This window comes from Tamandua tetradactyla, chromosome 22 (assembly GCF_023851605.1).
Source record: "Tamandua tetradactyla isolate mTamTet1 chromosome 22, mTamTet1.pri, whole genome shotgun sequence".
Taxonomy (NCBI): Eukaryota; Metazoa; Chordata; class Mammalia; order Pilosa; family Myrmecophagidae; genus Tamandua; species Tamandua tetradactyla.
Window position 1 is genome coordinate 3669077 of NC_135348.1, and position 72089 is coordinate 3741165.

Below are 72089 nucleotides of genomic sequence, written 5' to 3' on the forward strand. Positions count from 1 at the left end.
TCCCCTAGAAGTTACAATGTGCATCTTTGACTTTTTTACAGCCTAAAGTAAACTGATTACTTCATCACTTTCATGAGAATAGAACCTTGAATGCTTTGATCTCATTTATATTCCTCTTGCCTTTTTCATTACTATTGTCATGGTGTTTAAAGTCTACAAATCTTTCAACAATAATGTTATTTTATTATTTGGGAGAGCCAAAATTCAGTCAATATTCATTTATAGTTACCCACACATTTACCCATTCATATACGCTTCATCCTTCCTGAAATCTTGTTGTTTCCTTCTGAAATCCTTCTAAATGGAAAATATTTAAAATTTGATTAAGTTCAATTTCAGTTCGGTTATATTTGAAATTATTAAAAGAGATTATACATTTGAACTCTCCACATCTCTTGTTGTGGATATGGTTTGTGAATTTTTAAAATTATCTAAAGCATGTTTCATAAACCTCCAAATCCATAATTATAAATACTTACATTTCAGATAGGCAGTTAGAGGGTCTTATAAGATAGCAATCTGATGGCAAAACTATCTCTATTTCATTACCTAGAATAGCAGAAAATGGCAGAAAAACACAATAGAGAAATATGGCAATTTTGAATAAGCAGAACACCGCATCATTTAATCTCAGACCAAACTTTATCTTAATTGAAATACAGTGAGTCTCAGTTATTCATTTATTTTAGTAAGTCGTAAACTATACAGGCAGACACAGCCTCTGATTTAAAAATTTATGCACAAATGCTTTGCTTTCTGGTTTTCCTTACTTATAGCCGATTCCATTCTAATACACAGCCTTACCATTTCCAAGTTTTAAATTATTTTCCTCAGAGAAACAAAACATATTATTCAGTTACATGTCATTTTCATATGCTATATAGAGCAGTTCTTTGCTGTTTTATTACAAAATCATAGCTGTCCTGAAGAAATCATCTCATGCAATCTTACTTTTCTAATCATATGCCTGATTCTATCACATTTTAAAGCATAACAATAGACTTATATTGTAAGAGTTAAGTCTCCTACATGGGCTCTCTATTTTCATAAAACCTTTTATCTTAAACCTTGCCTCTCATATTCCAGTATTAGACATTATCACCTCACATGTACTGGAATCACTATCAATATTTGGCAGTTTAAGCAGAAGTGTTGGTTGGAGCCAGGAACATTAACAGAATTGCACTATAGTTCTAAAACATTGTATTTTAATTTAAAACATAAAATGTGTATTAATTCAATATGTTTGACGTAGAGGTAATTTAACCTTAGGTATGATCCCGCTAATCAATATTATGCTTCATCTTTCATTTCTAAACCATATCTATGTAGTGTCATCCACGACATACATTAGGGTTCTTTAAAACTGAGACAATCAAAAAGTCATCTGAATTCAGAATCAGTCTTTTTATTATTTTACTCTAGTATTTTATGATTTCCCTCCAGTATTTTATGATTTCTTGTCTCACTCTTAAATTTACAGCTATATTTTTAGTTATTCACCTCTATCAAGTATGTATGGGGCTAATATAGTTTCCGAAAGTTAAAGAATTTTCAAATAAAGGACAATACTCTTTCCTTTCTCACTCACTACTCGGTCTTATATAACATTTCACTAAATTACATGGTAAAATTATAAATGGAATCAAATAAAAGTGAATGCGATAAGCATATGTTTCTTCAGCTAAAGCAGTTGTTCACTAGCATAATAAAAAATAACTCATAATCTCTCAGTATTCAATATCAGTCAAGATGAGAAACAGATGAATAGTGGAAAATATGGCCAGTTTGTTGAGTTGAAATTGTTTTGAGAATTTCTGCTGACTTACTCTTCAAATTGCATTAGACCACTAACTTATATAAAGGGTTATTTATGCATTTAACGAATTTCTGCAGACATATACAATATAAAGAAATGAAGTATGCTTCAATGGAAAAAGCACCAACTTTAGAAGCATTTACTAAACCATACATCCATTTATTCATGTACTTACTCTTTTCCTGGACACTGAGCATTCTGCTAGGCACTAGAGATATACAAAAGAAGAGAACAAGTCAAGCTGAATTTCACTTACTAGAATAATGATCTGGAAAAATAAATCACTTTTCCATTCCAATTTTTAATGATTTCTTCTCTAAAATGGAAAGAATATACTGATCCACTGAAGAGTAAATGTGTTAATACAGGGATGAATAGCTCACAAATACTAATATAAATAATTATGAAAGTCACTTTTTATTAAAATACTGACTTTTAAAAAATAATGACTATTGCATGTAAAGAAAAAGAAATGGCTAATGAGGAATAGGAAATTTTATAACGTGTTGAATTGGAAGACAATAAGTAAATAAGAGGTGGAAAATCCCTTGATGCTTAAGAATAAATTCTTAGCATTTCTCAAGGGACTAAAGGAATTGGTTATATACTTCCTTCTTAAGTATTTTGTTAGTTTGGTTTTTTGTATGTATATATACCCTCTGATGTGGATTAATCATTATTAGAAATAAGGTCATGGGCATTGAGGAGAGGAATTAGACAAATTCCCTTGAAATATAAAATTAGGATCATTTTACATTAAGCTAAGAAAATATTACTTAAGTTTAACCAGTGTTTATCAAAAACTATCAGGTCACTATAAGCAATTATGGCCTTGAATCTATAGGGATGTGAGAGTTAAATACCTATCATTGCACTCTTATATATGCTTCTCTGGGAAGCACCACCTCCTCTTTTAAAACATATGATCATATACGGAAAATTAATTGTAGAAATCCGTAGAGTCAAGTTTTTGTATTTAAATAGGGAGCACTTTCATATTTTTTCAGTTCCTATACTATTAAATAGATCCGTTTTTATTTCTTAATGTATTCCCAATGCAACCCTCTCATGAAAATGTTAATAAATTGGAAGATAAATTCATACTACTTTCTGGAAATAAACACCCTGAGACTTAGCCAGGTACTGCTTTAGTGTGATTTATTTTATTTTCTTCAAGTACATGTGTTCAGATAAAAAATTTAGAATTTTTTAGTGGCTTTCATTCTTTTTAAGATAATATTTTATTTTATTTTATTATTTATTTATTTGCTTGGGTAGGCACTGGGACTCAAACCCAAGTCTCCAGCATGGCAGGCGAGAACTCTGCTACTGAGTCACCATCGCACCACCCTGAGGCAATATTTTAACCCCTATAATGTCCATATCAGATTATGTGGGCTACTAGGTGCGTCTTACCATGAATAAATCAGACAAGAATTGTATATAATTGAGTAAATCTTGCACAAAGCATGCTTGGCAGGCATTCATTAAGGTATAGGCAGTGATTAAATCTAAAGAAGGAACAATTCCTTTCTTCGTATTTAGTTATATAAAATATATTTAAAAAATTTGTTTATGATATAACTACTTGTATTTGCTAATATGCATTAATATTCATTTACATAATTCATCATATAAATGCATACTTATTATGTGCATATTTGACAGGTGTCTGTGCCAGGTACGTTTATAGACAGATGCAGGGAACAAGCCAGGGAATGAAATAAACAAAAATTCCTGACCTTACAGACCTTAAAAGACTGCAAAGATATTTTTTCTTTATTGCTTTTTGAGTCTGGCTTTTGGATGGTAATAGGAAATGAGGAAACATGATAGAAAATCTGAGTACGTTTAGGAGATATAAACCAATATTATGGAACCAGGAATTACGTGGGAAGGAACAGAAGTAAGGTCCAACCCCAGTGAACAATGCCAGCTCAGCTTCCAAAGGCTAAAGTTAACGGGGCAGGATTGAAGTGAAATGAATTCTGCCTAAACAAGTTGGAGTGAACTGGTGTGAAATAAGAAATGCTAGATACCCTATACCTGGGTCTTACTCTGCCTCCACAGATGAAAGTTTAGAGCTAAGCAAGGCTTACCAGCAAGATTCCTAGATGATTGAAGTGGCTGTATGACAAAGCGACCAAGTTAACCTGACATGCTAAAAGTGGAATAAAAATATTTATGTGTTTTCTTTCTCCCAGCCAAAAAAATCAATTATATCGATTGTTTTCATCTTTCTTTAAGGGAAGAAACTTCTTAATCTTGTTTTGCCACTATAGAAAATAGTAAACGTATGGCAACTTTATTTTCTCTGTTAAATTATAAATGATGTCACACTAGCATTTATTCCTGTCTTATGTTGGAAAAGGCTAAAATTCCTATGAAACATGATTTATCCCTAAAGGATTTGAGTTAAATAACATGAAGTTCTGCTTTGAAAGTTCTAGGATAAGGCAAGATTCATTTTGTCCTTCAGACTGCTGCTTTTGTACAAACATGACATTTTGGTAGGAATTTGTATTTGACAGCTCTATAATGTAATTTTCCAGAATGTGTTGAAGTGGAACCAAATGTCATTGGTTTCATTCAGCAGATTTTCTGCCTGATGGAACATACCATCACTATTCTATTTATTTTTACAACCAGCGACAAAACTGATTAGTTTTATTCGTGAAGTTCTTTTACACATAATTCTCTAGACGATAAAGATCTTATATTAGCCCCTACATATGCTTCTGATTGAGCATTAATTGATTTAACCCGTAAGAAACTGCTTATGTCTGTTCCCTTTTGGCATTGTTTTTATTAACTGTCAACAAGTGGTTTATTGCCTGAAGGAATACTTGTGAGTAGTGGGAGAATTCTGTAGAATACGTTAAAGAACCTTCATATAAAAGCTGTTCAACGGTATGCAGATTGACAAATAGATTTTAAAACATAAAACCAATTCATGGTATATTTTTAAAGTAATCTTACCATATTAAACCAGTTCATGGTTTGAGAGTAGAAATGAAGCTGTATCAAATGCAAGTGTTGAGTATAAAGCCACAGGGTTTGGGGATTATAATTCTGTTGGGGAAAGGAGAAAATAAGTGTAAGGATATTGGAGGTAGACCAAACTGTCACGACAGGTTTTTCTGACCAGGGAGCTAACCTGAAAGAAAAGATACATAGTCTTTGAGGAACAAAGAAGTCCCAGCCATGCATGCTTTTTTTAAAAAAAAATCATTACTTATTTTGAAATTAGATTTTTTTTAAAAAAAGATACTAAACTTTTTCTTATCAGTTTAGTTACTGACAAGTAACTAAATTACTCTAGTCACCCCAAGAAGTTGTGGCTACTTGGTAGAGGGATTATCACTAAACATTATTTTAACCTTTAAATGTTTTCTAAGAGTAGATTTTGCTAACTATCTCTATTCCAATAAAAAAGAGGAATGTTTATCTTTTTGATGTGCAGCTTACAATTTTAATCAGTCTATTTAGCACAATATATTTTGGCAAAAAGTAAAGTAAGTGTAATTTTCTTGCACTTATCTGGTGTAAGAAAATCTTTAAACAAAGGGAGATGGTGATTATAATTGTATAAAGTCAATATTCTTTCTCCTTTTGCACCCACCAGTATTTCTATCTTGAAGGTCTTGTATATAAGCGAGAAATCGTGATACTGAAATGGTAGATGTTTTATGCAAGAAAATGGAAATGTTTTATAAGAAAGGCCAGCACATGTTTTAATACTGGTTATTTTATGTAGTGAGAATACAAACATAAGGAGGTTATAGAACAAATATTGCTGTGAATCAGGAACCCTGGCTATAACCTCTGACCACAGATTATAGTTTGGATTTTTTCCAATTAATTATTTTACTGGTCTCCAGGGAGCTTAATACAGACATGATAAGAAACTTATGGTACTCCTCAAGATCTTATTCACATTTGAAAATGAAGCGAGCGTAAACTTCTGGGTCTTTTCCGAAGAGAATAGAAAACAAATATTTACTCTACTTGAGTCAGACATGACTTAGTGGCCATCTTCTCACTAATGCATTATATATAAATGTCTATTACAATGTGAAGTTTGAATGGAAAATAGTTTTCCAAGTCATCTTAATTTGCTTAAACTTCCATTTTTACTCAGGAAACTACAAAGAAGAAACAAAAAGCAACCGAGGTAGGCTGACATACCAACAATCCTTTGCACTGCTATTTAATGGGAAAAGAGAAATGGTAATAAGCAAGTCATACTGACACCAGATACTCTGTTTATCTTCACCAGATAAGCCATTCCTACATAAATACCTTGGCAAAAAGCCCTTGCAAATTTATAGCCATGACCCAAGGACATCCTGTCTGGGTCAACTCACATAGCTCAAGTCCTCCTTGCCTCCCCCTCCCCGACCCCTCCTGCCATACCCTGTCTTTGTTCTAAAGTAGCTAAATAAACTGTTTCCCCACCACTTTTCTTTGAGCAGTAACTTTCTTTTAGTTCTGCACCCACACATGTGTCACTTAGCTCAATAAATTTATTCTGCCCTTTGGTTTTCAGAGTCTGTTTTAAACTCAACACCAGCTTTCCCATACCTGTGAACTTGTCTGTCCTTACATGCCTCAGTTGACCGCGTGTTACAGGCTCACCCTTATTTACAGCATCTGTCCTACTTCTCCCTAAAGCTGAGTCATTTGGACTTACACTTGCACACCACAGTTTTTAAATTTGACTTCTGAGTGCACATTAGAATCTGTTCCAGTACTTTTTTTTTTTCTTGGGCAGGCACCGGGAATCGAACTCGGGTCTCTGACATCACAGGTGAGAACTCTGTCACTGGGCCACCACTGCCTGCTCCAGGTACTTTTTTTAGTTACCTTAACATAATCCTGGTATTAACCTGTTCCTCACTTGATTAGTTCCACTTCTTTAGTTGAAATATGACCTAGAGTATTCTAACCAAGCTCATGCCATCTATTAGTCAGCACTCTGCTTTATGGATCTCAAAGGGGATTAAATGCAATAATGCATATAGGGGCTTCGTATATCACCTGACAGCTAGATACTCATTAGAGTTTGATGCTCTTCCTATACCTTGAAATTTTAAATTAACACGGTCCAATAGAAATACAGCATAAGCCATGTATATAATTTTAACTTTCGTAACAATAGTAAAACATAAATATAAGTGAAATTAATTTAATGATATATATTTTTATCAAATATGTAAAAATGTAATCATTTAAAAAATCAAGTCAATATTTAAAAACATTAATGAGACCGTTCATTTATTTTTGTTTGTATCAAATTCTGAAAATTTGCTCTGTATATAAAACTTACAGAACATCTCAATTTAGACTATTCTCACTTCAAGTTCTCACTAGCCATGTGTAGCTTGTGCTGGCTATAATGGACAGTGTAGCTCTAAAGATTCATGATTCTGAAATTCACCAATATACCCAAATATTCATTTTTTCTGCAGGTCACTTTACTTAAATGCACTAAATTTTCCAATGATTGCTATCACACTCAATCAAAAGCCCAAACGTTATATCGTTGCATTATTTGTTTTACAGAAACTAACCTCTGTCAGTTTCTCAGATCTCATCTTCAGTCACATTCCATGGTGGTTTGGAGCTAGGTATCCCAGAAAAATATATTCTTAAACTTAACCCATTCCTGTGGGTGTGAGCCTCTTATAAGTAGGACCTTTTGATGAGGTGACTTCAGTTGGCCAATCAGGATGAGTCTTAATCCTATTACTGGAATTCTTTATAAGCAGAATCAAAGTCGGACAGGTAGAGAGAAAGCCATGAGAAGCAAGAAGCTGAAGTCAATGGAAACCAGAAGAGAAGGGAGAGGCCGCATGTGCACTGCCATCTGACAGAGGAACCAAGGTCCTTGGATCACCAGCAACCAGCCCCAGAAAGCCAGTTTTTGGGAAGATAGCATTACCTTGATGTTGTCTTGATTTTCCATTCTCCTAGCCTCAACACCGTGAGCCAATAAATACCCATTATTTAAGTCAACCCATTGCATGGTATCTGCTTTAGCAATGAGGAAATGAAAGCACTTTCTCTTTAAACACATTTCTTTAGGCATGCTGTCTTTCTTGCTTCTTCTGAGATAGAATAAACTATCTCACCTCAGTGTCTCAACTTGTTATTTCATCTACCTGGAATACTCTTCATATCTTTACATGACTTGCTATTTGTCATTCTAAGGTCTCCATTCAAATGATGTATTATTAGAGAAGTTGTATTCAAGTTATTTAATCTACAATTCCAAACTTTTCCCAACATACTTCCCTCTTCCATTGCTTCCCATCATATTATGTTGCACCCTTTCTCTAAGTACTGAAGTTATCATTGATTCCACCGCCCCCACCCCCACATTAAAATGCACATTCCGTAACTAGAATTATCTCTCTAGTTCACTGCAGACTCTCTTAGGGCAGGGTCAAGATCTTCTTACAGTGGGTGGTCAATAACATTTGATCTTCAGACAATGAATGATAAATATATCCTTAAATAAAGACTGTAATATTTAATTAAATTTAAAAGTTCCCTGTAATTAATGTGAGTATACACAATCATACATAGAAATAAATCTATATACAAATTTGGGGCTTCTCAAAAACATTCCTATAAATTACTAAGTTCAAAGTATAGATATAAAAGGTAATATGTAGTGTTATGCTACTGAATAGAGACTAAATAAGTATTAACTTTCTTTCACTACAAAATCATATAATATTTTTTCTTTAGAAGATATTTGAGTAATTCTTTATTGTCAGTATAAAATGGAGAAAGTTTTTCTTTTTCTATAGGTTATTTTATTAGAATTTCTGAATCTAAAATGCCGAAGTATGATCTATTACAAATGCCTGCCTTTTACTTGATTACCAGTTAATAGCTTTTGTGCTTCAAAAGACATCACTAAGGAAATAAAAAGATAGCCACAGATTAGGAGAAATACTTGCAAAACATGCAGTGACATATGTGTATGTAGAATGTTAAAGGTAAGACATAAAGAAAAATAAACAAAATATTTGAGTAGACATTTTACCAAAGTAAATATACCAATGGCTAACTCATTAAAAGATGCTCAACATCATTGGTGATTAGGGAAATGAACATTTTAATAACAGTTTAACATTAATTCATGCACACCAAAATAGCTATAATACTGAAGAAAGACAGTAACTGGTACTGACAGGGATGAGGTGAAGATGGGAACTTCAGTTATTACTGACATGAATGTAAAATTTGGGAAAACAATTTAGCAATTTCCTAAAAGTTAACATAAATTTATCATACTACCCAGCATTATCACACCTAGGTATCTATTCAAGGGAAATGAATACATGTCTACATGAACACATGCATGTGAGTTTTCACAGCAGCATTATTAGTACTAGCCAGATATTGGAAACAACCAAATGTCCACTGGCTGGTGAATGGATAAACAAAATATGTTAAGTTGGAATATTAGTCAGTCATAAAAAGAAAGGCCCTAATGATACATGATAAATCATGGAGGAATTAAAAAATAAACATTAAAATATTAGGCAAATAGGAAGAAGCCTGGCTCAAAAGATCACATCCTACATGGGTCCGTGTATACGAAAGTCTGGAGTGCATACCTCTGTGCTGCATTGTGGGAACACAAGCCCAGGCTAAACAGAGACTTTTAGCCAATGACAGCTGTATGATTACACAGCACAAAGGGTCCAAAAGAGCAGTGTAAAGGGTTGTGGACATTGTGGTCAACATCCTGAGAAGTCCAAGGACTCAGGACAAGGTCAGTGGATGACCATTCTGATACCTCTTGTGAAGGGAGGAGAAATACCAGCACTACCCAAAGGGGTATTTATACACAAGGTGGAAGGGGCCTGCCATTGAGCAAAAAGCATGTATCAAGCCAACTGTGTGCAGAGTTCCCTCCCTTAGAGCGAACTGGAGCTGCTTATTCCTGGTTTTGAGTTTAAGGTATAGTCAGGTCATTCCATCAGACCTAATGTCTTTACTGGGTCAAAAGATGGCCATTGAGCATGCACATGACTTCCCAGCAGAAGGAGCTGCCTATTTGGCAGAAAGTAGATTAATGGTTTCCTTGATTTGCAGGAGGGAACATTGATTGCAAATTGGCAGAAGAGATACCTTTAAGGTGTTTGAAATGTTTTAAATGAGATTGTTATGATTAAACTGGGGAAATGACGGACTAGCAGGCTTCAGGAATCGGTCCCTCCACCAAACAACTATTGAAAGGGCTGGAGCTGTCTGGATTCACTGTTTTGGAACTCTGAAATCCAGTGGGACTGTTCATTCAGTGACCAGTGGAAGGAGGGGGCTGGAAAATTGCGATAAATACCTATGAGCTTCACTCGCCAGGCAGTGGCTACTCTCCCCTTCCCCCAGCCTCATGGAAGGCAGCAGGAAGACTGGAGCTCAGATGCCAGGTGCAGCCTGCTGCTGTCAGAGTAGGTATTAAAGATCTAGTCCTCAAAACTCCAGGGGACTGTGGTCTGCTACTGATCACAGATCTCTACCTTTGATCAGCTACTTCAGACAGCAAGAGGCCAGCTGGGAGGGAAGCAACTGTTCCAGTATCCCTTGGCTAAGTCTGCAGAGGAATCTTAAAGACTGTAACCTTACTCGATATGATGGAAAACAGTTAAATGGCTGCATTAAGTGGGCAAAAGCTAAATCAGGGAAACACAACTTCAAAAGCCATATAGGAAACTCCTGGTGTCCTTGCTGGCTCCTCTGTAGCCCAGAGAGAAGCTAGCCTGCATTCCCATTTTGGGTCACTGGTCTTAGTCCAGGAGCAGCAGAATGGACTCTTTGCCTATACTGGGGGGCAGGTATGTCAGTGCCAATCTATCAGGTAGAAATCTGAGACACTGACCTGAGAATGTCTTCCATTGTCTCCATTTTGCTCTTCAGAGTTTGTCCTAAAGCTAGAGAAACAACTTGCAGACAGCTGGGGCACCGTGAGAAATACTTAAATTGAAGTGGCCTGAGGCAAAGCACTTCCTATCTTAGTTCACTCACGAGAACACCCAGTATGTATAGATAGATACAATGGAATATTGAGCAGCTGCAAGAAGGAATGAAGTTGTGAAACCTGTAATTAGGTGAGTGAACTTTAAGGACAGTATGTTGGGTGAAATAAGCCAGAAATGAAAAGACAAACATTAAAAGGCTTCACTAATATGGACTAATATAATGAGCAAACTCTGAGAATTGAATCCAAGAGCACAGGTTGTCAAGGGAAGGTTTATTGTGAAGGTTCCTAGATTACAAACTCTCACAGCAGTTCTTACACCTTACATCTATTCTTGAGTTGTAAGAGTTATTTCTAAATTCTGAGATGCTAAGCTCTTTGCATATAACTTGGTCATTTCCTGGAACTTTGGGAATCTGTGGGACACCTGCAACTCATTCCTAGAGTTCTGCAGCTCTGAAAGTCAGTATTACCCCATACAACAACTGTTTAAAAAGCTGAAAAAAGGATCGGACTTCAATTAGAGATATGAAAGAAGCAGATCTGGTTAGGACTAAGGTAAATCAGAATACGGGCTAAAGGAAGATATTGTCTATATTTTAAAGCTTCAACAACTAAGGAAAAAATGTTTATTTGGTGTAACACACTAATTTAATTTTGCTTTGTCAGTTTATTTCAAGACTATAATTACATGGTATCTTGACTAGGGAGTAAGTTCTTATTGGTTTGTCAGATTATGGTGATGCCCTGATACATCCCAGAGTAATCTGGGCAGAGAATAAAAATGTATTTTCAAAGCCCCCATGAGGGACTGGGGGAAAAATATTAAACTTCCCCACCTGGAATCCCTGATATTCTTGCCAACATTGGGTACAGCCAGTTTAATAGGCTGAGCATTCGATCTTGGGGCTTGCATTTATAAAACCAATTCTTGCAATGGAGAAACTAAGCCTACTTGTTATTATGCCTGAGAGTCACCCCCAAAGAACCTCTTTTGGTGCTCAGATGTGGCCTCTCTCTAAGCCAACTCAGCAGGTGAATTCACTGCCTTCTCCCCTATGTGGAACCTGACTCCTGGGGATGAGCTTGGACCTGACATCCAGGGATTGAGAAAGCCTTCTTGACCAAAAGGCAGAAGAGAAATGAAACAAAATAGAGTTTCAGTGGCTGAGAGAGTTCAAATGGAGTCAAGAGGTCATTCTGGAGGTTACCCTTATACATTATATAGATATCCTTTTTACTTTTTAGATAAAGTATTAGATAGCTAGAAGGAAATACCTGAAGCTGTTGAACTATATTCCGGTAGCTTTCATTCTTGAAGACAATTGTACACAGCTATATAGCTTATAAGATGTGACTGTGTGATTGTGAAAACCTTGTGTCTGATGCTCTTTTTATCCAGTGTATGGATAGATGAGTAAAAAAACAAGGACACAAAAATAAGTAATAGGGGGAAAGGGGTGTGGGATATTTTGGGTGTTCTTTTCCATTTTTAATTTTTTTATTATATATATATATATAAATATAATAAAAAAATATTATATATATATTATATATATATATATATATAGGAGTAATTAAAATGTTCAAAAATTGATTGTGGTGATGAACTTACAATTGTATGATACTATGACCACTGATTGTACACTTTGGATGATTATATAGTATATGAATATATAACAATAAAATTGCATTAAAAAGAAGAGAAAGAACACCCAGGAGGGGAAGGAGGTCTATTTCAAAGAAGGATCATTCACTCTAAATCCCATATCTGTGAATGGGAATTCCGAAGGCCTCTAGGAAGTAAAAGCTAGGAAGAAAGTAGGCTCCACTGTTCCGGCTCCATGTAGGCTTTGATAAGACAGAGAAGACCTGCGCTTTCTATTTGCCATGAGTTGATCTTCTTAATCGGTGGGTGAAGCTCAGAAGGAGACCACCAGCCAAGTCAGAGGCAATATACAAATATACTGAAAGGTACATTTTGGTTTGGTTTGCTTGTTTTGATTAGTTTCTGGTATTCAAGAAAATCTCTGTGATGTTACAAACTAGATATGATGTGAAGGAACGGACAACTTAGGAACTAAATTCCAGAGGTATCATTTAAAAATATTAAGATATCCAGTGGCAAAAAAAAAAGAAATACAAGACAAACAAATGAACAGAAAATAATAGGCTATCCAGAGAAACAAGTTAAGCAAAGATAGTTCAACCTAAGGAAATCAATTAATGTAATAAACCACACAAACAAAACAAAGGATTAAAAAAAAACATATAATCATTTCAGTTGATATGGAAAAGGCATTTGCAAACTCCAACCCCCATTTTTAATAAAATCACTTAGAAAAGTTGGAATAGAAGGAAATTTTCGCAGCATGATACAGGGTATATATAGAACATCCATAAGTAATATCATTATGTTATTTTCCTCTAAGATCAGCAACAAGATAAGGATGCCCACTGTTACCATTGTTACTCAACATTATATTGGAACTCTATCTAGAGCAATAAGGAAAGAGAAAGAAATAAAAGGCACCCAAATTGGAAATGGAAGCAAATAAACTTTCCATATTTGCTTCTGACATGACCCTATACACAGAAAATTCTGAAAAATCCACAACAAACTTCTTAGAACTTAAAAATAATCCAGCAAAGTGTTGAGGTATAAGATCAGCACACAAAAATTGCGAGTGTTTCTATATATACTAGAAATGAAAAATCTTCATTTACCAGAAATGAAAAATCTTAAGAAAAAAATCAAGAAAAAAATCCATATATAATATCAACTAAAGAAGTCAAATATCTGAGAGTAATTCTAACCAAGGATATAAAGGACTCATAAACAGAAAACCACAAAACATTGCTTCTTGGACACAGAAGATCAAAATAAATGGATGGTCATACTGTGTTCGTGGATAGAAAGACTAAATATTGTTACGATTTCAACTCTATTCAAGTGGACGTACAGATTCAATGCAATCCCAATCAAAATTTCAACAACCTTCTTTATAAGAATGGAAGAACCAATCATTAAATTTATATGGAAGAAAGTCCCAGGAAGATGGCAGAATAGGATAGGTTGCCCCTGCTTCAAGGAACAGCTAGAGAAGGGACGGAAAGGCGATGGGTTGGCAACTCCAGGTGTCAGTGAGCTGGGAGGATAGTCTACACCACATAGGGAGGCCCTGGTTGCAAAAGCTGAAGAATTGAGATGCAGAGAACCAAAGACCACCCAACTACTGCAAACAGCCTAAGGCACCTCTTTCCAAATGGAGACCTGGAGCCCTCAGGAGTGCACGGACAGAGAGACAGGGATAAGGAAGTACAACAAGCTGCATTCCTGGAACACACTACCCATGTACCCGAACCCTGTCACCTGCCCCACTACCGTGCTCCAAGCAGTCCAGCCCCGAACCACCCCTCCCAGGCATGTCAACGCCCCACACTCACCTGTCCTAGGCAAGTGCACATCTCACCCCACCCCTCTGGAGACCCATGCCCCCATGCAAGCCCCTCGACTCCCACCTCCCCCTCCCTAACCCCCTGCAGGTGGTCACCTGTGCATCTAGGCCGCAGGCACTCACCTTCATACCCAGGCCACACCCAGCCCCAGCCCATACAGTCAGGCAACCCCATCCCACTCCCCATGAACTCTGCTCCTGCATACATCAGTGTAAGGACCTCCCAGATACACCACACCCAGGCGGGCACACAAGCCATGCCCCCAGCTCTAGGCAAGTGTTAACCTGTGCATTGAAACCACACCCTCCCACAGCCCAAGCAGCCACAGCCCCAGACAGCTGCCTCTGAGCTCTGCACATGCGCACACCAGAATTCAGCCCCCTAGAACCATGTAAACTAGGTCCCCGCCCCACAGTCCTACACTCCCTCACCTCCACATCCTCCCCATCAGGCACCCACACATCCATGCGCAGACCTCTTGACACCTGTATCCCAACCCCGTGCCCACACATGTGCACACACTTGCCCCAGCCCCCTGGCACAAGCGTCCTGCTCCCACATCTGGTAGGCGTTCACACGCTCATCTGTGCTACCTAGCTCTCCCTACACACAAATGCATCCCTGCTCCAAAGCTTACCCCCACACCTGCACACCTGCACCAGGGCCCTACCCACCTAACACCACGTGCTCCTGACCCACATCCTGCAACCCTCAGGACCTGTACCCAGCCCCTACACACTCACATATCTACATCATGGGCCCCCTGAACCTCTCCACCTGCGCAAAGACACACCTGCACCCTGTCTTCCCGGTTCCCTGACCTCTGTGCCACCTACCCCACACCCTGATACCAATGACCCCCACCCTCCGTGTGCCCGCCCACATCCTGCCTGCATACCAGCCCCCGTGCATCTTCTTAGCCTCTCCATCTGCCTCCTGCAGGACCCTACCTCTATTTCCCCCACACCATGCCCTATTATTGCACTCCAGGTTCTCCCTGAGCTTCACCCCACCCCCACAGCCCCCACACTGCACCTCCACAACCCCGCATACCACACACCATGCTCACAAGCACCAGCATAACATCCCTGGTCTGTGCCTATGCCTGCACTACAACCTATCACTGCACTATTGTGCCCTGCATCTGATCCACATCTATCCACAAAGCTTTAGCCTACTAAAGGAAAACAACTTCCAAAATAACCCTATCAAGATATGTTAAAACACCAGAAGAAACACAGACTTTGGAAAAGCTAATCAAAATGTTCATATAACTACACTAAATGAAATCAATGGGATGGCTAATGACAGAAAGGAGAGTAAAAAAACACTAGAAGAGCATAAAGAGGAATTTGAAAGAATAAATAGAAAAAATAGCATCTATCATAGAGATTAAAGATGCAGTAGACCAATTCAATAATGTACTAGAGCCACACAACAGCAGATTTGAAGAGGCAGAAGAAAGTATAAGTGAACTAGAGGAGAGAACAACTCATTTCAAACACTCAGAAGAGCAAATGGCCAAAAACATGGAAAGATTTGAATTGGATCTCAGAGAAATGATGGACAAAAGAAAGAGCACAAACTTAAGAACCATCACTGTTCCAGAAGGAGAAGAGAAGAATAACGGGTAGGAAAATCAGTTGAGGATATAATAGGGAAAAACTTCCCAACCCTTATAAAAGACATAGATATGCAAATCAAAGAAGTCCAATGAATTCCAAACAGAATAAATCTAAATAGGCCTACCCCAAGACACTTACTACTCAGTCTGTCAAATGTTGAAGAGAAGCAGAAAATCCTGAAAGCAGCAAGAGAAAAACAATCTGCTATATAAGGAAAACCATGTAAGACTCAGCTCAGACTAACTCAATTGACACTGGTAAGGCAAGGAGGCACTGGCATACTATATTTAAGATCCTAAAAGAGAAAAAATTCCAGCAGTAATCCTATACCCAGTGAAGTTGTCCTTCAAAACTAAGGGAGAGATTAAAATGTTCATAGACAGACAAAGGCTGACAGAATATATCAACAAGAGACTCACTCTACAAGAAATACTAAAGGGAGTTCTGCCAGTTGGAAAAAAAAAAAAAGACTGGAGATGGAGGTCTGGAGGAGGGCATGGAATTGAAGCGTACCAGTAAGGTTAACTTAAAGAATAATAAGAGAATGAGGAAAAAAAGTATATAAATATGACAAATAAAATCCAAAGTATAAGATGGTGGATTCAAGAAATGCTTTTAAAGTAATAACTTGTAATGTTAATGGTCTAAATTTACCACTTAAAAGATACAGACTGGCAGAATTGATTAAAAATATAATCCAGCCATATGCTGCTTACAAGAGATTCACCTTAGAAAAAAGGATGCAAATAGATTGAAAATGATAGGATGGAAAAAAATGTTCCATGCAAGATGTAACCAAAAGAAAGCAGGAATAGCTATACTAATATCAGACAAAATAGAGTTTAAATGTAAAGACACCATAACAGACAAAGAAGAACACTATATATTAATAAAATGGACAATTCAACAAGAAGAAATAGCAATCATAAGTGTTTATGTTCCCAATCAATGAGTTTCTAAGTACATGACAGAAACATTGGCAAAACTGAACAGTATGATACACATTTTAACAATAAGAGCAGGAGATTTCAATTCAGCATTCTCCTTTATAGAGAGGAAAATCAGGCAAAGGATCAGCAAGGAGATAGAGAACTTCAACAATTTGATAAATGAATTATATCTAACAAGTATTTATAGGTCATTACACCCCCAAACACCAGGATATACAACTTCTCTAGTTGTTCATGGAACATTCTCAAGGATAGACCAAATTCTAGGACACAAAACAGATCTTTATAAATTTAAAAACATAGAAATTATTCAAAACACTTTCTCTGATCACAATGAAATGAAGCTAGAAATCAATAACCACCAAAAAACAAGAACTTTCACAAATATGGAGATTAAATAACACACAACCAGTGGATCAAAAAAGAAATTGCTAGAGAAATCAGTAGCTATATGAAGATGAAGGAAAATGAGAATAAAACATATCAGAACTTATGAAATGCAACAAAGGCTTTTCTGAGAGGGAAATTTATTGCCCTTAAAGCTTGTATTGAAAAAGAAGGAAGAGGAAAAATCAAGGACTTAACTATCTCCTGGAGTAACCAGAGAAAGAAGAGCAATCTAACCCCAAAGTGAATAGAAGAAGAAAAATAGCTAAGATTAAAGAGTTGAATGGGAGAATAAAAGAGCAATTGAAAGAATCACTAAAACCAAAAGTTGGTTCTAAGAGAAAATCAATAAAATTGATGGGCCACTAGCAATACTGACGAAGAAAAATAGAGAGAGGATGCAAATAAGCAAAATAAAAAATGAGAGGGGGTTGTTACTACCGACCCTGAAGAAATTAAAAAAAAAAAATCATAAGAGGATACTATGAACAAGTATATGCTAACAAACTAGACAGCTTAGACAAAATGTAAAAATTCCTGGAAATACATGAAGAAGCTACATTGAGTCAAGAAAAAATAGAAGATCTCAACAAACTAATCACATATAAAGAGATTTAATCAGTCATCAAAAATCTTACTACAAAGAAAAACCAGGGCCAGATGGCTTCACAGGGGAATTTTACTAAACATTCCTAAAAGACTAGCACCAGTCCCACTCAAGCATTTCCAAAAAAACTGAGGAAAAAGGAACACTACCTAACTCATTTTATGAAGCTAACATCACTTTAATATGAAAACCATGTTAAGATTCTACAGCAAGGGAAACTACAGGTTTATCTCCCTAATGAACATAAATGCAAAAATTCTCAACAAAATACAAGCAGATTGAATCCAACAAAACATTAAAATAATTATACACCACAACCAAATGGGGTTGATTCCAGGAATGCAAGGTTGGTTCAACACAAGAAAATCAATTAATGTAATACAGCACATTTACAAAACAAAAGGGAAAAATCACATGATCATCTCGATTGATGCTGAAAAAACATTAGACAAAATTCAACATCCTTTTCTGATAAAAATACTTCAAAAAGTAGGAATTAAAGGTAACTTCGTCAATATGATGAAGCACATTTATGAAAAACCCATAGCTGGCATTGTACACAATGGAGAGAGACTGAGAGCTTTCCCCCTAAAATCAGGAATAAAACAAGCATACCTTCTGTCATGAAAATGTTGTACTAGAAGTTCTAGCTAGAATAATTAGGCAGGAAAAGAAATAAAAAGCATCCAAATTGAAAAGGAAGAAGTAAAATTTTCTCTATGTCCAGATGACATATTACTTTTGAAAACTCCTGGGAAATCTACAAAATTACTTGAGCTAAGAAACAAATTCAGCAAAGTGATAGGATATAAAATTAATGTGCAAAAATCAGCAATGTTTCTATATACAAGCGACAACCTAACTGAGGAGTAAATTAAGGAAAAATTCCATTCAAAATAACAGCTAAAAGAATCAAGAATCTAGGAATAAACTTAGCTAGGTTGTAAAGGACTTGTACACAGAAAACTACATAACATTGTTAAAAGAAATTAAAGATTAACTAGGTGGAAAAACATTCCATACCCATGGATAGAAAGGTTAAATATAGTTAAGATGTCAAATCTACCAAAATTGATCTACAAATTAAATTAAAATTCCAACAACTTATTTTGAAGACTTGGAAAAGCTAGTTACCAAATTCATCTGGAAGGGAAAGAGACCCCAAAAAGCTGAAAGCATCCTAAAAGCGAAGAACAAAGTGGGAAGACTAACACTTCTTGATTTTAGAACTTATGTAAATCTACAGAGGTCAAAACAGCATGGTACTGGCTCAAGAATAGAAGTATTGACCAATGTAATTGAAATGAGAGCACTGAAATGGACCACCAATCTGTAGTCAAATTATCTTTGACAAGGTCCCCAAATCCACTGAACTGGGACAAAATGGTCATTTTTATAAATGGGTGTGGGAAAACTGGATATCAATAGGCAAAGGAATGAAAGATGACTTATCTTTCACCCTATACAAAAATTAACTCAAAGTGGATAAACCTAAATATAAGAACCAGTATCATAAAGCTCTTAAAGATCTAGTAATAGGAGGTAGTTTCCTAAACTTTATACCCAAAGCACAAGGAACAAAAGAAAAAATAGATAAATGAGAACTCAAAATCAAGTGCCGCTGTACCTCAAAAGATTTGGTGAAAAAAGTGAAGAGGCAGCCAACTCAATGGGAGAAAATGTTTAGAAATCACACATCAGATAAGGTTTTGATATCCTGTATACATAAAGAAATCATGCAACTCAACAACAAAAGAACAAGCGACCCAATTTTAAAGTGGGCTAAAGATATGCATAGACATTTTTCTGAAAAGCCAATACAGATGGCTAAAAAGCATATGAAGAAATTCTCATTCTCATTAACTATAAGGGAAATGCAAATCAAGGCCACAATGAGATATCACCCCATACTTATAAGAATAACTGCTATTAAACAAACAGGAAGCTACAAATATTGGAAAGGATGTGGAGAAATTGGGATGCTTATGCACTGCTGCTGGGAATGTGTAAAGGTAAATCCACCATGGAAGACAGCTTGGCAGTTCCTTAGGAAACTAAATATCAAGTTGTCCTATGACCTGGCAATAACACTACTCTGTATATACCCAGAAGAACTGAAAGCAGTGACACAAAGAGACATTTGCACACCGATGTTCATAACAGTGTTTACTCACAATCAACAAAAGATTAAAACAATCTAAGTGTCCATCAACAGATGAGTGGATTAACAAAATGTGATATAAACACATGATTGAATATGCAGCACTAAGATGAAATGACATCCTGAACCACATGACAAGATGGATAAGCTTTGAGGACATAATGCTGAGTGAAATAAGCCAGACACAAAATGCAACATGTTGTATAACTACTTGTTAAAACATAGTTGGAAATTTATTGCTTTTTGTATATTTGTTATTTCTTACACACAAAAAAAATTTTAAATTTGTATGGAAGAATCAGGTCCCCAAAGAGCCAAATCCATCTTGATGTATAAGAATGAAATTGGAACAGTTACATTTCCTATTCTTAAAAATTATTGCAAAGCTAAAGTAAACAAAACAATATGGTACTGGCACAATGACAAACATAGACCAATGAAATCAAACTGAGAGTTCAAAAATGAACTCTCACTTTTATGGCTACTGAGTTTTGATACAGTTGCCAAATCCACCCAACTCAGAAAGAATAGTTTCTTCAACAAACAATGTAAAAAAAAAAAACAAACAATTAGATATTCTTATGCAAAAGAATGAAGGGGGATCCCTACCTCAAACCATATACAAATAACTACTCAAAGTGGATTGAAGACCTAAATTTAAAAACCAGAACTATAAGGCTTCTTGAAGAAAACAGGAAAATATCTTCAGGACCTTGGATAAGTCAATGCTTTCTCAGACTTTACACGCAAAGTATAAGCAACAAAAGAACTAATAGATAAATGGGACCTGCTCAAAATTAAAAACTTTTGTGCATCACAGGACTCTATCATGAAAATAAATTTTAAAAAAACCTATACAGTGGGAGAAAATATTTGGAAACCACATATCAGATAAAAGTATAACATCCAGAAAATATAAAGAAATCCTCAACTTCAACAACAAGAAAACAAACAGCCCATTTAAATATGCACAAAAAGTCTTGAATAGACATTTTTCCAAGGTTATACAAATGGATCCAAAAGCTTCTGAAAAGATACTCAATCTTATGAGCTATTAGGGAAATGCAAATCAAAACCATGATATATCATCCAGCAGAATGACCACAATTAAAAAATAAAAATTACAAGTATCAGAAGGGTTGGGGAGAAATAGGAGCATTCATTCATTGTTAGTAGGAACATAAAATGGTACAGCTGGGTCAAACACAATTTGGTAGTTTCTCCGAAAGTTAAGTATAGAATTACCATATGATCCAGAAATCCCACTTCTAGGTATTTACCCTCAAAAAAGCAGAGGCATGAACAGATTTTTGCATATCAGTGTTCATAACTACATTATTCACAATTGTCAGAAGATGGAAGCAACCCAAATGTCTATTAACTGATGAAAGGATAAATAAAATGTGGTGTATACAGAGAATGGAATATTATTCAGCCAGAAGAGGAATGCAGTTCTGATACATGTGACAGAGTGGATGAAACTTGAAAATATCATGTTGAGTGAAAAGAGCCAGAAAGAAAAGTGCAAATATTGTATGATCTCACTGGTATGAGAACATTAGAATTAAGAAATTTATAGAGCCAGTAACTAAGATATACCTTCCCAGGGGACAGAGTGTGGTTAAGGAATGAGGGCTTAGTGCTTAAATTGTACATGGTTTCTTTTGGCGTTGATGGAAAATGTTGGTAATGGCCAGAGGTAATGATAGCACAATATTGTGGATGCAATTAATAGCACTGAATTATATATTTGAATATATATATATATATATTTGGTTTAAAGGGGAAAGGTTTTATGTATGTTACTAAAATAAAATTAAAAAAATAGGACTGTACAACTCAAACAGTGAACCCTAATGCATCTTTTCATGTTAATAACTCAATTACAAAAATATTCTTTCATGGATTGTTACAAATGTGCCACACTAATGCAAATTGTTAATAATTTATATGGGAACTCCTTATTTTATAGATAATTTTTTGTAAGGTTACAACTTCTTCAATTAAAAATACCCTAGGGCAGGCCATGGTGGCTCAGCATGCAGAGTTCTCACCTGCCACGCCAGACACCTGGGTTCAATTCCTGGTGCCTGCCTATGCAAAAAAACAAAAACACTAGATTTTCATGATGACTGCACAACATTACAAATTTAACATAAACATTGAATTGTGCAACTGAATTTTGGGTTAAAATATTATACCTCAATAAAGATGTTATTAAATTAAAAAATAAAGGATGAGGTGGAGAAAAGTAAAGTTGAAAATGTGGCTCTCAAGAAAGTCAAGAAAAGAAAGAATTAGGTACCTTAAATCATCCTTTTATATTGGACCTACTTTCTAATCTTCTTTTATTTACTTACAAACATGTACTTTGTTTTTATATCCTTACTGCAATCTATGCAATAGATTAGAGACTTATTTTAAAGCAACAAGGTATTAATAACAGTGGTTCAAGTTTTGAACCTGTTTATAGAGGTAGATGACTTTAATTCTAGTAATTTCCAGCTACAGCCTTCCAGTCCCTATTCCTACTTTCAGTATTTCAATAAACATAATAGAAATCACAACCCTATCATACAAGCTAACATTTTTACCTCAAGTTTATTCACTTTTTAAAACATTTTTCATTGTGAAATATAACATACATACGTAAAAGCAGTAAATTTAAAAGTACATTTTAACAAGTAGTTTAGAAAAAATTTCAATGTATGGTATGAATTAGTTTCATACTTTCAGATATCTCCGCCTACCTACTCTAGTATACTGGAGAGGAAAAAGAAATATCAGTGTAATGATTCAGCAGTCATAAACATTCGTTAAATCCTATTTTCTCTGTGACAACACCTTCTTCTTTGATCTCTCTCCCAATTTTTAGGGATATTTGGCAATAATCATTCTAATTTCTTCATGTTGAAAAGGGGTGTTGACATTATGGAGTAGGGGGATGAATTCACTTTTAGATGAAATGCTACCAACACAATTTCTCTGGTGCTCAGAGTTTCTATATGTTATATATATATATATATATATATATATATATATATATATATATATATATGTATATATATGGAAGCAGTTAAAATTATTGCTTGATACATGTTGCTTTGCAAATCAGTAATATGCTTTAATAACTAAAGTCTTAGAATAATGGAAGGCAGGAGTTGGAAAGGAAAATAATTTGGGTACAATTGATTTACCTTATACACATGGACATTATGTTTCAAGAATGTTTTTACCTGAACGAGCAACATATTTCATAACTTCCAAGAGATCTCAGAAGTCATGTGTCACTTCTGTCCTATTTGAATGCAACTTTATATTTACTTTAATATAGAAAATTGAGGTTTTCCTTTCTTTGCTCACTTTTTAAATTTCGTTCATTTAATTTCCTCTTAATTTAACCAATCTTCTCTATTCTTCAGAGAACTATTGGTAACTAAAGGAATAATGGTTTTTTGTACAGGGCTCAGTTTTTCAAAATAATACTCAATCTTAGGAATCCCATTGAATGGTGATTATTCACATGGCATTGGTTATACCGATAATTGCTTAATATGGCAAATGCATTGAACAGGCACGGAAGGGAAAGATGACTGAGGAACAATGGCTGTGTGTTGGCAGCATATTTGCCATTTTGGCCATACTTAAGCCAAAATAATTATACAAATTTTAATATTTTATAGCTATTTAATACAAGCGTAACCATAACTTATAATACATGCATTTAATATGTATTTTCAAATACATGAATGGAAGTACATGCTGATAAACTTGTCTAAATGTAATGATTTATAAGTAATCGAAGCAACATTTATATAACACAATTTTTGCATGAAAACTTGCAGGGTGTCAACTAAAAAATATGCATTTTTCATATTTTTTCATATGCATTTTTCATGTTATATATTTCTTTTCTAAAATGGAAAAATGTTATTTGCAGATAACAAATTTATTGCTATGTATAACTTCATGTAGAATTTTTGTAAAACTTGCAGTTAAATTATAGTCACTATACTAAACAATATTTAAAATATTTTTACTAAGAAATTATGAAAAGATTTTTATAGTACTCAATATGAAGAGCAATCAAGTGAGTATCTTGTCCACTTATATGTCTTTGGTGTATTATTTTTGGGTGTAGGACTTCCTTATATCATTTACCCATTTTATGGAAAATCTGGAGCATAATAAAATCTTAAACATGTGAAGAAACCCTTTTGTCTGCTACATAAAAGCTCTTACATCAAGTGAGTTCGACAAACAGGCTTTCTGTTTCCTCCAGGAATCAGTTAAATATAAAGCATGATTTACATAAAACATTCATTATCCCTTGATTTTCAGCCTTGATCTTCGCTCTTGATACACTATTGCTCTTCAAAATAGCATCGTGATTCGTACTTATTTCTCACTACCTTCTTCACCAACAGTCTACAAATTGAATACTAAATACAAATTACATTCTATCTCCATGCCTTTATTCAATCCAAAGTGTAAATATGCTGATATCATATGTAATTTAAAAAACTCAATTGTGAGGCAGAATTCTAAAAAATTTCAGATACAATAGAATTAAATAAAATAGACAAGCTTATATAGTTTTTAAAATAAATGAATTTTTTTAATTCATTCATGGGGTAACAGTGGTTTTTTTTCCATCTCCTGATTTCTGGGTTTCTGCCCAGGCTAAATTAGGGGCTTCTAAAACATGGAATTCAAACACTATGATGGAGAGAGATTGTTTTAGGATAGTACAATATAGGAAAACTTTTGTTTGGAGATCTGATTATAGATACTCCTCCCTGAAACCGGAGCATTACCCATTCCTCTGATCCATTCTTCCCATACTACTTGCTGGGTAGAGCAGAGATACTCTGTTAGAAGCTAAACAAGAGAAATCAAGGTTCTTAAAATACAACCTACTGTTACCAGGAAAATTTCATAAGAAAGGCCAAGCATTCTGTATAATATATACTACATTACCATCTGTGTTTAGAACATTTAGTCAGGTGACTTTAAAAAAAATTAACATGATCTGTTATAGCTAATGTTGAGTTTGGAAAATGTATGTTGTTTAATGTCATGTTAGTAGAATTTCCATTTATTGTTTTTTTACCTTTGGAATAATCTCTTACAATCAATTTAGATCAGTGCAGAGATGAGGACTGTCCAACACAGGGCATCAAAACTGTTAGAATAAATGAGATGCAATAGTTGGTATAATGATTCCTGTAGAATCATTAGTGAAATAGAAATTAGAGGTCATATTTTTATAGTGTAGGAAATCTAAAGACAATGACATCATAGATAAAGAAAAGTTAAAAAATACTTGGCACTGTAATTTATGGCTATGAATTGCTAATTTTATGTGCAGACATCAGCTGTGTCACTTTGCTGAGTAGTTCAAGGAACTGAACCGGCTTTATTCTACCAGGAAGAGAGGGAGGCAAATGATTAGCAAATCAACTGGCACTAAAGAATCTTAGAAGAAAACAATCCATGTGTGTGTGCAATCGTGAGTGAGAATAAAAAGAGAGAAATTACATTGTTGAGTTTGTGGTGTTAAATACATCATTTTACAACATATTATGATTTAGAAAATTTTCCAGAAATGGATGTATTAATAATTTGGAAAATCATCACAGGATTTCTAGGGTCTCCTCTAACTCAAAATGTCTACAATTTCACTACAAATAAGCATTATACATATTCAAATTTAAAAATTACCGTAAACTGTATGGATTTGAGAAAGTTTTTAAATAAATTATTCTGGCTAACTTTAATTTTTTTTTTCAAAATATCACCTTCTCCCTCAAACATGGCAAAACATATGTCCACTTTATCTGAGGAATGTATCTACAACAATGAAACAGGTAAAAGGCAAAATGATAGTTTAAATAGGATATTTAATTTTAAAATGTCAAGGAGACAATAAACAGAGAAAGCTATGCAAGTAGTTAAATAAACATTTAAAATGTAGTTCAAACAAAGTAATAATTCACTTGTATATGCTTGGATTATAAAATATTAATTTTAGTTTGCATAAATGCCATTCATTTAAGATGATTATATTTTAATGAGAAACACTTCATTTTATTATGTTTACACTGTATCAAGAGAATCCTCTTTTTTCACTGGTTTTACAACATATGTGCTTCTGAATTTATTTCAAATTTTGTAGTCTGCAATTTAGAAAATGGTTAAGAAGTAGTAATGCAAGACATAAATAAATTAATTCTAAAGATTGAATCAGTTCTGTATAAGGCTCTTAACCATCATTTACTGTCTTCTATGTTCTTATTCCCTCTGCATTTTTTCCTTACTTGCTTCTTTCTGCCTTTGATAGGATAACTAAGCAAAAATATGTTTTTGTTGCCTTTTGATTGAATACATAAGCCAAGATCGTTAAAATGAAAACAACAATGGATCTATTATCGCTCCAACTTAATCATTCTCTCCTTCTTCTAATTCCTAGCAATTACAATACAGCATGTTATTTACATTTCAGAACAAACCAGTAATAAGCATCATATATTTTAGTTTCATTGCTAACATGAATATTAATGGCAAAAAGAAGGCACAGTGTGCATTATACAATCATGGTGTGCAACCTCTTTTAACATGCTTTTTCTTTACACTTAAAAAATAATAATTTGGAGAATTAATAAATTATTTTCTAAATAATAATTTGGAAAATCATCACAGGATTTCTAGGGTCTCCTCTAGCTCAAAATGTCTACAACTTCACTACAAATAAGCATTATACATATTCAGATTTAAAAATTACCATAAACTGTACGGATTTGAGAAAATTTTTAAATAGATTATTCTGGCTAACTTTAAATTTTTTTTTTCCAAAATATCACCTTCCCCCTCAAACGTGGCAAAACGTATGTTCACTTTATTTGAGGAATGTATCTACAACAATGAAACAGATAAAAGGATAAATGCAGCATAGGTGTTTTGACAGCTAATTAAATGTGAATATTCATCGCTATATGACAGCTTACTATTACTATTTGTGAAAAATATAAATGGAACTTTTATAATTTGTCTTGAAAACTTTAAATTCTGTCACTTACAAACCTGATTTTAGGATGCATACTGAAACATACAAATTGAAATTTCTATTATGTCTATATGTTGGTTTGCATTTATTTATTCCCCATTTTTGAAGGCATGTTTTTATGTATTGTGTATAATGCCAAATCTATGAGAAGCAAATCATGTTAGTTGGGAAGTAAATTGGAAGGTCCTGACTTTTTAAATATTGTAGGCTTTATTTTTTGTAAAATTCCTCCATAAAGTACATATTGTTAAGACTTTTTGTATACTTATATGGAAGAGAAAAAAATATTGTTTTTACACCGTTGGAGTTCTATAGTCTGGGGTGAAATTCCATTTTCATTCACGTCTTGTGAGCATGTTTCACTTTCTATGCCTGTATGTAATGTAATTTTTTGTGACTCTCCTTTATTATTATTTTGGTTGTTAACAGCAGAAGCAGCCATCTCTCAGTACATCAGTTTTGAGGAAATTATTGAGGTCAGTTTGATCATGTTTCTCATTTAGCAAAAGGTAAACTTACACATAAACTGAAGTTTCCCAAATACGTTTGTAGAAATTTACCCCAAGAACTATTTACTAGACTTCAGATTGCGATTTAAAAGTTACTGCACTTTTTAAACAATTATTCAAGCTGAAAGCTAATTTTGATTTAAAGGACCCAATAGAATAAATGAAAGGGAAAATATTTCCTTTATAGTTCACAAAAGTAGAATTCATAAATTTCTGCCTGCCCATGAGTGATAAAAACGCGGAGGGTAGGAGGTTAGGGGGATCTTTTTTCCAAAATGTTGTTATTTGAATTGTAGGATGCATCTGGTTCTGAAAAAAAAAAACAAGAGAGTAGTTGTAAAGTGCTGGTAAATAAAAATCCGGTTGGATGTGATTGATTCTCTCAATTATGTTTTTTATTAATATTTTAAGTTCATAAAAGTATTTGCTTAAAATAAAATAACAGAAGCAGAAAAGCATGAACATAAAACTTAAATAAACTTGGGAAGGCAAGGATTTAGGGCAGCAGGTGGTGTGGTAAGATTTGGAAACCTTCTCTCATCTTCTTGCCTTTTCCTCCTCTCTTTCCCCAATCATTTACATCTGCACGTCCAGAACACAGAGGTTATCTGAAACTAAACCACATTAGAAAGCAGAATGTTTTAGAATTCCTGTGAAAGTCAGGCTTAAAAACAAACCAAAAAGAAAGAAATTGAGTATAATTTTATTACCTTATTCTGAAATTCTTCTCCAAGTAATTTTATTGTAGTCCTTAAAATGGCATCCGATATTATTATTGTAAATCTGGGATAACCATTTAAATCCTTTCAGTTTTTCAGAAGCAGACAGCATACACGACAGGAACACAAATTTTCAGGTGTAAACTCTCTCCAATTTCCATCATGGATTTCTGAGGTTCTAAAAAAACCTGCTGAGTTACCTGAGTTGAAAATACAAGTTAACTGGGAAGTCTTCCAGCCCATTATTTGGCCTTAAACGACAAGGCAATAGATCTCATCTTGCACTCTTACAAAAAGTAATTACTTTCTTCTTATATATATATAGTTACTCTCTGAGCAAGGACTGATTTTTTTTCTTCTATTTTTTTTTCCCCACTTGGATGTCTCTGTAATTCCTTGTTTAGTTTTTAATTACTTGACCAAATTCCCTCTCAGTATTCAGAGTCAGTTATACTTTTTGATTTTTAAAGCCTAAGCATAACTTGTTTTAAAATGAATGATAAAATTGGGCTAGATAGTCTTTAAAATCAATTCTGATACTATCATTTTATGTTTCTAATTTCTATATTACTTTATCTTATTCAGGAACAAAAACAATGTGCATGGCTATAAAGAATCCCGTACTGCCCTCATATTTAAAGCAATGTCTCTTGTAATATGACACTGTTTGCTTGTTTATTTTATTTTATTTTTGTTGGGGATAGATCATCCATTCATCTCAGTTCTTAACAAAAAATTACCATGAACATCTTCCTGTGCAATCTGAAACCTCTAAAATGGGCTTGCCATCTAACAGAGGGGCAAGGAAAGGAGACGTCTTCATTGTTTCAGCTTATTTATATTATGAAAATTACTTTTTTTTTTTTTTGCAATCCATAATCCATGGTCTTCTCTTCAGGGCTCAATGCACAGTTCCTTTTATATATAAGGGAATTAATTCAAACCCAAAAGTAAGTCTCAGCTATAAGACTTGCAATCCTACTTAGTTCACTATGTAAGAGGAACAAACTAACAGCTAAGAAAGTAGGTGCTCAAGTTAAACTGTTAATATTCAAATCTTAGCTCTCACACTTAATCTGCAAACAGTTTATTCTCTTTTGTCTTGCCCATGAACAATGATGATCACTCCTCATTTAAAGTGTTTTTTCCTATGAGGATTAAATAAGTTAATTAATATAAAACAGTTAGGCTGTGTCAGACACGTAGTTAACATTTAATAAATATACAGCGATATCATCAACCCATTTAGCCGGGTGGATTAAAGATTTGTATCCCATTGACAACTGTGCAAAGAAATGACAGTTCTTTATTTCCTACATAACTAATCTTATCTCTCTCACATCACCCTTTCAATTCTCCCTCCAGGAAATCATAGGAAAAACTAAAAATACTTATTCATTTCTATTCATTTAACTTTAAATATTTAATTAATGCTTCATTATTCTTTCCTAATTTTGAATAGTCTTAGGTAAGTAACTCAGTCGCTTTGAAATATCAGGGTTTATTTTTCTCATCACCGATTTTTTCCCCCTACCTTCTCTGCTCTTATCAGAATAGTATGTGAGTGTAAGAATTTGCCGGACAGTTTTCCCGTGACTGGACTCTGGTAGCAAGCGAGAGAAGGGAATGTCCACTCCAGTTGTGTAAGGTCTTGTACTTTCATCTTTTGACCTGCTAGAGACCCCTCTTGCATGTGATTTTGCATGTGCCATTTTAATAGTTGTTTTCCTGCTAATTAATGATGTTTATCATTTTTAATAAGTATATTGATCTTTGCTCAATCTTTTATAAAATGCTGATTCAACTTTTTTCCCAATTTTTTAAATTGGCTATTTATCTTTTCAATTATTTCTATTTCTCTTATTGACTTGTCAGAAATATTTATATATTCTGGATATGAATCCTTTGTATCACAAATACCTTTCCTGTTCTTACTTAATGACTTTTGGTGACAACTTGTTCATTAAGATAAAATAAACTTTGTAATTTTTTTCTTTATTTGGTGTTTTCCATGCTCCCTCTAAGAAATTTTGGATTTCCAATGTTGGAAAATAATATCGTGGTTTTTTTTACTAGAATCTTTATAGTTTTGCTTTTATATTTAGCTTGATAATTCATCTTGAATAATTTTTGTGTATATCTGTATAACATGAATTAGAAGTTAAGATCACTGTTTCATGTATTTTTATCCAACTTCTACAGCATTTTTAAAATTAAGATTTCCATTTCTTTGTTGGACAGGCTTTTAATCCTTGACAAAAGTCTTTGGCATGAATATAAAAGATTATTTCTGAACATTGTGTTAATTTTGGTGTTTATTTTTCAAGCTGTGCATTGGTACAAAATGTCCTTAAGTTCCCTTATTAGTGTTGTGCTGCATTTAGTGTCTCTAGTAAGATTTCTTTCTTTCTTTATATAGGAAAATGGTCATTTTTATTTCTTGAATAGCCTTTTTAGGAGTTTATCAATATATTCATCTTTTCAAAGACCAACTTTTGCTTTATTAATTTTTCCATCGATTTTATCTCTTACATTTCATTGACCTCAGTTTTTATCTTAATTTTCTTCTTTTTAACTTTTCTAGCTAACATTGAAGATTATATGTTCCTGATGACTTAATACATTTTTAACATTATGAAAGTGTTCTCTTTTATTCTCAATAATATTTCTTGTTCTGAAATCTACTTCTTCAGATATTATTTTAGTCACATCAGCATTCTTTTGGTTATTGGTAAAAGAAAAATGAATGTTTATAATTGCAAAGTGTTTACAGAAGTGCATGGCAAGTCAACTTCTGGGGGTGTGAATCTCCATGGGACATGATTCCCAGAGATGAGCCTGATATCATGTAATTGAGAATGCCTTCTTGGCCAAAAAGGGGGAAAGAAATGTAGCAAAACAAGATTTCAGTAGGTAAGAGATTTCAGTGGCTAAGAGAGTTAAGAGGCTTCTCTGGAGGTTACTCTTACACAAGCTTCAGCTAGATATTGCAAATTACCACGTGCTGGTTTGAATCTATTATGAACCCCAGAAAAGCCTGTTTTAATCCTGATCCAATCTTTTGGGAGCAACCGCTTCTTTAATCCTGATTCAATACGGTAGGTTGAAATCTTTTGATTAGATTTTCACCAGGGAGCTGTGACTCGCCAGTTGTGGGTATTAACTTTGATTAGAGGGAGACGTGACTCCACCTATTCCAGGTCGGTCTTGATTAGGTTACTGGAATCCTTTAAAAGAAGAAACATTTTGGAAAAAGATTTAGAGCCCTGAGAAACAATAGACAGCAGAAGTCTCAGAGCCAACAGAAACTTCACAGCAGAGCTGACACAGGTGTGGACACATGGAGAACAGAGACACAGATATTTGGAGATCCTTGGATCCCAGCATCCATCACCATAAGATGCTAAGCAAGCCAGAACCCGTAGAGAGCCCAGGGAAGCTGAGAGAGCATAGCCAGCCCTGGAGAAGTAACGTGAGTAACCCCCATAGGAGCAAAGGTGGAAAGCAATGAAGCCAAGGACCAGCAAATGCCATCCATGTGACTTCCCAGCTGACAGAGGTGTTCCACATGCTTCAGCCTTTCTTGAATTGAGGTATCTTTCCCTGGAGGCCTTGGTTTGGACATTTCCACAGGCTTATAGCTGTAAAATTGTAACTTATTACATTCTCTTTTTAAAAGCCATTTCAGTTCTGGTATACAATCCTGCAGCAAGCAAACTAATACAATCATGGTATAATATAACATGCCCCAAACAAAGTGTTCTTGAAAACCCTAAAGAAAACCTAAGGTTCTATCTGAGACTCTACAATGGTTTCATTCAATTTTACTTTTCAGAAACCTGAACTCTCCAGATTGTTCCTATGCAGATAAGTCCAGAAACCCAGAGGCACCAGTCTCTCCAAGAGCATCGACCAGTCGCAACTCCTGACCCCATAATGTTGACACCCCTTTTCAACATAAAGACGTTAGAACAGTCATTGCCCAAATATCCCTAAAGATCTGGAGAGCAATCAAAGGAGAAAGAGGAGTTGTAAGAGAGAAGATAGGATTTAACAAATGACATGACTACTGAATCATAATGTTGATGTATATTTTTTAGTCTCCACTGTATCGGAGCTACTAGAAAGAAGTATTTGAAATTGTGGAACTGTAACACATACCATACTTAGAATCTGTTCTATAAATACTTGTTAAAATGTACTTTGGATTCTATAACTTCTCTGCATATATGTTATATTTTACATTGTAGATAGTGATATGTATGCATTTGGGAAAATAACCAAATAACCCATTGATCACTTTATTCTACATAACTAAAATTACCTCCTTCATATGCCATTGTCCCCCACAAATAGAAATTTTACAATATTATTTCTTCTCTCCCTGACATCTAAAGAAGGGAAAGAAGACATTCAGTTCACTAAGCTCATTAGAGGTCCTGCCTCTCCCTCACTAATACTTGACATTTGCAGCCCTGTAATGTAAATTAGTTTCTATGTTTTTATTATATTCACCCTTAGGTCATAAGGCATTTGCATGTTAACATACCCTTTCATTTTATTTGAGTTCTTCTTTCCTCATAAAGATTTAGATAATATGTGCATTGGGCTCTCTTACTTTTAGAGCTTTTCCTAAGAATTACCTTTATTATACAAAAAGGGACAGAGAAGCAAAGCAATGCAATGGGTGGCAGGAATCAAAAAGGCAGCACAGGAAGAAATCTACTCTGATAAGGAAATTGAGGAATGCAGCAGTAGTATTATATGCATCATGGTTGTGATGGTTTGAAGCTGTATGTACCTCAGAAAAGATGATATTCAGAAAAGATCAGCTATTCCCCTCCTGTATGTGTACATCTATTTTTGGTGGGAAAATTTGATTAGATTATTTCAATTGATGTTTTCCTCAGGTGGGTCTTAATCCTCTTATCACAGTTCTTTATAGGAGATGAAATTCAGAGAAGCATAGAGAGAAGCTGAGAAATAATACATGCACAGAATCTCAGAAAGAAAGCCACTGAAGCCAGAAGCTGGGAGCAATGAAACCTGGGAGAGAAGGGAGAGACCAGCAGGTGTAGCCATGTGACAGAGGAGTTGAGAATCGCTGGTGGCATGACTTTGGGGGAAAGGGTATTGCCCTATTGATGCCTTAATTTGGACACTGTTCTCAGCCTTACCACTGTATACTTGTAGGCTAATAAATCCTCATTGTTAAATCCAGTCCATTTCTGGTATATTACATTTGGTCAGCTTTAGCAAACCAAAATAATAGTTTTACCTTGGCCCACCCTGAGCCATTGGTTGCAGTGAAGTGTGTGCAAACCAGGACAATGGTTCTTGTCTCTACAAATTATGCTCCTTTCTTTATTTCTAGTAATAGTAGTAGTAATAAAAACAATAATCCCTGATAAAGCACACAGCATGGACCAGACATTTTCTATGTACTTCATATATCACTAACTATTTAATCCTCATAACAACACTATTATGTAGCTGTTACTATTATTCACATTTTTAAGAGGTGGAAACAGATCCTGCATGAGGAAGTAATTTGTCCAAGTGTCATGGTCATGTGTCAATTTGGCCAGGTGGTGGTACCCATTTGTCTGGTTGGGCAAGTGCTGGCCTGTCTGTTGCAATGAGGACATTTCATAGAATTAAATCATGATCACTTCAGCTGCATCCACAGCTAATTCCATTTGTAATCAGCCAAGGGGAGTGTCTTCTGCAATGAGTGATGCTTAATCGAATCACTGGAAGCCTTTTAAGGTGCATTCAAAAGAGACAAGCTTTCTTCCTGCTTCAGCCGGTGAGCTTCTCCCGTGGAGTTCGTCCAGACCCTCCATCGGAATCATCAGCTTCACAGCCTCCCCTACAGATTTTGGACTCTTTGTTCCCATGGTTACATGAGACACCTTCATAAATTTTATATTTACAGATATTTCCTGTTGATTCTGTTTCTCTAGAGAACCCTAGCTAATACACTAAAGCTTCTTAACTATTGAAGTCAGAGTGAGGTTTTGAACCAAGGGACGTTAGCTCTGGACTGAACACATGTCTGTATGATTCCTCTTTCTCTGACTTGGTCAAATTTATAATAGCGGTATCTCTATTCCTCTAAATCATTTAGGAATGAGATACAGGGACTGGTATAAGAGTGTTGATTTGTGGTGTTAATGTGCCTCCTCTGTATCAGCATAAAGTGATACAGTGTTGGTCCTCAGTATTTACTGTAAGGTTTTTCTTAAATAAAACTCTACTTAAATTTAAAAACTAGATAAACAACTAATGTAAATGCCATTTGTTCATTAAAATTCTACACAGGAAAATATCTACTCATTATCCCAATGACTAATATACTTCAGTGCCTTCATGAATATCATAAAATATAAGATGGTTATGGATAACTTTCCCTTAATAATATCACAGCAATTTAAAGTAATATATAATGACATGAACAGGAGCTTATTTCTGTACATAAAATAGTAAAATGTCAGATTTTTAGTTGAAAAAAAGAAGCTGCATTATTATTTAAGGGAAAAGTAATGAATCAGACAAAACAGCATATAATAGTTCTTCATATCTGGTTTTATTTGAATTATTTCTTTCTATTTCAAGAACAAAACTAGTATATTTTGCTATCAGTGTAGCTTTCCACTGGTTAAAAGACTTATTTTCACCAATAACTATTTGGAGATAAATTTTCATGACTCTGACATGATAAGCTCTTTCAATACATTTTTAAATAATCTGTTAATAAGATAGAGAGACGACATAAAGCAGGAGCCTCCTGTTCTTTCATCTTTAACAACACAAAGTCTTGTAGGTATATAACATCAAAATCCCCCAGAAAACAACTCTTCTGAAGTGGCAGCCTTGTATAATACGAATTATAATTACTGCACTTCAAAAAATGAAATCAAACAAAATGCTCACAAATCCCAAGCACTCTGTGCCACAGCACCCTTTACCCCATTTATGTCTAAAATGGAACATTAAATGCATATCTGCAAAAAAATATCCATAGCACTTGATCTAAATAAAGACATTAACTGGGAAGCATAATAAAATTGAGTGAGACCTATTGCAGTGAAGTCACCCAGAAAGAAATAGGAAGTTTCAAAATTTTTATGAAGTTTCCTACTGTAAAGCCTGATTAATGTTTCGTGGCAACAGATCACTCACTGGTAGTATTCTTTCTTTTTTATGTTCCTCTTTTCTCCAAGAAATGTGCAGAGTGCCTTATTAATTCGGGATTAAGATATTTAACAGTTATCTTTCGTTTCTCAATTTTAAGAATAGCTCATATGTATAGATCTATGGTTAACCATAAAAGCAAGGTAACATAAAACGTGTATGCTTGTGTAAATTATAAGTTCTGAGCTTGAATGTTATCATTTTTAGAAATTTAAGTTAAACTAGGATCATGGGTATCAGCAAAAATGAGCATAAATCCTTGCAATTATTATTTTGAGTATAATTACTTATAATTTGAGAAAAATAAGATTAATAATTCCCAAGTTATAATTCGCTACTGATACATACGTGCATATTTAAACTCATAAAAAATATTTAGGGCGGGCCACAGTGGCTCAGCAGGCAAGAATGCTTGCCTGCCATGCCAGAGAACCGGGGTTCGTTTCCCGGTGCCTGCCCATGTAAAAAAAAAAAGGAAAAAAAATATTTAAGTTCTATTTAACTTTCATCCATGTTCTGTTAATTTAATATGAACTCATATATAACAATCTCAGGCTTTCAGAAGTAATTGTTAAGGACTGTGAGGGCAGTAACTTTCAATTTTTACTTTAAAAGTGTCATAATATACACAATTCAATGAGTTTTCCTCTGAAGTTTCAGTTGTGAATTTGGATTATATTTGCTATGCCGAAGGGCAAATGAATATAGATAAAAATGGAGGAGTAGAGAGGAGCTTCCTTCGCAAAGCAAAATAGAACCAAACTGGAAGAACAAGAGTATATATAACTCTTAAACTTCAAGCTTATTGAATATCTGAATAGCTAACTGAGAAAGTGAGCTTTATAGTGGTCATAAAAACATCTTTTTTCCCTGGTGCCTGCCCATGCAAAAAAAAAAAAAGTGTTTGTTAGAGAGATGCAAAGGTGGATATAACAAAAACCACCAAAAAAGTTGGATGTTTTAGATAGCCCATTTTTTCATGTTTCTCAACAATATTGCATACAATATATTTTGCCTATCTTCCCAAAGTAGTAAACATGTTTTGGAAGCTATTAGGGAAAATATGCTTTCTCTATCTCATTTTTTATATGTTTACCTTCATTGACTATATCGAAAATGGTACAGTTTTAGGTTTATGTCAGAATAATTCACTCTAGTTTTTTCTTAGTTTTACCAAAGGCATAAATCCAAAAACTTTATGGAAAAAAAAAATCTGCTTCAATATTTTTGTAAGGAGATCTCTTGAGAAGACAGCATTTAAATTGTACAGATTTTCTAGTTCCGTATTAAGATCTTCTTTCTCTGATTTAGTATAAAAAGTTAGATGATTTGTCATTATATATGTGCAATCATTAATAGATACCTAGAACAGCTATTATCAATGATATTATCAACAACACTATTGCATAACTTTCCCTGTGTGTTTCATCAAAACATGATTGAATAAATAAATGATAAAAATAATGGTATAAAACAGTTTAATATTTATGTTACCCAAATTCAGTCTCTTTAGCCTCCTGGTAATATTTTGCCATTCAGGAGTACTCTATAACACCTACAAAGGGGAAGTAAGAAGGCTTTAAGACCTGTCAAAATGATTGAATCCAAATAGTCTTGCTGAAGGAAACTTAAATTGCAGAAGATACAAAGATTGCTTGAATCACATCAGGAAGAATCACATAAGGAAGAATGCATTTCAGTAAAACCCACAAGTCAAACTTGAATGATCAACACTCAGTTTACTATACGACATGCCTGATAAATATGATGGATACATACAAGTAGGAATCAACATTTCTCTATATTAAACTTCCAAGTTTTGTTATTAGAGAGTTGATTTCTTCTATATCCTTGATATTTTCTATATCCTGCCTGCCAACAAATAATTCCATCAAATTTTCTCACTTTCTGCCCCTTTTTGTCAAAGTAAGCAACCCTGCTGCTTATTGTATTTGGATTCCTTTTATGTCTGTTAATTATCATGTCCATGCTCCAAGTTGGGGGGCATCATTTCCATGTTCCTCAAAGGGCAGGATGCAACAGTGAAAAGTATGCACTGGTCAGAACCACTTTAGGCACTGGTGCTAGTTCTATTCTGGCATCAGTGAGTTTGTAACACGAGTGGGAAACCCTATGTTGACCACCAAATATTCGGAGACCATCCAGAAGTTCTGGTCCCTAACATATTGAGGAGTTTGTAACTAGAATGGGAGCCAAATTCAAGCAGAAACTTCAAAAAATGATTTCTGGAACATAAAGAAAGCTTGATATGGATTTTTTTTTCATAATATGTTTCATCTAATCAAAAGGCTCCAAAATAAAAGCCTTTCAAAATAGTAACTCAAAGCATTCTGTGTACCATCAAATAATATTATTATTTCACTTTTACAAAATGGTATTGGTTCTTTTAGCTAATTCCCTGAAAAGTGTCAATGATAGTTGCAAGTATATCATGATAATATGCTTGAATTCATACATTTTTATCTGAGATGAATAATACAATCTTTACACTTAGACACAGTTCCATCATCCACCAAAATATTAGCTTTCGTCTAATCTTTAACTGCCTATGCATTATAATGTTTATGTATTATGATATCAGTCTTTAAATATTTTTTCCACAAGTAAATTCATTTTGAAAAGTTATGAAACGTCTTACACATTTTTAGATTACCTACCATTTTTCATCATAAATTTAAAATGTGAAAGATTTTTCTTAGCATGTCTTCTATTGGATGTATTTATTAATATATTTTCCTTGAGACTGTGAAGCTGTAGAATTATTCAGTTTATAGATATCATCTATCTAACTAGTAAAGTCAGTCATCATTGATAAACAAATCAGCCAAATCAGACTTACTTTCTATCAGGTAAAAAAGTCTGAACTCATTTTCAATTCATTCCATTCAAATAAGTGTGCTAATAGGCATCCCCTAGAAAACCGTTTCACTTCTAGATTTATTTTTATTCTAATGTAAGTTTCACCTTGAGTTTGCAGTCAGAATGAAACCAGTTAAGCCCTGGAACAAATGCTTTCTTAGAACTCAAGTCGTTTTTCCTGGGGAAATTTTTCTTGGATTCTGGTTTGGTAGCTTCTATTCTCCGGGATAATGCACTCCAGCAAACTTGTGGATGGCTGAGAAATATGCTACCCTTCTGAAAAGCAGAAGTTGTGATTATGAAAAGGGATGACGGCAAAGAAAGCATAAACCGTGGGCATACTTTAAGAAAGGATACATTTGAAACTTAAGAATCTCGGCATTGATTTCCTTAAAATTATTTGCAGCTTTATACATCTTGGAAAGGGTGTACCTCCATGGTTTTCAACACCTGAGTTTGAAGACCATCGTGTTAAAAAATATCTAACATAAACTTTAAATTTATTCTTCCTGAGCAATTTTAATTGTATTGATTGAACATCTGCTCTTTAAAATCTTCTTTTGTCTTCCTTATGAACTATAAATATGCCCCAATTTTAGTACGTTATAATGATAATTGATCTCTTTCTAACTAAAGAACTATGAAAATATTTACTTGCATTTTCTCTTTTAATTTTCACAATATCTCCAAAATATATACTGTGTCTGTTTTTAGATAAAGAAACTGAAGGCTAATTATGCAAATTATCAGATGGCACAGGGTGAAGGTAGAATTACAAATTAGATTTTACTAACCTTGAATTGATTTTGTTTTAAAACATATATAATTACACTAATCTAAAAATTTAAATATAATTGAAAATTTTTACCTACATATTTATACAAACTAGGTATTTCTTCAAAATTAAATTTTAATATGTCAATAAAATGTTGAATAAAGTTCTGCATAAAATTGTAAATCTTCAGGATTTGAAGATGTTGTAAAAAATGAAATTTAGGTTGGATCCAGATTAAAATTGTTACATGTTATTAGAATAGCACTGAATATGATAATTTAAGACAGTTATCACATATCCTTTTTATAATCTGGCATATAAAACTAGGTTGCAATCAGCCAAAGTACTGCAAAAGAACAAGGATTAACCAGTTTTCCAGTTGATGAATGGAAATTAAAAGTGTAATACTCCTGTAAAATATGATGAGCTCCATATTCAAATAATTAACTAAATTATTCCTTCTATGTTGAGAGAGAAATGAGTTCCAATGGTTCTTGGTGTCAGATAGTTTTGTTAGTGACTTATTAAGGCTGTGATTATAAGTGACTGTGTATTTCATATGACACAGTTACTGATCTATTGGACAATTTCAGAAGAGAATTTACAGAAAGCTACTCTGAATAGATATCCTCTGAATAGGTAGCTAGACTGAAGTTGACTTAGAAACCAGTAAAAGATCAGATATGGCTTCAATGCCAATTGACTTACGGAGTGTGGGATATCTGAATTCATGTGAGATTAGATGAAAAAATAAATATTTAAAAAAAACTATAAAAGACAACAGCAGCCTGGGCCTTGATATGCTGGTAAATGTCTAAAAATTACCCCACCATGTGCATCAAAGGAGTCTATTTTTAGTGCCAACATCTGTGGTTTACACACTGCCACCATAACTGAGTTCGACCTACCCAGTGAGGAGCTGTGAGGAAATTATACTCATTATACTCCACTATATTATAATCTTAACCTTACAGATACCATTGGCTTAAATAACCTCAATAGCATCGATAATAGGAAAATACAAGTTTTCAAAAAAACAGAGAGTCATGAGTCTGGAGTATTTACTACCCTTGTGTTTGATATAGTTTTTTAATTGTAGGTTTATATAATTTAGTTTTTAATAGTTGCTGTGTTTAACAACCAGCTTGCAAAATTCTGGACAATCTGTTTTGATGAGCTAATAAAGCTGGTTTCAATACACCACTAGTAGGCCCATATTTAGCAGCATGAGTCAGCTTGCTTCTTTTCACCTGCTTGGGAAAATGGAGCTCTTTCCCTGCTAAGAATAGCTTACACACTACAAGTGGGCAACCTCAAATGTTGGTGTGTGGATGAGAAACACTGTTGTTTTCCTGTTGTGATGAGAAACACAGCTTGTTTTCTTCATATCAACATGGGATGATACCAAGACATTGACATTAGATTGAGAGGACTTCTTTCCTGTTTAACCCCTTTAAGTTCATACATTTTAAATAAGTTGCTATCAACCAAGAATGATTATGCACATTTTTTATTCCAGTTACCTTGTGAAGTGAGACAATAACCAAAATCAAAATTTTAGCCTCAAAAAATAAATTTTACAAGCACTTATCTTTACAAGTAATAAACCTAAAATTAAATGTTTGAAAATTAAGACAGTAAACTACGGATGTAGCAGAAAGTGTTTTCTAAGTGAAGAATCACAACAAAATATGAGTAACCCAACCAGTATTAGATACAATCAAATATCAAGTGAGACAGGCAACCCTGGAGAGGTCATAAAGCAGAGATAACTGAAAATAGTAATATGTTTTCAGTTATCTCTGCACAACCAAAAAGAGGGTATAAACACATCAAGAGGAAGATTTATAAAGAAGACTTCTTTGGGGAAAGTTGTGTCTGGAAGATTTCTTTTCAATGGGGAGAAATTGTGAAGAGCAAGCTAACTTCCCCTGACCCCTCAGGTCAAAAGAGAGGGAATTCTTGGGACTATTTGGAGAATGCAATATAAAGTTATGGTACGCAAAGTTATGCATATGAATCTTATGGTGTGCCCAATCAAAACTTATGTCAAACTCCAACCAGGAAAATCATAGTCAAGTAAAGACCGATGGCTATTCTTTCAGCAGTTCTGAATAAAAGGTGGCATGCTGGGGAGTCTCCACTCCCAGAGGTTGTCCAAGGTAAGAATGTGGCAAAATGAGTGTTTTCCAGACAAGATGAGAGAACAGCCTCCTGTGAGAGAGTGAAAAACATCCGGAACTATTTAAACTTGCATACAAGAAATCTGGAGGAACCGTAGGATTTTGACATTATTTCTAGGTGGAGTCGTTTAGCCATGAAGCAAGGACTGAAGAGAAGCCGTAAGCCAAGGGAACAGACATTCCTGATGGGATGTGGAAGAACTCCTGAGAGAAAGTACCTATTTTACCTTCCGCCAGACCCAGAGAATGAGCATTAAGTTTATGAACATGAAAGAACCAGTTAACTAAGCACTCCCCTGATCCCTTTACCATCATCCTTACTCCATCTCAGAAGGGTCAGAGGTTATAGGAAGCCATATGATAGAGGAGGGGTGGAAGGGAGTCAGTAAGGAAACTAGCAGTCTTTTAGAACGTTTTTGTCTTAGATGAGCTCTATCTAGTTGCGTGAGCAGGAATAGCTGCAGCAGGAGTGAAGATTTACCCTTGAATGTTGTCACTAGAGCTTAAGTACTGAACTAGACCCGAATCTATGTCTTAAAGTGATCATTAAGCACTTTTTATTAAGCAAGAGTGACCAGAAAAACCATCAGTCTTCACTCATGGAAAAGAAAGAAATTGCCTCACTTCGTGAATTTTAAGTTAGAATAGAAGACAATAAAATATGCTTTCAGATTATATACTATGGATTTTATTTATTGAAAAAGAAGATACAAATTTAAGTAAGAATATTTAAAAATTCAGAGTCCATGATGACATATAATTCACAGTTGTATGATATAACTGCTGTGCTTATTCTTGTCACAATGCACATTTTTAATAAAATTTATAAGATTTTATAGAAAATACAGAAAGAAAAAAGAATAATGTGGACTTTTTTGCATAAACTACTACTGTTATTTAAAGAGACAATACATTCCATATTGCAAATTTTGGAAAACTTTATTTGCATTTAATCCAAAATATCTTCAATATTATAGTTAGATAACTTCCACATAGTATTCCCTAACCTGACATAAATAGTCACACAGGATGGTTTATGCTTTTCCAAATGAGGAACTCCAAATATGTGGGGAAAAGTTTGAAAGAGTCCTAGGGTTCGGAAATTATAAATCTTATGAACTTTGTCCTTAAAGTTCTCCTCTAGAATCTCTAATGCCCTATCTGGATATGATTATGCTATCAGGCTGTAAAGATAAATGATTCCTGTCAGCTTCAGTGCGTTTCTACCTACCGTTCATCTTCTTGATTTCCACCTTCAATGCCAATGTATGATGTACTCAACAAACTTAAACCTGGTGAAGGTCACTAAATAAATGGTCTTTGGAGATGAGTACTGGGATGGACAATCATCTTTTGACAGGAAGCAAATGAAGTACCTTGGACTTCTGACAAGTGACCCCACTGTCCAAACAAAATTCTTGAAATGCTTAGCTGTTGAAAGAGTGTCATCAATTGAAAGTCTAATATTGATCATAAGGTCCTGGTTAGTACCCCTCAGTGGAAACAAGTCGAGGTGTTAACATACATTCACATCACAAAGGGGGCAACAACACTGAACTACGTGGAAAACAGCGCTGTGCCCGTATCATTTCTTCTGCAACACACATCAAGTGCCTTCTCATGTAGTTAGATGTGTGTCTGTTGTTCTTATTACATTTAGAATACCTAATATATTCTAACAAATGCTGAGTGTGGTATATTTGCCCCCAGGGAAAAGATATCCTATAAACCTCTTTTCATATTTTCTCTCCATCACCAAAGCAGAGTGGTTACAATGGATTGATAAGTTGGAAAAACAACTTACTGGGCTAAACTTTTGAGTATTAAAACTTTAAATAGCGCTAGATTGCTAGTGCTTATGAAATTATGCCCTTTTCACTCTTGCTTCTTAAAAGTGAAAATGGTAAAAAACCAGACTTCCTCACTTAGCAGCCCAGTGTTTTCTCCATGAACTATTAAATCTTGCTCTAAAAGCAGGATTTTTGGTCTGATCAGAAATGGTCTAGAATGAGCACCTTCAGCCTTCTCTGTGGTAAGGATTTTCAGAGATAAAGGTATTTTGTTTTGTTTTGCCAACTACTGGCTTATATATCTTTTCAGGCTACTAAAGTATTCATTTCCCTTATTTGAATTTGTATATGGGTGGTTGTGGTGGATTATGGATGTGAGGAGAGCTCACTAAAGCATATATATTACTCAATTATTTTGGTATTAATGTTTGGTCCTGGAGCCTCAGCTAACAAATATCTATTTTAATTTTCCACTGTTTAGTTAAGTTTAGGCATTCCTAAGTTTTCTGTCCCATTAATACTTCACAATATATATATCTAATATATCTTAATGCCACACTTTAGTAGCACCTAGTTATTACTTGCATAGTAGCTAAATCTGATGGGACTTCTTTCTCAGTACCTTGTAGTAGTTATTCAGTGTACTTAGTTTCACTTTAAAGTATGTCTCCTTATAACTTTATGTAAGTTAGAAAATAACTTTATCCTAATATAATAATTTACAAACCTTAAAGAATTCTACACATTTTCATCACCATAACAACCAGACAGAAGGTTAATCATCTGTAAACTTTTGCCTGTACATTGAAATATATTTTCCAGAATGCCTTCTCTCTTTTCTTGAAGTTTTTTTTTTTTCCTTGTGAACATCTCATAAATTCAGGTCAACAGCTAAGCACTTAATTTTCTCCCCTTGGGTTCAAGATCAATAGCTCAGATAAAATTTTCACAAATATAAATCTCTTTATCATCTAAAGAAAAATGAACAATATCCTAATATAATTAAGGTATAGTTTTTCACTGGATATATCTGATTATTAGTTTAAGAGTCCAGCTTTACGGATAAGTATGATGTTACATAATATAGGAGAACAGTGGGGAAGAAATATTTATAAGCGCATCCTATAAACCCAGTCCATTGTAACTTAATGCCATTTGAGCCAGGACTGCACCAGGCCATTTCTGTTTAAGTTGCATTAACCTCTCTTGTTTGCCTACCATAGAGCTAAGCTTCAATAGGAAGGAATGGACATGAATGAATTAACCAAATCCCTATGTTGTGATAGAGATATGGACAATAAGAGATCATTTCTATGTAGCATGAAATGTGCTAAGATAATGGTAGTTAGAGACTAGAGGAATTGACTCAGCATGAAGAAAATGAGTTATCACTGAAGAATTGTCATCTTAACAGAACCTATACTCACAAGGAGTTAGCCAGCTCATGAAGAGAGGATTGAGTGTGGAGGCAAAGAAGGATGCAGTCCAATTAGAAAAAGCAGCCTGTGTGAAACACAAAAGCACATGAAGGAATTATAATCAGCTATGTATTACTCAAGTGTACCCATAAATTGCAATAAAGTTGAGAAGCGTTTTAGCAAGGCTAGTTCTTTCAGGTCTGAGTTGTCAGACTAAGATGCACTGTCCTGCATGAAATAAAGTTAACAAAAAAACTTAGTTATCAAGACATCTTAATATTTTCACCCCCACACCTAGCACCATTCATTGCATATAATACTCAGTTAATAAATTTGAAACTCAATATTAAGCATGTATGAAAGACAGCCTGCAGAAGATAAATATTTGTCAATGTGCTTTACATGCAATATAAAGTAAGCTTCTTGAGTTTGTCTGAAAACATTAAATACATATGCTCTGAAAAATGCTGCTTGTTCTCTTAAATTAACTAATATGTTTGTGTCGATATTCACAGACTATTCAAGCGAAAACTTTTGGATGCCATGGTTTACTAATTGTGAAATAATGCAATATCATGAGACAAAATAGTCATTCAAATCTCTGTGGTAAATCTGGGGGGATCAATACCAAATACAATGGCCTTGGAAACACCTGGTTCTTCTCGGAAACCCAGCCTCTCCTTCAGTACATAGGTTTTGCATCTGAGAACTGGCTCATGTTCAAAAATTGGAAAAGGGATGAAAACTTTTTTTATTGGGATAACTTTCTTTAGCCTCACAATCATCCATCCTTGATTTGATTTTGTTATATAAATTTTTAAAAACACCTTTATAGATTGTATATTTACGTTGGAACACCAAGTCCATATCTCTGTGGGTTCGGCCTCCTTGTTTGCCAGTCTGATCTTACTTATGTTTTGTGAAAATTGTGCTCACCTTGCTTTTGATACTTAAGCTTACTTTCTGGCCCTTATTACTTTGGGTCCTATCATTTCCACTGTTATACTGTCATCATAGAATGATGGTTCTGTAACAACATCTGCCATCACCGATTTAGGACAGCCAACATTGAGTTTCTTAATGATGCTTGTCTCTCTCACTAACGTATTTCCTATTTGTTTACAAAGGGGTGTCCTCCTGGATATCATATGGAGCATAGTCAAGAGATTTTTCTGGCCTTATGAATTTAAGGATTAGTGTACAAATATAGAGAATAACTGTATTTTCTATCCACTTATCTGAACCGTTTGATCCTTTCGTCTAGCATCTGCTAAAGCAGTTCTGGCATTTCCTCATCACTTAGAAAGGGAAACAGCTTCTTATGTTTCCAAGAACCACCCTAGAAGCATGTTGGCATCTACTGCTAGGTGAGTTGTCATGTTGTTTAATCATGTATCACTAAAGTTTTCTTTCATACGGACACCCTCTCACTTATTTGACTTCATGTTGCATTTCTTTTCATCTAGAATCCTTAGAATCCATCAGTATATTCTCCTGGCTTCTGTTCATATATGTCTTACAGCTCCTTCATTGTCCAACCCTCTTAGCCTTAGTAAATTCAGCAATTCCTGACCAAGTTATATTGTGACTTGTCCTTAGTCACATACTAGTCATTAGTCTAGTAGCCAAGCTGAGGGTTGGGGCAGAAACGTGTTTTCTTACAATGCATTTTCTCAGGTAATGGGATTCACATTCTTTAGCAGGAATAAGTAGGCAACATCCATAGTTCCAGAATATTAAAGTAAATATGAAGGTCTAAGAGTTTTAAGTGCATTGACTCTTATGTTTCCATCAAATTTTAGCATCTATTTTTTATTAAACAGAAACTTGGCCTAGATATAACAGACTGTTGGGATTGAGAATTAAAATTTCTCTGGAGAAATGCTACCCTAATAATTAAGTCATGAGCCTGAGCCACAGCCTTTTGCCCTCCAAATGCAGGTAAAAAGAGTCTCTTTATATAGCACTCAGGAAACCCTCTGGTTTCAAATCACATTAGATTAATGTTTAATCACCCTCAATTTTTCATTGGCTTTCTCCAGTACATCAACACCTAGCACAAAACATTTGATTTCTTAGCAGTCTGAAATACCTCAGATACTATACCATCAAATGCATCCCCTTCCAAATCTATGATGTCCAAATATCCCACCAATGAAATTTTTAAAAGCTTATAGTGCCATTGTGTCAGAAGTACAGTATATCAGTGCTTCCCCTTCCATCAGTTATCATCATCTGACCAAGCAGATGATCCAGCTTCAAATCCTTTAGAATGCTTCTTTGGACCTGTTTTGATACCAAATGTCTTAGGTTGTGTTTTCCAGAAAATACTAGGTAGCAGAAATATGTGTGCAGGAGAGTTTTATTAAGAACGATAACTACGGGGGAGTGAACAAAAGCAGAAATAGTCAGGGAAAAAGTATACTTTTATTGGGCTTGGAAATCAGTCCCAACAAAAACCAAGGGAATTCTGGGGACATCAAAGATAGCTCAGTGGTAGAATTCTCACCTGCCACGTGGAAGACCCAGGTTCAATTCCCAGTCCATGCATTTCCGAAAAACAAACACAGCAAACAAACAAAAATTCTACAGGTGGTGATGCAACAATGGGATACTTACATGGATAAGTAATGAAACGTGACCCCACCATACAGCATACAAAAACAAACAAACAAATAAAAAATCAAGGGAGCTCAGGAGCTGGGCTGGCCCTCCTGAGATTGTCTGAATCAAGGGAAACCTTTTAACCTTTGCCTTAGTCATTGATTTGTGCTTCACCCAGAGAGAGGTCTGATTTTGATGAGTCAGCTTCCTTCCACAAAGAGAAATTACCAGAAAGGAATTAGAATATGAGGCTCAACAGCCAACATGTTAACCCACTAGGAAATCAAGTCCTAGGTACTCAAGAGGTAAATGGAGGCACAACACACAGCACCACACACCAGGGGACAGAAGAGAAATAGATTGGAGGTAAAGGTGACCTCGATTTCCAAGAGAATATTCCTTTTCACACTTCTTTATATCGGGTAAGCCGTTTGTCATTTTCAGAGTTAAGATAAAAAACATTATTATAATAGATTGCAATTCATTTGTTCAAAAGCCAAAAAAGAAAATGATGTCTGAGACTGAGATTGTGTGAAAGTGAATGGAAAGCAAATTGAGTTGCTTCAGAAAAATATGACCTATTAAGCAAGGAAATCACGAATGCTTTAGGAATGTATATGCTTATATTTTAAAATTTACATTTCTGACATATCTGAATGAAATTTAAAATAATTTTGAAATAGGTGTGTCATCAACATGGCTTGCAAAGATTTTTTTTTAATGTGTCAGTCTATATACATTAAGTTTATTTAAGCTGTTTTATTCCGTTGTAAGTTCTTTCCTGAATGTCAGACTTCTTTAGGATGGGATATTTGTCAAAATCATCTCCATAGCGCTGCTAGTACCTTTTCATAGTCTATTACTGAGTAATTCTTCACTGTTATATTTTAAACTTATATTAAATATATTTTAAATATATATATATTTAAAAATAGAAAATTAGGTGGAAAATTACACTTCAGGTCACATCAATTGAATTTAATAATTGAAAATCATGAAATTTTCTGAAACTAAATATTTAAGTTGAAATTGTGTGCTGAGGAAATTTATTCACAATTATATGAGATATAGACTTACTTGAAAATCAAACATGTTTATTTTAAACTTTAAAATTAAATAACGTACAATATAAGAATGATTCAAGGAATGCATGTTAGGGTTAGGGTTAGGGTTAGGGTTAGGGTTAGGGTTAGGGTTAGGGTTAGGGTTAGGGTTAAGGTTAGGGTTTACTAATGCATTTACTAATATTTGGTAAATCATTTTTATGACAACATTATAATAAGCTAAGTATGGTACAGAATCTGTTTTAACAAGGCTGGAAAATAGGATTAAATTGTATCACCCTATTAGAATCCTAAGTCTGCCACATCACATTATTTTTTGCTTAGATTGATATATACATTTACAGTCATTGCCAGACTTCCATTACTACCTTTCCTTCTCATTTATCATTAGTGTAGGATAGAGAGCCAAGAAGAAACAACGTGAATAAGGAATATATAACAGAAACATAGCAGATAAAATGAGTAGTTCCCAATAATATTCCTTGCATACTCTTGAATATCATAATTTTTTAGAAGAATATTATTCCAGCACTTGCTCCTTTTCTCTTGTAACACAACTCTTCTGGGAATATGCTAATGCAATATTTTCAGACAATGTTCGGTCATGTAGTGATTTATAAATTGGTAAAGTCAATTAAAAGTTAGCTCCAATCCCCCTCACAGAATTCATGGAGATGGCAAAACAGCTTCTGGACATCAGAAAGACCCATTGCCTACAGGATGGCTGTGTGCATCCGTCAAGACGGAGCCATAAAAGGAACTCATATTTGTTGAATTCTGGTAATATGCCAGTCATAGTGCTTGATAGTCACAAATAGCACCTCACCTAAGCTAATGCAGGCATAAGACAGTGTTTTAATATCCTGTGCTGGTTTGAAAGGATTTATGTACCTTAGAAAAGCCATATTTTAATCCTAATCCCATTTTGTAAAGACAGCCATTTCTTCTATTCCCTATTCAGGACTGTATGTTGAAAACTTTAATCAGATCATCTCCACGGAGATGTGACTCAATCAAGTGTGGGTGTTAAAGTGGATTAGGTGGAGATGTGTCTACACCCATTCCAGGTGGGTCTTGATTACTTTAGTGGAATCCTTTAAAAGAGGAAGCATTTTTTTAAAAGTCTTGAGATTCTGAGATAGCAGAGAATGATGACAGAACAATGAGAGAAAACCATGAGATTTTGGAGACCTTTGGAGATGAAGGAGAACACTCCTGGGGAAACTTCATGAAACAAGAGGTCTGGAGAGGAAGCTAGCAGATGCCGCGTTCACCATGTGCCTTCCACTTGAGAGAGAAACCCTGAGCTTCATCGGCCTTCTTGAACCAAGGTATCTTTACCTGGATGCCTTCGATTGGACAATTCTATAGACTTGTTTTGTTTGGGACATTTTCTCAGCCTTAGAACTGTAAACTAGCAACTTATTAAATCCCCCTTTTTAAAAGCCATTCCATTTCTGAATATTGTATTCTGGCAGCTAGCAAACCAGAACACATATCCTTTTTTATAAATAAAGACACTGAGTTTCACAAAGTTAGGAAACTTGACTGGGGCCTCAGCCCAGTTAATAATGAGATTAGCTCTCAAATCCTGGTTTAAAACAATTTTTTTTTGCTACCACCTCATATTGTTTATAGAGGAAGTCAGATTAGTATATAGATTAAAACTTAAAAAAACCTTCCCTCAATGTCTCTAGTATTATTAACAGCTTTGAGAGAAAGAAAACTTTCCCCAGGTGTGAGCCCGATGCTGTCAGTGGCACTCGGTGGTGGCCGTGCTGCCTCCCTGGATTCTGAAGGCATTTTTTAAACAGTCATTTTCCCTTCTAGGTTTTGACACAGCTTTGATGGGAGCCTACTGTCTTTGGAGCCCCAATAGAATCACCTCATGACATACTTTCTCTGATATGTTCTTCACTAGTTTACTGATGTGAAAGGAACAGTGACACAGGAGAATGCCAATTATTTTTTATTGTTTTTTCATGCATATAACTTTTAGACTAGGGGGGAAACAACTGGATCTGTAAACAGAAAACCCACATTAGAGTTCTGCATTTCCTTCCAATTATGGTTTATTTTCCTAAAATTCTGGTGATTCACATTCTTATTATGCACTGTTTACCAGCATCTCTCTCATCATTCTAATTTATCCTCTAACCATCACCCACTGTTATTTTATTTTACCTATGCCAAGTGTGGGTATCTTTCCCCCTTTTGCTTTATTGGGTACAGAATGAAGAAACAAACTTAAAGATATTTTCAAATTCATGGCTCCTTCCTCCATGTGAGGGAGAGAATTGGACATAACTGAACTGTGGGGAGATCTAATTTGTATTCTGCCGGTGCTGAGTAATTCCCTGCAGAGGCCTGAACAATCAATTGTATATAGTAGCAGTGAGACTAGCAGAACTCCTCCCCTATCTGACATTCTGCTGATTATCTCAAGAATGGCCTTGTATTACTGTCTATTTTTGTTGATGAAACATTTGACAAATCGTCTCCCAGTTCCAGTTATTTCATTCTTTTTCTCATAATTACTTAGATTAGGAATAGGAGATAACAAAATTTTAATATAATTTTCTCCTGTTTTGTCTGTTTTTTCTTAAAATTAAGAGTAAGCAAGACTTTCCTTTTGTGTGATTATCCTAAATATCTTTAGAATTTTTCTAAATATGTGATGATTGTTTTTATGTGATATGAAGTAAACTAGGCATGCACGTAAATAATTTAAATTAAGCATTCAAATGAACTAATAATATTTTGGCAATACCCTCGCAGAATGATTTATTTCCCCCTTTAATTAGAGAAGGAAAGATTGTTAAATTGATAAAGTACAGTTACCTTTCTGTGGTTTCTCTAACTTTTGTTTACAGTTATATGTAAATGCATCTTATTTAGATTGGAAAGCTGTACTTCCCTTAACAATACCAATAACTGCAATATTATTCATATGAAGAAAACATTTCAATTTTAAACTGAAAAAAATAATCAGGACTTTACTATAAAAGACCCAGTAATTTTAAGGAGATGGTTATGTCCAACACTATTGAATTGAAGATACTTTTGGTACTTAATAAAATTATACAAGGATATGGTAATATTTCATACATTTAGCATATGATCTTTTAGAACATACGTTAATGTTTCATAAAAATGCATGAGTATGTATTTGAAAAGGCTGTCTCTCTCTATATATGGCCAGTTACCATAATGGACAGGAAAACATATGGAGAATTGGGAAATGCCATTCATTTAGTCATTTAATAAAAAGTATTGAATAGCCTAGTATATGAAAGACTTATATAGGTGATTATATAAATGCTAAGAATACATTTCCTCTAGAATATAACAGTTTAGCAATAAAGTATGTAAAAAAAAACCCACTAAATACTGTTTGATTATTTTAGTAAATGATTATAAATATTTCTAAACCACAGGTATGAGAAAATAATTCCATGCATGCAAACCATGGAACTTTGCCCAGGGTCATTACTTGATTTAGACTGTGTGAAATGTAAAGAATGCCACATCTAACACAGGGAATCAGGGACATGTGAAGTGTATTTTGTTTGGGAATAGGAGAGAATCCTAATGAAGATTGTTTAATGAGATTTAAAGCAGCTGATATGACACACTAAGGAGTTCAGATTTAGCACATTAGAGAAATATCAAAGATTATAAGCCAGATATCTGCCAAATGGCAATTTTTGTTTTAGAAAATTAACTCTGTTGGAGCTTGTAGAAGATGAATTGGAAGGGGAGGGTCACACTTGAACTGAGACAGACATGCAATGACTGGCTAGAGTTGTAAAAAATAAAGAACTGGGCTTCAGTGACAAATTGGATATAGTTTACGTGGAGGAAAATAGACAGAGAAATCAAACAGTGTGAAAGTTTGTACCTTGGGTGATTACCTATGAGACGATTTTTCCCACACAAGCAAGAGGAAATAAACAAGAGTAGGCCTGGGGCTGGAAATAAGTGAGAAAAATCAGCTTTGTTTCAGATTTCCACAAGTAAGTCTTAGAACTGTAGAAAGATTTCTGCAGAGAGATGATACTGCGCTGATGTCATCAGATACAAACGATGGTTGACGTCTTGGGAGAAGTTAGCATTTCTTGGCTTTACTGAAGAGGGACAGGGAGAAAACAAGAGATAAAAAGAAAAGAGCCTTGGAAAAAAACTCAACTCTATATCAATCTAAGATATTATCATAAATTTGATGAATAAAACTATATTTAAGCATGTAGCAGAGTTAGAAAGGAATTAAGGAATTCCCGGGAAGATGGCATCATAGGGAGCTCCAGGATTCAATCTTTCCTCAAAAACGAGAAGTGAACAAGAAGGAACCATCAGTAAACAACTGCTTTGGCACTCTGCAAATCAGAGTAACACTGTACAGCATCGAGAGAAGAGTGGGAGGAAGAGGCTGATAAACTACTTTAAAGAGCCGTGATTAGTTATTTCTGCACCGTGGCTCCTGGCGCACATCCCACGCTTCCAGCAGGCGGCCTTGGGATCCTGTCCTTGGCTTGCTGCTGCTGACAGTTAAAAGACATCAAAATCCTCTTCACAAGAACAGGGGGTGGCACTCTGAACATTTATCATGGCTTTTGATTTGCAAATTCAGTCCTGGCTCTGGGCTACTGTTTCAACCTACCTTGGACAAAGGCAATGGTGGCCCCTGTTTCAAGATACAGAGCTTCCTGAGGGCTGTGGGAAACAGTTTGCCGAAAGGCGCCATCTGTGGAACAGGCCAGGAAAGCACAGCTTCAAGATCTTGAAGATCATTAAAGTCATATATATCAAAGACATATAAATGTCTTAACACCCCTCTTCTCACCATTGAGTTTCCAACTTCCCACCTCCTCCCATCAATGTTCTCAAAATAAAAGACTCAGAGATCTTGGAATGACAACTACAACTTTTTGAGCCCTACTCTGTACCCGACTTGTACCAGATGCCTTGAATATTTCATCAAATCCTTAGAATCACTCTACTGAAGGGTGGTATATGGGAATTCTGTATTTTATGTATGACTGTTCTATAAGCCCACAGTTAAATTAAATCAATACCAACTCTACTGAGGAAGACATCAATACCCCCATTTCACAGACGAGGAAACTGAGACACAGAGGGGTTACCCAAAGCCCCAAGGCAGAGATATGCATACAGAGACATGCATAAAAATATTTTATCTGCCCAACCAGACTGTAAATCCCATGAGGGCCCCTCACCCTACTGCATAGCCTCCTGCAGGGAACCTGGTTCTTAATAGGGTGCTGGGCCCAAAAAATAAATAAATAAAAGATTATCAAAGAGATTTTGGTGCCCATCCAGTTGCCTTCCACAGGCAAGTTGGAGTGAGTCTATGCCCCTTTTGTGGGTTTCTTGTCCTTATGAACTGGGCAATACTGACTTGGCAAAATTCTCTCCAAGGCCAACCTCCTCCCAGAATTTCCCCTCCAAATAAAAGCAGCTAGAGACACAAAATGGAGTATAAAAGTTGTAAGGGAACACAAAACAAACAGAGCCAGATCAAGTTTCTCAGGAAAGGAACAGAGGAAGGAGAATATTTCTCCTGAGGTAAAACAATTGCACAAAAGTCCAATCTTAAAAATTATACCACATATCCAGGACAAGAATGTGATGAAAAAAGAGCCAGGAAAATCTTATCAAACATATGAAGTTCTAAAGTTCTAAAATAAGTTGAAACAAGTTGTTCTCATTTGCCTAGCTGCTGTATTGCAATATACCAGAAATGGAATGACTTTAAAAAGGGGAATTTAATAAGTTGCAAGTTAACAGGTTTTAGACTGTGGAAATGTCCCAATTAAAGCAAGTCTATAGAAATGTCCAATCTAAGGCATCCAGGAAAAGATACCTTGATTCAAGAAGGTTGATGAAGTTCAGGGTTTCTATCTCAAGTGGAATGGCATGTGGCAAACACAGTCAGGGTTTCTCTCTCAATTGGAAAGGCACATGGTGAACACAGCATCATCTGCTCGCTTCCTTTCCAACTCCCCAGGAAGTGTTTTCTTTCTTCATCTCCAAAAGTCACTGGCTGGTGGGTTTTTTGCTTCATGGTTCTGTGGCTTTCTGTTGTCTTTCTCTGATCTCTCAGAATCCCCAAAGGTCACTGGCTGGTGGACTCTGTGTTTTGTGGTTCTGCAGCATTCTGAAGCTTTCTCCAAAATACTTCCTCTTTTAAAGGATTCCAGTAAAGTAATCAAGACCCACCTGGAATATCAAGTTTAAGAAATCTCCTAAGTCAATTCTAGGAGGTGAAGGAAAATATGGAAAAAGAGATAAAGGATATTCAAACGACTCTGCATGAGCATGAAGAAGATGCTGAAAGTATAAAAAGAAACATGGGGGGAGGTGCGAGGGTAGTTTAGTGGTAGAATTCTTGCCTGCCACGCGAGAGATCTGGGTTCAATTCCTGGTGCATGTACTTCCCCCAAAAACTAGCAAAAAGACAAACAGATCACCAAACAAAAATTCAACAAATGGTGCTGCAATAATGGGATACTCAAATGCAATAAGAATGAAATGTGACCCCACCATATAGCATACAAAAAGAAAAAGAAAAAAGAAACAAGACAGAAATTATGGGAACAAAAGACAAAATACAACATATTTAAAGTTCACTAGTGGCACTCAACAGCAGATTCGAACAGGCAGAAGAAAGGATCCATAAACTAGAAGATAGGACATCCAAAATCACACGGATAGTAGAATATGTAGAGAAAAGAATGGGAAAAAGTTGAGGGGATATCAGGGAATTGCATGACAGTGTGAAATGCTCAAATATATACATCATGGGTAGTCCAGAAGGAGAAGAGAAGGGAAAAGGGGCTTAAAGAATATCTGAGGAAATCACAATTAATCTTTCCCAACTCTCATGAAGGGCATAAATATACATGATCAAGAAGTGCAACATAATCCAAACAGATTAAATCCTATAGATCTACTCTGAGACACATAGTAATCAGAATGTAAAATGCCAAGATAAAGAGAGAATCCTGAAATCAGCAAAAGAAAAGAGATTTGTTGTGTGGAAAGGATCTGCAATAAGACTAAGGGAAGATTTCGTATCAGCAACCATGGAGGTGAGAGGCAGTGGTATGATATGCTTAAGGCAATGAAAGATAAAAACTACAAACCAAAAATTCTCCATCTGACAAAATTGTCCTTCAAAAGTGAGGGAGACCTAGAAATAAATAAATAAATAAATAAATAAATAAATAAATAAATAAATAAATAAATAAATAAAATTTAAAAAGTGAAGGAGACCAAACCTTCCCTCATTTTTTTGCACTCTTCACAAGTGAGTATAACTGCTGAGTCACTATAATAATATTTGTTTTAGCTTCCAGTGTTTTAGAGCAACCAGAAGGAAAAATCTGAAAATGTGGACTGGTGACCCATGCCAAATTTTGAAATCTGTTCTGTAATTGCTTGTTAAAATGTATTTTTAAAATTACTGCTTTTTCATATATTTGTCATAATTCATAACAAAAAGGGTTTTAAAAACTGAGTGAGAGTTTAAAATATTCACAAATAAACAGAAGCTAAGAGAGTTTTCAACAAGAGAACTACCCTACAAGAAATATTAAAGGGAATCTTGCAGGCTGAAAGAAAAGACAGAGAAAGAGGCTTGTAGTAGAGTGAAGAAGTGAAAATTATCAGTAACAATAACTGAACAGAAATAGAAAAAATGAGACAAAAGAAAAGATATGACATGTGTTCTAGTTTGCTAGCTGCTGGAATGCAATATATCAGAAACGAAATGGCTTTTAAAAAGGGGAATTTAATGAGTTGCTAGTTTACAGATCTAAGGCCGAAAAAATGTCCCAATTAAAACAAGTCTATAAAAATGTCCAATCAAAGGCATCCACGGAAAGATACCTTGGTTCAAGAAGGCCTATGAAGTTCAGGGTTTCTCTCTCAAGTGAGACGGCACATGGCGAACACAGTCAGGGCTTCTCTCTCGGCTGGAAGGGCACATGGCGAATACGGCGTCTGCTAGCTTTGTCTCCTGGCTTCCTGTTTCATGAAGCTTCCCCGGAGGCATTTTCCTTCTTCATCTCCAAAGGTCGCTGGCTGGTGGATTCTCTACTTTGTGGTGCTGCAGCCTTCTCTGCTCTCTCTGAATCTATTTCTCCAAAATATTTCCTCTTTTATAGGACCCCAATAAACCAATCAATACCCACCCAAATGGGTGGAGACATGTCATCCCTTAATCCAGTTTAACAAACACTCTTGACTAAACCACATCAACCAGGGAGATGATTTCATTACAGTTTCAAATATACAGTATTGAATAGGGATGATTCTACCTTTATGAAATGGGACTTATATTAAAACATGGCTTTTTTTAGGGGACATGCTTCCTTTCAAACCAGCACAACATGTAACACAAAATAAAAAATGGCTGAACTAAGTACTGCATTTACAGTAACAATATTGAATGTTAATTGATTAAACTCCCCAACCAAAAGACACAGATTGGAAGAATGAATAAAAAAAGTTTGACCCAGCTATATCCTGTTTACAAGAGATTCATCTTAGACCCAAAGACACAAATAGGTTGAAAATGAAAGGTTGAAATAAAAAAAGATATTCTACACAAGCAGTAATCAAAAATGAACTGCAGTAGCTATACTCATATAAGACAAAATACATTATAAATGCAAAACTGTTATAAAAGATAAAGAAGGACACTATGTATTTTAAAAAGGAGGGCAATCCATCAAGAAAAAGAACAGTCATAAGTGTTTCCGCATCTAAGCATGGTGCCCCCTAAATACCTAAGAGGAAACCTGGAAAAACAGGAGGGAAAAATAGAGACCTATACAATAATAGCTGGAGACAAAATAAATTACTCTGCTGATTCGAAAGGATGTATGTACCCTAGAAAAGCCATGTTTTAATTCTAATCCCATTTTGTAAAGGTAGCTGTTTCTTCTAATTCTTATTCAGTATTGTATGTTTGAAACTGTAATTAGATCATCTCCCTGGAGATGTAATTCAATCAAGACTGGTTGTTAAACTGGATTAGGTGGAGACATGTCTCCACCCATTCAGGTGGTTTTTGATTAGTTTACTGGAACCCTATAAAAGAGAACAAGAGAGAAAGCCAGGAGATTCTGAAAGAGCAGAAAATGACATAGTCACAAGAAACAGAGTCCACCAGCCAGTGACCTTTAGAGATGAAGAGGGAAAATGACTCCCAGGGAGCTTCATGAAATAGGAAGCCAGGAGAGGAAGCTAGCAGATGATGCTGATTGCCACATGCCTTTATACTTGAGAGAGAAACTCTGAGCTTCATCGACCTTCTTGAACCAAGGTATTTTTCCCTGGATACCTTAGATTGAACATTTCTATAGACTTGCTTTAATTGGGACATTTCCATATCCTATAAACTGTTAACTTGCAACTTATTAAATTCCCTTTTTTAAAAGCCTTCCATTTCTGGTATGTTGCTTTCTGGCAGCTAGCAAACTAGAACAACTACTGTCTTCAATAATACAACATCTCTAAGAGTAGGAATAGAAAGCAATTTCTTCAACTTGCTAGAGAGCATATTTGAAAAACCCACAGGCATCATCATCCTTACTGATGAAAGATTGACAGATTTACATCTAAGATGAGGAGCAAGGCAAAAACACCCATCGTCACCATGTTATGCAACATTGTGCTAGAAATTCTAGCTAGAGCATTTAGGGAAAAAAAAAAAGAAATATAAGGCATCCAAATGCGAAAGGAAGAAGTAAAACTTTCATTATTAGCAGATGACATGATTCTATATAGAGAAAGTCCTGAAAAACTGCCATCAAAGCAACTAGAACTAATAAACAAGGTAAGCAAAGTGGTGGTGCGCCAGTTTGAAACTGTTGTGTCCTCCAGAAAAGAAATGTTCTTTAATCCTGATTCAATATTGTTGGCTGGAATCTTTTTGATTAAGTTGTTTCCGTGGAGATGTGACCCACCCAACTGTAGGTATGATCTTTTAATGTGTCTCTGCCTATTCAAGGTGGGTCTTAATTCACTTTTAGAGTCCTTTAATAGAGAACCATTTTGGAAAAAGCTTCAGAACTGGCATAGAGACATTTGGAGATACTGAAAGAAAACACCCCCGGGGAAGCTGTTTGAAACCATAAGCCAAAGAACCAGAAGACACCAGCCATATGCCTTCCCAGATCAGCCCTTCTTGAGTCAAGACATCTTTCCATGGATGCCTCAGTTTGGGTATTATTATGGCCTTAGAACTGTAAACTTATAACTCACATTCCCTTTATAAAAACCAACCTAGGGGGCAAGGGTAGTTCAATGGTGGAATCCTTGCCTGCCATATGGGAGACCTGGGCTTGATTCTAGGCCCATACACTTCCAAGATAAAAATCAACAAATGATGATACAATAAAGGGACAGTCACATGGAAAAAGAATGCAACATGACCCCCACCATACAGCATGCAAAAAAAGGCCAACCCGTATCTGGTATATTGTATTAACAAACTAAAACAGGCAGGCTACAAGTCATATTGTTTCCGCAGTGTAGTAATGAGCAATCTGAGGAGGAACTCGAGAAAAATTTTCCATTTTCAATAGCAACTAAAAGAACCGAATATCTAGAAATAAATCTAACCAAGGATGTAAAGGACTTCTGCATAAAAAAATACAAAACATTGCTAAAAGAAATTAAGGAAGACATATAAATTGAAAGACATTCCATGTTCATAGATTGGAAAACTCAATATCACTAAGATGTCAATTCTCTCCAGAATTACTTACAGATTCAATACAATCTCAATCAAACTTCCAACAGCTATTCCATTGCATAAATGGAAAAGCAAAGTATCAAATTTGTGTGGAAGAGTAAGGAACCCCCAAAATCCAAAAATACCTTGAAAAAGAAGCAGGAAATAGGAAAACACACTTCTTGACTTCAAAATATATTACAAGCTACAGTTGTCAAAACTGCATGGCACTGACATAAACAGATATACTGACCAATGGAATCAAATTATGAGCTCAGAAACACATCCTCAAATCTATGGCCAGTTGATGTTGATAGGGTTGCCATGTCCAGTCAACTGGGAAAGTACAGTTTCTTCAAAACTGGAGCGGAAAAATGAAGGAGGTTGTGAGGCTTGCCGCTAGGTGAATGAATCTTAAGGACGCTGTGTTAAATGAAATATCAGAAACAAAAAGACAAATATTATCATGCCTATTCATATGGACTAACTATAATATAAAACTTCGGTGAACTGAAGTTGAGAGCATGGATTATCAGGTTGGGATTATTGTAAAGAGTAACGTTTTTTCATAGCTGGTGAGACTGTAAAATGGGGCAGTCACTATGGAAGACAGTTTGGCAGTTCCTCAGGAAGCTAAGTATAGAATTACCATATCATCTGGCAATCCTGCTAGTAGGAATATATCCAAAAGAACTGAAAGCAGGGACTCAAACAGATATTTGCACACTGATGTTCACTGCAGCATTATTCTCATAAGCCAAAAGACAGAAACAAATTGAGTGTACATCAAGCAACGAATGGATAAACAAATACATATACATATGCTGGAATATTATTCCATTATAAAAAGAAATGAAGTCCTGATTTCTGAGACAACTTGGATGAACCTTGAGGAGATTATGTTGAGGAAATAAGCCAGACACGAAAGGAAATGTATTGTATGATTTCACTATTATGAACTAATTAAATAAGCAATCTCATAGAGTTAAATCTGGAATATAGGTAACTGGTAAATAGATTGAGGTCAGAGAATGTGGAGTTGATGTTTAACTTATGCATATTTTCTCTTGGGCTGATGGCAAAAGTTTGGAAACCGTGGTGATGGTAGCACATTACTGTGAGTGTAATCAACAGCACTGACCATATAGGTGAGTGTGGTTAAAAGAGGACTCTTTAGGATGTATATATTACTAGAATAAAAATTAAAACTTTAGCATGTCTAAAGCAGAACTCCTTTCTCAGCCTGCTTACACCGTAGTCTTGATTTTGGTAAGTGTCCTTCCAGTTGTTTAAGCCTGGTCTTTGAATTCATCTTTCATTCTTCCCTCTTTATATTCACATCCAGTCCTCCAGGAAATGCCTTGAGGCTGCTTTCATATACATATACTATTGAACCACTTCCCACCCCTTTGGTACTATCACCATTGTCAAAACCATATTATCTCTTCTATAAATTATTGCAATTGCTTTCTAGATGGTTTCCCTTCTGCCTTGCACGACTGCAGTGTACTGTGAACACAACAGCCTGGCTGACCTTGTAAAACTTAAGTTATTACTTATGAATTCACTGCTCAAAAACTGCCTAATCCCAATAGTAATGCATTGGCTGTCAACATCAGGTTTCTCTATCTTCTGCAGTAAGAGAAAGTGCATATCAGAGAAAGCCTGGTGAGTCTCAGTAAGACAGGACCTTATAAGATTTGGGTTTGTACTGGGAGAGTTGAAGGAGGAGCTGAGAAAGAAAGAGTCTGTTTTGCTTTAGATAACTATTAATAAGCTCAGCAACGAGATATCTTGGTAATCTTTGTTCAGAAAGCAAGGGGAATGATGTGGCGCTGGTAAGAAACAGCAATAATACGTAAGAAAACCTCAGTTACTTTGCACCTATGATGTGGCATTGGCTATGCACTTTTAAAATTTTTGTTAATGCAATAGGTGAAACAGTGTCATTCTAAATTGGATGGATTTTCACCTTCCTTGAGCCCTTGAATATCATCCTCTCATTTTAGGCAATAACCAACATTTTCAAAGAAACCACAGAGCCTCACTAAATTTCACCTCCCTCTTTGACCTCATCTGTTACTATGTTCACTCACTCTTTTTATTTATACAGACTTGACTCTGATGTTTCTGCAACAACCAAGCATGTTTCATGTCAGCACGTGCATTTAAACTTCCAACATTTCTCCTCCAGATATTTCAGTAGCTCACTTACTCTTCTTCATCTCTTCACTCAAATGTCACGTTTTCAGGGATGCTTTCATGGCTACACTATTTTAATATTGCACATCTCATGCCGCACATATTTTCTATTCTCCTTTTCCTGCCATATTTTTTCTCAATAATGTTTTACAATCTGGCACATTATAAATTTCATGTATCTCTTCGATTTATTGTCTTTTTAGCGTCGTTCAATGGTAAGTTCCATAAAGCAAGAATTTTTGTTCTCTTTATCAATGAGCTTAGTGCTTTAAACAAAGCCTGGCACCAAGACAGGTATTCAATAAAAATGCATCAAAAGGAAACAGTGAGCTGCATATTGTTTTCTCTGAGACTTAATAACAATGGTAAATTAAAGCAGGTCAAGACCATGAATTTTTCTACTTAATGCTATTTTCTGTTATCATTTAAGCAATAATAGGCTTTTTTTAACCATTACATTAATCTCGAAATTTGGATGCCCCCAAAATATATAGCCTATTTATGGATAACTATAGGAGCAAAAAGTTGTTATGGATTATGCCATCCTATGTTTCTCAGTTTTGTAAAATTATTTGAGGAATATTCCTACAAATGGTAAATGGAAAATGCCGCAGTGTGTATGTATGTATGTATGTATGTGAAGTAAATATACTCCATAAAAAATTTTGACTTAAAAACTACGTCATAATAATTTATGAATAGAAGTAACTTAATTAATTAATTAAGTAATAGAAATAACTTTTAAAAATTAGAAATATATATTCCAAAAACTTAACTTTGGAAATGTTATCATAAGAACCTAATGATTTAATCATTACCATGATTATTTACTATAAAAGGACTCTAGTATTTTAAATATCTATATTTTCATATTAATTATTCATTCAATTGATAATTAATACTTACCATGAATCAAAATCTATACTAGACACTAGAGGTCAATTCCAAGACAAAAATTTGCCATCAGTATTGCTTTTGAAGTGCTTATTATCCAATGATGGAAAAACAGTAACAACCTGCAAACAAATAATTACAGTATCAATTTCAAATATTTTAAGTCCTTTGTAAACATAAAAGGAGACGTGATTCTTTTCCTGGGAGAAAAATAGATGACGGAACAAGAGTGGACTAAAAAATGTAAGGGCACTTCTAAAAAGGGGATTGTTAAGCTGTTTTTAGAAAAATAATGAAAGTTCTTAATCTGAAATTGGGAAAAAAACTTTCAGTTAGAGGAAACTGCATTTGGAAAGTGGCTTGAGGAGTTTAAGAGGAAATTTGTGGGAGGGTTGATAGGAGATGATAGTGCACGGGGAAACTGAAGATTAAGTTGATTAGTTTTTGGCCTTCAACTGGTACACATGACAAAGGGAAACCTTTAGAGGTTTTAAGTGCAGAGACATTGTCTGATTAAAAGTATATTAAAAGTATAAGTTAACCATATATAAAATTAACTGAAAGAGAATGAGATAGAAGGCAAGAAAATCAGTTGGGAGGGTATGATAATAAGTCAAAATGATAAAAAGTTATGAGATGATGTAGGCATGATCTGAAATAGCAGTGAAATAAGGGGATTGATAGATTTAGGAGATATAACTGATCAAATTTGAAAAAAATAGATATAAGCAATGAGGAAGGGGGCTGCTCTAGATGAAAATGTCAGGAATCTTAATAAAGGCCTTATAGAGGTAATCTGGCACTTCTAGATAGGTATGAAACTTGTGTGGTGTGAGTGTATGTGTACATGCGTAGATCATTTTAAAATTATTTCTGGAAAAGTATCCATTGCATCCTCATTTGTAGATGCAATTGTGGCCCAGAAAAGGCTAAGAATCCTTGCATCAACCTGTGGGAGGCATTATTAGAGGAGAAAATGGATAAATTAATATTTTGCTTAGGATAGGAGGGAGGGATAGGGAAAAAGGGAGGCAGAGATGATAGTTGCTTATGAATATAAGTGTATGGATTTCCTATTGGATAAATATCTTGCAGATGTGTCTATTAGCCCAAGATAAATAGTAGTGTTATTCACATGAAGAGCATAATGAAACTTAAAATATGGCAATCATTATTGTATCAGGATTAGTTTTTAGTCCCTGCAGAATAATGCATTTTATGAATATTTATTGCATCATATAACTTAACCATACAGTGCTTGTGCTTTCAAAAAACTAAGGTCTGCTTTGTGTTGAGGAAAATATCTCCTTTCAAGCTTTGAACCAACCTTTATAATGCATTAGATTTTTAAAAGACCTATAGAGAAAAATGTTTTAATTTACCAAAAAAATTTTAAAGTCATGCACATTGATACTTCTGATTTTATTCCTTCAGAATTATTAAATAAAAGTCTGTGTTTCTTATCTTTGATAAACCTTATAATGCCCAAACTTGTGGACTAATAAGAATACATGTGGTACAAGCATAAGTCACATAAACAAAGGAGAAAAATTAATGAAGGATGCCTTGGGCTTCCAGGCTTACATTACAATAACCCTGGGAACAGAAGGACCTGAAATAAAACCCTTAATGCGCCAAGTAAAATACCATCTCAGAAAGATCAATATGAGCAAAATACTCACTAGTTGTAGCAAAATCCTAATGTAAACAGCTTTAAATAAAACAGAAAAGGGTATCACAATACAAGGAGCAAACATTTCGATCACTGTCTTACATAGACCACTACTATAAGGCACATTTGAGGAAATAAGGAAATTGGTCCTGATAAAAATAAGGAAATTGGTCTTAACTTTTTATTTCCAGTCTTTGAAAAATTTATTCACATAAGCAGTTTAAAAAACATGCTTCGTTTTCTAAATGTACTTCATTTCTCAAAGCCAGCAGTTCTTTGACTCCTTTTCTTCTTTCTAACAGCCTTATTGAGATACAGTTTACATGCCACAAAACACATCCTTTTACAGCATACAATTCAGTGGTTTTTAGTATATTCACAAAGTTGTGCAACCATCATCACTATCTAATTTTAAAACAGTCTCCACACTTCAAAAATAAACTTTATACTCTTTATCAGTCTGTCCACATTTTCCCTTTCCACCCAGTCACTAGCAACCACTGATCTACTTTCTGTCTCTGTCGATTTTCCTAATCTCTAAGTATCTTATAAATGGAACCACACAATATGGGACCTCTGCGACTGATTCTTTTCACTTAATGTTTCCAAGGTTCATCCTTGCTTTAGCATGTATCAATATTTCATTCCTTATTCTTTGTTACTCAATTGTATAGCTATACCACATTTTGTTTATCTATTCAGAAGTTGGTGGGTATTTGGGTTGATTCTACTTTTAGGTTATTATGAATAATGCTGATTTGAACATTCCTTTACAAATATTTTCTTGTTTTCTGCTCTTGATTATATACTAGGAGTGGAATTGCTGACTTACCTAGTAATCCTATATATTGGTCTTTGAAGAACTGCCTAAGTATTTTCCCCAAGTGGCTGCACATTTTATGTTCCCACCAGAAAAGTATGAGAGTTGCAATTTCTCCACATCCTCAACAGCATCTGTTACTGTCTTAAAAAACAATTCATCCTAGTAGATGTCTGTTTTCTTGTTATGGTTTTGATTTGCATTTCCCTCATGATTAATGATATTGAGCTTTTTTTAATCTACTTTTTGGTCATTTATAGATCTGCTTTGGCAAAGTGTCCATTTAAATCCTTTGCCCATTTTTAAATTCTGTTGTTTGTCATTTTATTATTAAGTTGTTCTTTTTTATGCCTTCTGGATATTGGAACATTATAAGATATACGATTTGCATATATTTTCTCTCATTCTGTGGGTTGTGTTTTCACTTTCTTGTGTCCTTTGAAACACAAATGCTTTTAATATATATAGAGTTGGATTGACTTTTTTTTTCAGTTTTGCTTTTGGTGTCATATCTTCGAAGCCATTGCCTAACCCAAGGTCATGATGATTTACTTGATCATCTAATTTCTTAAGGATAAAGATTAAGTTATTGAAGTGTTATTTTTCTTTTTAAATATAGGTGTTTACAGCTAAATATTGTCCACCCATTAGTGCTTTAGCTGCATCTTATAAGTTTTTTCATATTGTATTGTCTTTTTCATTCATATAAAAGTGTTCTAATTACTTTCATGAAATATTAATTTATGAGTGTCAATATCCACATAGTTTGCATTTCCAGAATTTCTTTGTTACTGTTATTTCTTTCCTTTCTTTTTTCCTTCCTTTCTTTCTTTCTCTCTTTCTTTTTTAGTGCAAGTAGGTATGAAATTTATTAAGTGCGCAAGCAGGAAAAGGAGCACGTGGGCACTCTTGCAAGTAAAGAAAGATGGAGAATGAGACACCCCCAACCTTGGGACTACCTGCTTTGATTGCTTTGCTTCATTCCTTCCGTCCTCTTCTGTATTTCCAGGCCAGCTCCTCGTGGTAGATGGTACATTTGGGTGTATTGGCTGGTTCTACCTTCTCCGTGCATCATTCACTCAAGTGAGAGTCATCTGGCTCCAGGTGGGTTGGCTTTGCTGGGTGCTTCCTACAAGTGGGTAGCTCCCAGGCAGGGTGTCTGTGCCTCACAAGGGCTCTGCTGACCTTCATTAACCATCCTTGTTCAAGGGTCCTTTCACGGTGTTCTCTCCCCTTTCTCCTTGTCCTAGCCCACCTCACATTCCCCCTCAAGACACTTCTTGCCCCTTAATCTTAAGGGGTGCTGAAGGATGCAGGTCCATCTTTTGTAGCTGCTTCTGACTTGTCAGGGATGGAGGCCCTGCCTGATTGGGGGAAAAACTCTTTGACTCTCTCAATTAAGTTGAGAGGGGAGAAGTCAAGAGTATTGGTAGGAACGGCTGAATATTCCACAATCGGCATTGGTTCAGTATGAAAGGCTTCTAGTCTGGAAGAAATAAGCTTGGTGGAGAGCTTGAAAATGCAAAGGCAGATTAATAGCAACAGGTGGATAGAAGTGAGAAGGCTTAGGGGATGCAATAGCCAAGTGAGAATTAGGAAGAAGGGAAAAATGATTATCTGTTGGGTCTAAATGTGAATTCTAGTTAGGAGGTTTATTACTGGAAAGGAAGAGAGCCACATTGAGAGGTTCGGGAATGACATTTAGAAGGGGCTCGACTGATTGGACAGCAGCTTTGACTGCAGTGTCAGTCTTGTTTCCTCTTTGAAAGATGCTAATATTATTTTTCAAGATTAATATTATTATTATATTATTGTTAATATTATTGTTAAGACAATGAATTACCACTAGCTTTTGTTGATAAGTGCATGGCACTTAAGAAATTGAGTATTTCTTGGTGGTGTTTAATTGGGAGGAAGCTTTATTTTTTCTACACTGCTGCAGAGCATGCCAGACACATGCAAAAAAGCACAGTCTCTTCCCTTTTCCTAGTTTTAGAGCTCAAGTGAGAGCAATTTGTGAGCTAAATTCTATAGGTGCAGAAGTGCAATAGTTTTAGAATATAGACAAAAACTTTTTTTTTTTTTTTTTTTTTGCAGGGTGGCAGTGGGGGTGTATGGTCCAGGAACTGAACCCGGGTCTCCCACTTGGAAGACGGGCATTCTACCACTGAACCACCCATGCACCCAGCATTATATTTATTTTAGTCTTAACTAGATTAGCATCCCTTACATGTTGCTGTGTGGAGTAATGCTGACTTTTAGAGCTGAAGAATTTTAACTTTGAGTCTTCAGTGTTTGTCAGATACGCAAGGTTTTACGGAATTACTAGATTATACAAAAGTAAGGCATTTAAGGATTTAGAAATAGTGGTAAAGCTTAGGAGGAAATGTGATTGCTGTATGAGCTTATACTTTAAGTTTGAATTTGTATAAACATTTTTAATGAATTTATTTTATCAATAAAAATATTTGCCAGTTTTATATTGGGGTTATTAATTATAAACTATAGCAGAACTTTATACATCTGGGTTAGGTTTATTAATAGATAGAACAGTTTGTATACTTGCCTTGTTTTTCCTTTGAAGTTCTTTCTGTTGAAGATGAAGTTTTGCTGTATAGCTGACCAATTGTGCTTTTAGAGAAGACTTAAAGTAATATAACTCATAAGTATATTTGGTTGTTATATAGATAAGTTTTAGGATATAACATAGACAGTGAGAACATTTTTAAGTCTTTAGGAATTTTATACAATTTTTAAATATATGAATAAATGTAGCTAACAGAAGGATAGAAAATTCTAATTATTGTAATACTTGTTAAACACTTTTTAATGTAATATGTTAAACTATTTTAGCATCTTACTTTTACAAAGTGAAAGAAATCCTTTGTAAGTTTTCCTTTAAGGGAGCACAACTATGTTCTTTTTAAAAACGAAGGATGCTAAGGCTAACATAAACATTAAGAAAGGATATTATTAACCTGTTTTTAGATAGAGTACTCAGATGGTTAAGAAAAAAAATTTTTATAACCTGTCATTAAAGCAGTTTAACTGAAAGCAGCATTGACTATGACAGACAGAATTCATTTTTATAAACTTCCTATAACTTTTTGTAATTACAGTGACTATAAACAAAATTTAATGTTTAAAACCTTCCACAACTTTCTACATTTATCTAGCGTTTAAACTTTCTGCAATTTTTTTATATTCATGTAGGGCTTATTGTCAGCAATGACTACATTTTCTTAAACTGTTCTATGACTTTTCATATTTCTACATATTCAGTTAATAAAGATTACAATGAAATTCATTTTTGTATTAGGAATATATTAATTTACAAAGTTGATACTTTGCAAGACTGAACTTTAAGGCAGTCGGAGGTCAGGAAAGTCTGCTCCTAAGGTACTTTTTAAAGATAGGGATTATTTTGAAATCTTTGGGGCAGCATGGTTTAACTAGAGTGGAAATGTAATTAAGGTTTTGCCATTTGAAAACAAATAGGTATTGGTAGTTAAGGTAAAGAGGGATATAAAAATGAATTTTTAAGATTTAGGACTGCAGACTTAGCTGCGGATATGGGTTATTCCTGGGGTAGCCATGAGATGCTATCATCCCATATGGACAGGTTTATTTGCTTAAGGATCTTCTCTGGGACTCTAAGATGCCTCTTTCTAGTCAGGGTCTTGGGGTAAACACCAACTGGTTTATTGGTCTTAATTTGGCCCCCAAGGAGTGAAGAAGGGCTCTCCCTAGAAGAGGGTAGGGCATTCAGGGACAGTGAGAAATTGATGGGACACTAGAATACCCTTGAACCGAGAAAGGAGTGAAGATTTTGGTTTTGGCTTTACTGTCAACTCCCATAACTCAGCAAGTCTGATTGGACATAGGCCCAGAGTGGCAGTTTAGGACAGAGTAGCTCAGTGTTAATTAAGAAATTAATTATCTATCAGTCCCATTGAGTGTCACCCAGGGCACCTCTGAATTGGTCAGATGTGAAGTCAACAGAATATGCACAACCTCGGGCATCCTCGATCTTCTTCACGTGCCTCAGGCAGGGCTGAAGGGGCTGTTCTGCCTCTCCTTCCAGAGACGATATAGTCCCTGGGCCCAGAGTCCATGTTGGCAACACTTGGGGCAAGGTCCTGGTGGGTCCCAAGGATGAGGGTTGTCTCGAGGGTTTCTGGCAGACTCTTTTCCAGTGGCCCTCTGACTCTCAGTTGAAGCAAGGCTCAACTTGAGGCTTGGAGTCATACTTTGGAGGCCTTGAGAGGACAGAGGGCTGTTAACAGTGTCTACAATATGCTGAGTCTGTTCTCAGGTCTTTTGCTTACCTCTCTTTGCCTTTTCATCCTTCTTGGCCTTATTTCAATTGTTAAAGACAGAAAAGATAGTTTGTAATAAGTTATCAGTGGGAATTTATGGGCCTGTGGAGAGCTTTTGCAGCTACCTCTGAATGAGTGCTCAGCAAAATCTGAATTTCCTAGGAATAGAGGCAGGCTTACAATTTTAGGGCTTCTTTAGGGTTTCCACTAACCTTTCTTGAAAAGAGTGGGTTTTCCTTTTTCTCCTAAATGATCTCCTTTAGCTTATTACAGTTAGTTGGCTTGGTGGCACATTTTTTCATGATTTTAGCAAACAAGTATTTTTTTCCTCTAATGGAAATTGAGACATGGACATAACCAAATGACAAGGTTTTTTGTTTTGTTTTTGTTTTTGTTTTTGTCCTTGTCTTGATAACTGTAAATATCTGGCATAGGGAGTTTCTGACTACTTTGCCTATTTTTCACAGCCTGGGGAATGGTATTGTAACTTAGAGTCCCATTGGATGACTACGCTATCCCATCTTTTTTTAGTTTATATTGACTGTTGTTGCTCTAGTCTGCTAGCTGCCGGAATGCAATATACCAGAAACAGAATGGCTTTTAAAAAGGGGAAGTTAATAAGTTGCTAGTTTATAGTTCTAAGGCTGAGAAAATGTCCCAATTTAAAGAAGTCTATAGAAATGTCCAATCTAAGGTATCCAGGGAGAGATACCTTGGTTCAAGAAGACCAAGGATGATCAGGGTTTCTCTCTCAAGTGAGAAGGCACATGGCAAACACAGTCAGGGCTTCTCTCTCAGCTGGAAGGGCACATGGTGAACACGGTATCATCTGCTAGCTTTCTCTCCTGGCTTCAGGTTTCATGAAGCTCCCCAGGAGCATTTTCCTTCTTCATCTCCAAAGGTCACTGGCTGGTAGACTCTCTGCTTTGTGATGCTGCACCATTCTCTGCTCTCTCAGAATCTCTCATTATCCAAAATGTTTCCCCTTTTATAGGACTCCAGAAACTAATCAAGACCCGCCCAAATGAGTGGGGACATGTCATCACCTAATCCAGTTTAACAACCACTCTTGATAAAATCACATGTCCAGGGAGATGATCTGATTACAGTTTCAAACATAATAGGGATCATTCTACCTTTGTGAATTGGGATTTTGATTAAAACATGGCTTTTCTATGGTATATACATCCTTTCAAACCAGCACAGTAGGTGTCATGGTTAGGGACAGGTGTCAACTTGGCCAAGTTGTGGTACCTGTTCATCTGATTGGGCAAGTGCTGGCCTGTCTGTTGCAATGAGGAAATTTCATTGGATTAGGTCATGATCACGTCAGCTACATCCACAGCTGATTCCATTTGTAATCAGCCAAAGGGGAGTGTCTTCTGCAATGAGTGATGCTAAATGTAATCATGGGAAGCCTTTTAAGGAGGACTCAGAAGAGACAGGTTCCATTCCTGCTTTGGCTGGTGAGCTTCTCTTGTGGAGTTCATCCAGGCCATCCATTGGAGTCATCTGCTTCGCAGCTTGCCCTGTGGATTTTGGACTCTGCATTCCTATGGTCACGTGAGACACTTTCATAAATTTTATATTTGCAAGTGTTCCTTGTTGATTCTGTTTCTCTAGAGAACCCTAACTAATACATCTTGGTACTGGGAGTGGTTCTTAAGGAACAGAATCTTAGAAATGGGTTTTTATGAATGGTTTTCTACTCTGACTGGGCTCAGAGACACTAAGGACTCTGATTCCCGTAATCAGAATGAAACTCCCAATTCATGGACTGAGTTGGCAAAGAAGATAGTCAAAATATCATCATTCAATTCTCTTAATGCTTCGCTTGTACGAAACTAGACTCTGGGGGATAATGTTTTTGACACCTTTACAGAGTTTTGTAGAAATAAGAGTTGTAGAGATGTTGGTTGGTTGTTGTTAGATACACTGTCTACATTAAAGGGTGAAAGGATGGACTTAAGGCTTCAAACAAGAAGCTTAAGTGCCGTCTGAAAGATGTAGAGGTTTCTATGAGTATCCTGAAGGAAAATTTTATTTCCTGTAGCCGTAGACTTGAGATCTCTGAAAATCAGACTCAGAATCTTAGAGTAGCAACTTTACAACATAAACTGAAATCTCAGTCTTGCATGGTGTCTGCCATTACAGTGAGGGCATTGATTGGAAAGGAGTGGGACCCTGAAAAATGGGATGGTGACATATGGATTGATAATGATGTTGGGGGTGAGGTTGAAACCCTAGACCATGCTGAGCCTTCTTTAGATAACCCTGTAATAGTCTGCCCTGAGGACATACCTGCGCCACCTCCAGCCTGCCTTGAGGAATTGGCCACCCAACCTCCTCCTGAAGGGATTAGCCTTAGAGTTATTAATCCTGTTTCACCAGATGAAACTGCAAATGAAAGCCCTGAAGCAAATGGCTTGGAAGATATTTCTAATTCTTTCCATGACCCACCCCCACCACCCCTCATTTCTTCTAGACCTATAACTAGACTAAAGTCCCAACAGGCCCCTAAAGGTGAGGTACAAAGTATCACACATGAGGAGGTACGTTATACTCCAAAAGAACTGTGTGAGTTTTCCAATTTATATAGACAAAAATCAGGGGAATATGTGTGGCAATGGATTTTAAGAGTGTGGGATAATGGTGGGAGGAATATAAGGCTGGATCAGGCTGAATTTATTGATAGGGGCCCACTAAGCAGAGATTCTGCATTCAGTGTTATAGCTAGAGCAGTTAGAAAAGGTGTTAACAGCTTGTTTGGGTGGTTGGTTGAAACATGAATCAAAAGGTGGCCAACATTACCTGAGGTTGAAATGCCAGAACTGCCCTGGTATAATGTAGATGAGGGGATCCAGAGGCTTAGAGAGATTGGGAAGTTAGAGTGGATTTATCATGCAAAGCCTGCTCTTACACCCCAGGAATGTCCAGAGGATGCACCTTTTACCAGAACAGTGAGAAATAAGTTTGTGAGACTAGCACCATCATCCCTCAAGAGCTCTGTGGTTGCACTTCTCTGTAGGTCAGATATTACTGTAAGAAATGCTGTCACTGAGCTGGAATCCTTAAACACAATGGGGATGACCAGATCCCAAGTTGGCAGAAGCCAGGTGGCAGCACTTAATCACCAAAGACAGGGTAGACGCGGCTATTATAATAGACAACAAACTCAAAGGAGGTGTCAAAATTATATGACACGC

The 72089-nt window shown here is 35.3% G+C and overlaps 1 long non-coding RNA gene across 1 annotated transcript; it reads right to left on the reverse strand.

The window, feature by feature from the left end:
* Positions 1-478: 478 nt before the first annotated feature.
* LOC143666020 (uncharacterized) lies at positions 479-47103 on the reverse strand. Its single transcript, XR_013167313.1, has 5 exons — positions 47053-47103; positions 44553-44628; positions 4799-4891; positions 1995-2027; positions 479-549 (listed from the first exon to the last, which is right to left on the reverse strand). It is a non-coding gene; the product is annotated as an uncharacterized LOC143666020 (long non-coding RNA).
* Positions 47104-72089: the final 24986 nt, after the last annotated feature.